This window comes from Lissotriton vulgaris, chromosome 8, assembly GCF_964263255.1.
Source record: "Lissotriton vulgaris chromosome 8, aLisVul1.2, whole genome shotgun sequence".
Taxonomy (NCBI): Eukaryota; Metazoa; Chordata; class Amphibia; order Caudata; family Salamandridae; genus Lissotriton; species Lissotriton vulgaris.
Genome location: NC_141696.1, coordinates 403,791,427 through 403,863,515, shown reverse-complemented (window position 1 = coordinate 403,863,515; position 72,089 = coordinate 403,791,427).

The window sequence follows — 72,089 nt, the reverse complement described above, 5'->3', positions numbered from 1 at the left end:
GGCTCTATCTTAGGGTTCAGTAATGCCTAAACGGAACTAGTAGTTGAACAGAAAAGTTTTTAATTTTTTCCTAAAAGGAAAATGTTCCTTACAGACTCTAATGTCGTAAGGAAGATCGTTCCAGAGCTTTGGTCCTGCTACGGACAGAGCCCTTCCTCCTTGTCTGGTCTTCCAGAACCTGGGGACACATAACAACTCTAGATCACCAGATCTCAGAGTTCTCGAGGGGATGTAAGGAACACATTTTTTAGTTAGGTAGTCAGGATTTTACCAGTGAGGCATTTATGGATGATGCAGCATGTTTTAAACAACACCCTCTGTTTCACAGTAAGCCAATGCAGTTGATTCAGCAATGGTTTTGAGGGTGTACGTGCTGGGGCATTCAAAATCAAGCGTGCTGCCGTGTTCTGCACGACTTGGAGTTTGTTAATGATGCCCTCATTGGCTGCTAACAGCAAACCATTACAATAGTCCAGTCTGCTCAACACAAGCGACTGAACTAGAGTTTTCCTGGTGGTATCAGGTAACAGGGGGAAAACCCTTCGGAGAAGACCAATAACATGGAAACAGGAGCCTACCACTTGATTAGTGTGATGTTTAAGGGCAAGCTCCTGATCCAGCTTGACTCCTAGATCTTTCACCACCCCTTTGGGCACAGGGACTGGGCCTAGATCTTGAGGCCACCAGTCAGGAGTCCACAATCGTTTGGCTTCTCCAAAAAGCATCACCTCGGTCTTTGAGACGTTACACTGAAGGAAGTTTGCTGCCATCCAATGAGCCACCTCTTTCATCCCCTGGGCGAAGGAGTTACGCACCTCAGGAGTCATGATTTTGAAGGGGAAGAGGAGTTGAGTATCGTCTGCATACGATACAGGGATAAACCCATGGCATTGGTAAATGGGGTTTATTTACAGTACAGTCACTTTTTTTCAAATCAAAACATCTTGACTATCCCAGACCTAAGCAGTGCCTTTTTATGGGCACACAGAGTCACACCATTAGGAATGCCAGTGCTATTGACTTTCAGGACAATTCTATCCTCCAATATCAAAATATGGGGTCCCCTCTCAAAATTGAGGCACATCAAACTCGTAACTGGAGGAATTTCAAAACAAAACCGGAGATATTTCAGAATAGTTTGAGCCTTGGGGCTGCGAGGCGGGTGGGGGAGGGCAAGGGATGGGGTAGTAAACTACGGCATACAGCCGAATCGAGGTAAGTACATAAATATATGAATAAAATGAATTACATGGCGCAGGCTGCATCGCCATTTGGGGTTGCAGCATGCGCAATGTAATTCGTTTAATTTATTTATTTATGTACTTACCCCGGTTCGGCCGTATGCCGTAGTTTACAACCCCCCACTCTGCCCATACCCTGCCCCTTCCCACCCCCCTGCAGCACTCCCTCCAGGAGCCGCTACTGTCCTGAATCCTTGAATATACATTACAATTCAAACTTGCAGATATCAACTTCCTTACCACTGAAACATAAAAAAGGCCTTTCTAAATATAAATGAATACTTGTATTCTATTACAAATATAAACCATACTTTCGTTCTGTGAAATTTCACATTCTTGCAATACTAAATGCCTGGCTTAGAATTTGGCAGTCGGATACTCCATCACAAACATTGCGGATATCCCATTTGGCTGCTTACAATTGCATTAGGACATAATACAGTTGTACTAAGATGAACAGGATAACCGTCATGTTTGTCATACAGTCTTCGTCCACCAAACTAATTCAGGGCCTACGACATTTGACATGGTTGGCAGGGTAAAATTCTGCTCTGTCTTTCTGTTGTTGTTTTAAAAAACATTTCACAAACAATTTGACACATTTCTCAACGTATTCACCCGGGGCCAAATAAATCACACTTTCGCTCACTGCAACGCACTAAGCTAAATTGCGGCACTGTGTGAAAGGGCAGAAATGCACCGTATTTAACGTTATATGGTGCATTCCTGTTCTTTTCTTGCACTAACACACTTTTGGCTGACTAGCGCCAAACCAGCCACTCTTTCGACATGAGGCAACGGTGCCTGCGAGTTGCAGTCAGGATTGTTTTTGTGCAGGACGGGACACTTTCCTGTACAAAGAGAATCCTCCGAGATATTTCCTCTTTATACATCTGCTGCAGAAAGAGGAAAAAGCGTGTGAAATAAAAATATTTCTCCATGTTATGCCTCCTCTGTTTAGGTGTAGCATTTGACGCATTCCCAGGTCTACCACTAATGGTTAATCTGGGAATTTGCCAAATTCCATGGGTGGATGCATGTGAGCATCTACTCTATAATACTCTATGCAGAACCACACAAGTTGGCCTTGCTTGGCTTGATAAATCTGACTTTAGTGTTGCGTTTCCCCTGCTCCCCCTTGTGTTGCACAAAGGTGATGTAACACCATGATAAATCTGGCCCCCAGTGTTCAACTGCCACAGAAAGGGTGGTACAGCAAATTCAAATGGTTTTCCCTAAAACTCCCCAACATCAAATTTTAAGAAACTGGAAATTGTTATTAAGGACTGCCGGTCAGATGTAGGAAAGCTTGATGAAAAAATTGGACACAAATGGCACACAAATCTGCTGAGAAACCAATGAGATTTTGCAAACCAACCTATTTACTAATCGGTCATTTCACACAATCACCTATCAGACTGGGATGCAATCAGACCTACTTCAATACAATTCATGAGGTAGCTCACAAATTGTGCCTCACTCCAACTAGGGGCGATCCAAGGATGGTGGCCTTCTGGGGACAGCAGACCACAATATCTGTGATAATGTTTTTCTTCATTTTTTATGCTGCCTTTTTGCCTTAAAGGAAACAGGACAGTGTTTAAGGAAAATAAATAAAAACAATTATTGAGATGTTGACAACAATCCTCTTTGTGAATTGCTTACAACCTCCTTTTAGGAGCCAGTACTCTATCAACGGTTTGCAAAAAATAAATCCAAAATTTCAGATGCAAACCATTGATACATAATATTCCAAATTGCTATTTGGAAGGGACTCTCTAAACGTGGCCATTCTGTATTGCCATTCGTTATGCATTTCTGAACCCATTTATTTATTTGGTAAACACTTACTAAATCGTTAATTAGATTTAGAGCATAGTACAAAAGGCATTGGCAGTTGCAAACCCTGTGATTTAGGAAACTCAGGGTTTTCAACCAATAAATAGCTTTGTATATCACCATCAACACTGATAATACTTGTCAGTTTGAAACCTGTATAAAATCCTTGTTATATTTTTGTATTAAATGATCTACTAGGGCCATAATTACTTCATGCATTCCAATATGGCCCTCAGATCCCTGTTCTGTTCACTGTCAAGGCTAGTGGCAAAAGTCTTTAAAGGCTCGTCAGAGAATGTCTTCTTTCCCCATTTGAAATTTCTATAATAACCTGATTGAATTAGAATAGCTGCCATGGAGTTTTTACAGAAATTAGAAAATACAGGCCTTCTAAATTTTTTATACAATGATTAATGACCTTTATGTCGTTGAGATCTCATCATCTGAGCACTCTACTAAAATGTAAAATTGTGCTCACACAGCAGTTGTCAGGATTCATCATCACCCACCTCCTCATCTGAGATGCAAGTTTGAAGCAAACATTTTTATTATTGGCACTTTTCTTCCATATGTGTCTCCTCTTGGTTGTTATGCAGTATGTGAGGTCCTAGAATTGAAAATGAGTTGTAGAGAAAACACTTTTCCACAAGATTATAAGAGGATATTAAGCACAACATTTTTCAGGTCTTCATGACCTTATTGATATCTACTTCAAATCTAATGTCTTTGTAGATGTGGATCCCTCCTTTCCTACTTTATCTGTATTTGTAGGTGTAAGGTTTAAAACAGTCAATATTGAATCAGTTACCAATTGTTGTATCACTCTGTTGGCTTGATGACCTGCAATATAAACTATACCAATGGATAGAGTGTTTCATTAATGTCCTGTACATTATTTGAATGTGTATATTCATTGAACAATCTGAAGGTTAAAGTGCCATTATGGTTTGATATTGAAATTAGTTCAAAACTAACTCTTAAGAACTAAACAAACTCTGAAATTCACCAGTTATAGTTCAGTGAGTAATTATAACTTGTACTCCCACCATACACTACTTATACCTTGACATATTGATTCACTCACGACATGTTAAATGACATCACTGATGACATCTCAAATGACATCAATGATGACTTCATCCTTTAATATTCTGTTAAAGTTACTCTACAAACCAGTACAACTTTTGATATATGTAAAAACTACTAAATGATGCAGAATCGTGTATATCATAAATTACATAAACATATGTGCTTATATAAAATAATTACACTGCAGCTCACTCCCTCTAGACACACTAGCCCCATTAGGTGGCCAAGCCCCTAATACGCACATCCTTTGCCAAGTGCACCATTTTTCATGGAGGGTCCCTTACATGCCGGCATTCTAGCCACATTAGGTTCCAATGCTTCTACTATACACATTCCTGTGCAGAGCTGTTCATTGAGACACCCTCCGTCCAGACTCCAAAGTCTCATTTGGTGACCAAGCCCCTTACTAGGCACAGGTCTTCAAGGAGAGGCCACTCAGTCTAGACACACAGGCCATATTAATTAGCCAAGACCCTACTGCGTACAGCCTTCATTCTGTGCATAGCTCTTTACCGAGTGGCAACTTCTTCTTGGACAACATGTTCTGCCAGCCATTTCAGAACTCTGGGACATGGTCCCCATTGAAATGCATTGTAGAGAAAGCATGTTTTTGATGGTCATAAAGAAGAGCGCATAGAAAAGGTTATAATAGATTTTAGCACAATATAAATCATTTGTTGGTAGTACCAAATTGATTTTAGGAATTGTACATTCTAAGATAATTTTACACTATGTAAAATGCTGATCCTCTGATGGGATTTGATGAACCATGTTTTTGAGAAAAATGTTTCCTCTCATGATTTTCTCAAATAAATTCACACTATTTTCCTCAACCATGCGAGAATAAAGTCTGACATAGGGAGCAAAACATATACTTCCATTTACTTTCATCAGCAGCAGCAGCCAGCCAGTTGATTCACCAGTTTTCTACTGTAGTCTCCCACTAGAGTGTAAATATTCCTATTGATCACAAAAATGTGGCAAACATGAAGCCATCTTGATTGAATCAGAGCTGTAAACCTTACAATGTTACCTTGTGAAATGAACAAAATGAGGTGGTTTGTTATATCACAGAAATAACGGTTAGTGCTGAGTTTTGTATGAGTTCTCTAATAGGTTCCTAGTTGATTTCAGCAAAACATTGTGACATACAGAGTGAAATATGCACTTATAGCAACAGCAGCCTCCCATTTAACTCCCTGATGATCAACTGAAGCTTAACCACAGTGTTCTAATGAGCAACTAGAGTGATAACATTCTGTATTTATGACAAAAGTCTAGCACACCTGAAAGTCATCTTGATGGAATCAAAGCTGCACAACTGAAAGCATTTCGTACAGAGGACACTGCAGTAAATGTAGGAATATAGGAGCTTAGTAAAAAATGTTTTCCAGATGGCCACTCACGAAAAAAGATCCCGAATGAAGGCAAAATACAAACCAAATGTAGTCTATATATTGTCCATAGATGGAAGTGTGCAAAATACCTAAGTAACTCATGCAAACAATCATCAAGTAATCAAATAGAAAAAAACATAAAAATATCAACAAGTTTAATAGCCCTTTGGTGCTATTTGAGAACTCATTTTAGCTTTCTAGAGCACTAACTATCATTTTTTTAAGAGAAAACATAATTGTGTTTATTTCTCAGGACATGCTTTAGGTTTTACAGTTTTGATTCCATCGAGACAACTACAGGTGTGCCAAGCTTTTGTCATAATATAGAATCTTACGTCTCTAGTTGTTCAATAAAACACTGTGGAGTGGGATCAGGGGCACAGACCCAGACAATGGAGGTTTGGGGGAGGGAGCAGAGGAAGCAAGATGCCCATGCTAAGCAAGAGTGAGGCGCACTGGCAGCACAATGGACCATGCAAGGCAGGCCGAAGGGGAAAAGGCAGAACAACAGACCATGAAAGGCATGTGGAGGAGAGTAAGAGCAACAATCAAACAAAGCAAGATATGCTAGGGAGACTGTGGCAGCACAATGAGCTCTGGCGGGCATGAGGGAGTGTCTGCACAGTGGACATTGGAGTGTGAGCGGGATGGGGGAGCGGTAAAGACTGAGATAACTGCTTCCAGCTAATACAAATCAACAACTCAACCTCAGACATGACCACCCTAATTAAGGGTGTCCCCCAATGCCCAGTCCACTCTCTTACACTTTTTACTACATACATAGAACCCCTCACCATCATTCTAAAACAAGCAAGCATCCTCTATAACCTTTATGCGGGCAACACAATCATCTACCTAGAAACATCCTCAATAGAAGATGGACAGCAAATCATCTCAACTCATAACAGTTCAAAACTGGCTCTCAATATGGAAATCCTACTCCTATCCAACAATCCGTTAACCTCCCGGGTCCAAGAGGGGATAAACTCCATTGACGCATTAAACTGCAAACTCACATTTTCCAAATCCATCAACTCCTTGGGGATCTCCCTTAACCCAACACTGTCTCTGAACCAACACATAAGGAATACAGCTAAGAGCTCATTTTACAACCTAAAACTCCTTCACAAAATCATCTAAAAACCACCACACAAGGAATGGTAGTGTTTAGACTGGACTAAGGGAATGCCACCCTCACTGGCTCTGTGAAATCGCACCAAGCCCCGCTTGGAGCCACACTAAATGTAGCTGCAAAAATAGTCACTGGAGCAAAAAGTCATGATCACATCTACCCTGCCCTAAAAAATATTAAAAGGCTCCCGATCGAAACCCACTGCTGCTTTAAAATGGCCTGTTTTACCTGCAAAGTCCTCCACACTGGGAAACCCACTCACCTTGTCTACAAACTCTATAAGGTAGGCAAGACCAGAAACCTAGGAAACACTGACACTCTGCTCCTCATCCCAACAAAAAACACTAATAAAAAACCCTCATGCGCTCCTTCTCAGGCAATGCACCCAAAATCTGGAACTCGCTGTCAGTGCATATTAGGACAAACACCTCCTATTTGGGCTTCAAAATCTTCCCACCAGCCGACAGTCCAGCTCTTCAGACCCCAACACCTAAGACCTCCTTTAAACTTTCTCCTTCATTTCTTTCCCCAAAAACTACAGTAACCCAACCCTCAATGAATATGTATATTGTGATCTATGCTCCCCAATCTTGGCCTTTGTCCATGGCCTTTTCTGTAAAGTAGAAATATGATAGGTAACCACAGGCAAAAGGGCGCTCAGCATAACCAGGGTCAGTAAAGTTCCAAAGTAGAGTGGTGATACCAGGGAAGAGGATGTGGTTACCCACATCCACACGGTTTCACCTCGATAAAATCAAATCAAAGAATTGTTACCCTCCCGAGCACTCAATTATAAATAATCAAATATTGTACATTTTTAAAGTTTTTGATTCAAGATTCGCGCAGGTTTCAAAGTCCGAGTCCAAATTCAGATATCCCAGGATGTTATTCCAACAAAGTTTATTGTTTGGCAATACACTTAAATCCAATAAACAGAAATATCTTCTCAATGATGCAGCGAACACGTGTTTCGTTGTGATTATTGATTCACAAATGACTTCCTCAGGGCTATTGTATCAGCTCATTCCTGCTGTTGACATCACTCTTCCTACAATAATTGCATCCAAATCATATCTTTAACACAAGTCACAATCCTGTCCTGTTCAAATATCGTTCCCATTAGTAATGGTATCTCCCATCCAAAGTGGTGCAATAGTAAAATTCAAATCCCCTCTTTTAAGTCTTGATGCACCTCAGATTGTCGCATCCTAGTTCTGACAGCTCGTATTCATATTAAACACCATAGGAATAAGTACTCATATATCCGTATCCATTGGTTCAACACAAGTCACAATCCTGTCCTGCTCAAATATCGTTCCCATTAGTAATGGTATCTCTCATCCAAAGTGGTGCAATAGTAAAATTCAAATCCCCTCTTTTAAGTCTCGATGCACCTCAGATTGTCGCGTCCTAGTTCTGACAGCTCGTATTCATATTAAACACCATAGGAATAAGTACTCATATATCCGTATCCATTGGTTCAACACAAGTCACAATCCTGTCCTGCTCAAATATCGTTCCCATTAGTAATGGTATCTCTCATCCAAAGTGGTGCAATAGTAAAATTCAAATCCCCTCTTTTAAGTCTCGATGCACCTCAGATTGTCGCGTCCTAGTTCTGACAGCTCGTATTCATATTAAACACCATAGGAATAAGTACTCATATATTCGTATCCATAGTAACCACAAGTATCTTCGCATGTGAGTTCCGGCGGATGTGTTTAATATGAATACTAGCTGTCAGAACTAGGAGGCGACAATCTGAGGTGCACCTTTCGTAAAGTGAGCAGAATGACACAATACCAAATCAATGCTTACAATCACATTTCAAGTTCAATTTTCTTTAAGTTCGTCACCCTTACAGTCTGCATTCTGCAACAATGCATAAGGTCTCAGAATGTTCACTGAACTGATGGAAATAAATACTAGCACTTTATAAATCTCAAATTTATATAGAAATTGTAGGCCTGGGTGAGAAACTCTGCTCTGCTTGCCGAGTTTGCAGAGTTTTTCCCACTCCGTCCTCTGCGGTGCGCTTGGAGTTCCCAAAAACTCCGCTCCAAGTAGCATAGTGGAGCAGAGGGTTTTTCTTGCTCAATGTTAAGTTGATGAGCACTAGAGAGGAAAATATTATTCCAGACTACCTCCTGGTGAGATTTCTCAGCTCGGGCTGTCGTGGATGGCCGTTACCACTCATGTTGAGAAACCTCCAGTTTGCGTTGAGGAAGCTGACGCTTGAGTAGAACATCTACTCAAGTGACATAAAGAAGCAGGGCCCTTTTGTGAAGTGCATGGTGCAGTTCGCACTGATTTCCTATGCAGGACAAACACCCGGCTGTAAAAATCAGCGCAAACGGCACGACCTAATGCACTCGGCCACGTTTTTTTGTCACTTCATGATGCGAAGCGGAATCCACCCAGGCGCAAGAAATTGTCAAAAGCTCTACATAAGAACTCTTTAGAGTCAGTATGTGCATAACAATCTACAAATAAATAATGTCTTGTATGGAGAAGCTTCAGTTTTTTGCACATTTAGGCAAAAGGCCTTCCAGTTAAGGCACAACCTATTTGAAATATAGGTCTGCAACTTACTCAAGTTGTGCTCATTGGTTACATTGTTCAAGTGAAGCACTGCTTGCAACTAAAATTCCTCTAATAGCTAAAGTGTGCACAATATAACTTTCACAATACTGTATTTTTCTGTTTCTATTTCATACATGTAGACAGGTACATAAAGTCAAACACAGCTGCATATCTAGCTGGGCTCTTTATTGTCTACTTTGTTTTTTAAAGCATCCTGCTTTTTAGAGAATAGTTTCAGAAGCAGTAGGTTGGATGATGTCATCAATGCTGTAATTTCATATTTTATTAATGATATCTATTAACATAGCTTGGAGAGCAGGTGGGAATATGGGCAACAATGTCCTAAACTAGCCTTGTAGCACACTGTAGTAGACTACACCAGTCATTAAATATCCATTCCAGAGTTTCTAGCCATGACCTGAGACAAGCACCTTGCAGATGACCAACCCTTAGCCGCTTTGGGTGTTTAGGCATACACACCATGAATTTGACTGCAGGACTTGGCCCCGGCAAGGCCTTGTGCCCAAGCCCGTGCAGGTGCCAACACCGACTGTGTGCAAGCTTTTTACTGTGTACAGTGTGGTATTGGCCAAAAATCATGGTGCAGAAATACAGTTGTCAAGAACATAGTTGTTTCCAGGTAATTAATACTGTTGTTAAGAATATCATTGGTGTTAATATCGTTTTCAATAACATAGTTGTACAAAATATCTCTTTTTAATTATCGTAATATGTTTTTTTCATATGTTACTTTTTTGTGTTATTGTTTAAATACCTGTTATTAATATATGTAAAATTAGTTTGTAATTTTAAGTGATATATCATTTTTTATTGAATTGTTAATAGTACCTTATAGTGTTGTTGTGGGTTACTAGGTTTGTTGGGGTAATATGGTGGGAGGTTAAGTAATCGTTATTTACAATTAATTATTAATTTATTATTATTTTAATTGGTTTATTATTTAAATTGGATAATAATTATATTTGTTTGTTATATTTTAGGTATGGGCTGCTGGGTTTGTACGGTTTTAGTGTGGGAAGTCAATTAAGTAATAATTAATTAACAATTCATTATTTCTTTATTATACATGTTTTAATTGATAATTACTTGTGCACATTATGTAAGATTGATTTATTTTAGTTACATTGTAGTTGTGAGTTACCATGTTTGTAAGTATGGGACATTAATTAAGTAATACTTAATGAACACATAATTATTGTTAATTAATTAGTTAATAGGTTATCACTCATGTAAATGTTGTTCTACTTTAAATTCTAAATATGGGTTTCCAGGTTTAAAGGGGCATAGTGTTGGAAGTTAAGTGATAAATAAATAAATAATAATTGAAAATTAAATATGCTAATAATCGTAAATTGTTTAATTGATAGTTTTATGTTTTATTTATATATTTGTTTTGGTTAATTAATATTGTTCATATCAAAGTTTAATATTTTTTGTAAATACATTTTTTTATTCAAATATGTAATGTGCTTGAATTGAAGTACTTTCACTACTGTTGCTTAGGTAAGAGTGGAAATCGTAACTTTGACCCCTTCAAAGTCCAACTTTTTCACTACTGTTGCACAGACTGGAGTGGGGATAGTTCATTCAATCCCTCCAAAGTCCGACACTTTCCCTACTGTTGCACAGACTGGAAGGGGAATAGTAAATCTTACCCCTCTGAAGTTCAACCCTTTCCCTACTGTTGCACAGGCTATAGTGGGAACAGTAAACATAACTCCTCCGCAGTCCAAAGCTTTATCTACAGTTGCACAGACTGAAGTGGGAATAGTACATTTAATCTCTTTGAAGTCCAAAGCTTCCCCCACTGTTGCAAAAACTGAAGTGGGAATAGTAAATCTTGCCCATCCGAAGTCCAATGCATTCCCTAATAATGCACAGACTGGAGTGGGAATAGTAAATCAAACTTTCCAAAGTTCAACTTTTTCCCTACTGTTGCACAGACTGGAGTCGGAATAGTAAATGTAATCCTTCCGAAGTCCAACACTTTCACGACAGTTGCACAGACTGGAGTGGGAATAGTACATGTATTCCTCCAAGGTCCCATGCTTTCCCTACTGCTGCACAGACTGGTGGGAAGTAGTAAATATTACCTATTTGAAAGCCAAATCTTTCACTACTATCGCACAGACTGAAGTAGGAATAGTAAAACTTGCCCCATAGAAGTTCAACCATTCCCCTATTGTTCAATAGACTAGAGTGGGAACAGGAAACATAACCCCACAGAAGTTCAAAGCTTTTACTACTGTTACACAGACTGGAGTGGGAATAGTAAATACAATCCCTCTGAATTCCAATGCTTTCCCCACTGTTGCACAGACTGGAATCCCAGATGAACCCCACCATGGCAAAACAACATATATAAATATAAATAAATATATATATATATATATATATATATATATATATATATATATATATATATATATATATATATATATATATATATATATATATATATATATATATATATATATATATAGGGTTTTTTTTAATCAGCAGGAGCCGTGTTGGAGTTGCTGCTCTTGCTGAAAAATTAAGAAAAGGTAGAACTGGCCCAAATGCTTCTTTTCTAGTAGGGCCTCAGGTGTACCAGGTCTCGAGGGCATGGGAGAATTAAATAGGGGAGCCCATGGGCCTCCCCTCCTGGGGCATATAAATAACCTGCAGACCACCACCTCCCTGGAGTTTAAGGGAAAATGAAGGGAGGGTGGTTTGAACCCCTGGGTTCCAGGGACCTCCATCTCCCTGGGGGCACAGAGCATAAATGTAATGGGGGGGTCGCGTGGAACCTCAGGCCCCAGGGCCTACCACTTCCAAAGGGACAAGGTAACTTTAAAATTGGGAGGGGGGCACATGGCCCCTCTCCCAGGCTTTTCTCTGCCCCCAGGCCGACACCACCCCAGGGGCAGGCCCCCTTCCTGGAGACATAGATGGCCCTGGGGACTGCCACCCCAGTGCCAGCTCCTGCTTCGTCCCGGGGTGCCACCCTCGGGACATAGCTGTTTGCTGTGGTTTTGTGGGAGCTTTAACCACACCTGCCAAACCACAGCAAAAGCTTTACTTCCAGCAAGCTACATCGGATATTTGCTCTCAATTGCTGGAAGCGGAGCTTGCATTTGTTTCCCCTCCCTCTTTCAAGTGAGCAGGGAAACAGATGTATTGTTTACAGACACAGTAAGCTGCATTTTTAACAGCTCTCTGGGCCTGAAAGCAAAGCTGGTTCCCGCGGGAGGTGTGAAGGTGGCAGGGCCCACTGAGGCCTTGAGGCTCCCCCCACGGTCCCAATGCAAACTGGGTGCCCTGTGGGAATTTAATACTAATGGCCAGACCCCAGGGAATGGGGTCTCAGGGGTCAAAATTGGCAGAGGGAGGGTGGGCATGCAGTCCCCTCCCCATTTGTAAATTGAGGGGCCCTGGGGGATGGGTCCTCAGGCCCCCCAAGGTAACTATTATTCACGTACTCATCATGCAAAGGAAATTTTCCCACATGTTACATAAGTCATGGCATCTTCTATCACACCATTAATAATATCACTACAACATTTGCAATACATTTCTTGATTTGAAAACTTAGAGTTACCTTAGGGGAATGGGTTATAGTTTCTTGAGATAAGTATAAGTGTAACAGGTTCTGTGTGTGTAAAATCTGAACCTAACTCTGAGATATCTGTAACCTTTGTGTTTTAATGACTTTCTTAGGCTTTTTAATGATATTTCCTAACTATAACATCCCTGTAACCTTTGTTTTTTTCAGTAAATATCTAGTTTTTTTAACATAAAGTAATATTTAATTATCATATGTTAATCCAATCACCTGGAGCCAGGCCCTGCGGCCAACCCCCTGTATGCAGCCAACCCCATGCCACGCATGGCCTTCGGCCGTAACTGCCAGGAGGTTGGCTGAAGGGCCATACCTGATGCCAGACCCTATTGTCAAACCCCTTGAATGCAGCTAACCCGGGAGGGGTCATCAATCAATCAATCAATCAAAGACATTTATAGAGCGCACTACCTACCCGTAGGGTCTCAAGGCGCTTAGGGGGGGGGGTGCCGTTACTGCTCGAACAGCCAGCTTCTTCCTGAAGGAGAGGTGGTCTTGGGTCAGGCGCAGGTCGGCCGGGAGGGAGTTCCAGGTCTTGGCGGCCAGGTAGGAGAAGGACCTTCCTCCTGTTGTGGCTCTACGGATGCCTGGGACGGCGGCGAGGGCGTGGCTGGCAGATCGGAGGTGGCGTTTGGGAGCGTAGAAGTTGATTTTGTTGTTAAGGTAGCTCGGGCCTTGATCGTGAAGGGCTTTGTGTGCGTGGGTGAGGAGCCGGAAGGTGATTCTTTTGTTGACGGGGAGCCAGTGCAGGTCTCTCAGGTGTCCGGAGATGTGGCTGTCCCGTGGGATGTCGAGGATGAGTCTGGCTGAGGCGTTCTGGATCCGCTGGAGTCTCTTCTGGAGCTTGGCGGTGGTTCCGGCGTAGAGGGCGTTGCCGTAGTCCAGTCCGCTGGTGACGAGGGCCTGGGTGACGGTCTTCCTGGTCTCCATGGGGATCCACCAGAAGATCTTCCGAAGCATGCGCAGGATGTTGAAGCACGACGAGGAGACGGCGTTGACTTGCCTGGTCATGGAGAGGGAGGAGTCCAGGATGAAGCCCAGGTTGCGTGCGTGGTTCGTCGGTTTGGGTGCGGTGCCCAGGGCGGGGGGCCACCAGGAGTCGTCCCAGGCGGAGGGCGAGGAGCCCAGGATGAGGACCTCCGTCTTGTCTGAGTTCAGTTTCAGGCGGCTCGTCGTCATCCACTCGGCTACCTCTTTCATCCCTTCGTGCAGGTTGGCTCTGGCGGCGGCGGGGTCGTTGGTCAGGGAGAGGATCAGCTGGGTGTCGTCGGCGTAGGAGATTATGTTGAGGTTGTGTTGGCGTGCGATGGCCGCGAGGGGGCTCATGTAGACGTTGAAGAGTGTAGGGCTCAGCGAGGATCCTTGAGGGACGCCGCAGATGACTTCGGTGGCCTCTGACTTGTACGGTGGTAGGCGGACTCTCTGTGTTCTTCCGTCGAGGAAGGAGATGATCCATTCCAGTGCCTTCTCCTGGATTCCGGCGTTGCAGAGGCGCTGCACTAGGGTGCGGTGGCAGACCGTGTCGAAAGCCGCGGAGAGGTCAAGGAGGATGAGGGCCGCTGTTTCTCCGTTGTCCATCAGGGCTCGGATGTCGTCGGTGGCGGCGATGAGGGCGGTCTCGGTGCTGTGGTTGGCACGGAATCCGGACTGCGAGGGGTCGAGGGATCCGTTCGTCTCGAGGAAGGCGGCCAGCTGTTTGTTGACGGTCTTCTCGATGACTTTGGCTGGAAACGGGAGTAGAGAGATGGGGCGGTAATTCTTGAGTTCGGTGGGGTCTGCCGTAGGTTTCTTGAGTAGAGCGCTGAGTTCGGCGTGCTTCCAGCTCTCGGGGAAGGTGGCGGTGTCGAATGAGGTGTTGATAATGTCCCGCAGGTGGGGTGCGATGACAGCGTCGGCTTTGTTGAAGATGTGGTGAGGGCAGGGGTCGGTCGGAGATCCGGAGTGGACGGAGTTCATCATGCGGATGGTGTCTTTGGTGCTGATCGGGGGCCAAGGCTCGGAGGGTGGTGGTGGGTGGCGTTGCTGTGGTCGTGGCGTGGGTCGGATGGGTGCTGAAGCTGTTGTGTATGTCCGCGATCTTGTTGTGGAAGTAGGAGGCGAGGGAGTTGCAGAGGTCTTGCGAAGGGGTGATGTCGTTGTTTCCGGCGTTGGGGTTGGAGAGCTCTTTCACGATGTTGAAGAGTTCCTTGCAGTTGTGTGCGTTGTTATCCAGTCGGTTCTTGAAAGCCGTTTTCTTGGTGGTGCGGATCAGTTGGTGGTGTTTCCGGGTGGCGAGCTTGAGGGTGGACCTGTTGTCCGGTGTGGGTTCCTTTCTCCAGACTTTCTCGAGGGCTCGGCAGTTCTTCTTGGAGCTCTTGAGTTCGTCGGTGAACCATGGGGCTTTCTTACTGCCGGGTCTGCTGGGCGGGGTCCTCAGGGGGGCGAGTTTGTCCGCGCAGTTGCTGATCCACTTCGTGAGGTTGTCGGCGGCCTGGCTGGGGTTCGCTGAGCTGGCCGGAGGGTGCTGGCTCAGGGAAGCGGCGAGCTGGTCGGCTGTGATCTTGTTCCAGCTTCTTCGTGCAACCTGTTGCTGGTGGTGGTGGATCGTCATTCTCCTGAAGGTGAAGTGGATGCATCTGTGGTCCGTCCAGTGGAGTTCTGTGGCGTGGCTGAAATCGATGTCTTTGCTGGATGAGAAGATGGCGTCGAGTGTGTGTCCAGCGAGGTGGGTGGGGGTGCTTACCAGTTGCTTGAGTCCAAGGTTGGCGAGGTTGTCGAGCAGGGTGCTGGTGTTGCCGTCGTTGTTGTTCTCCAGGTGGAAGTTGAAGTCCTAATAAACAACAAAGGTACCAGAGGGTCTCAGATGAATGTGCCCACAAATAAAGAGAACCAACCGAGAACTCACCCTTACTCACAGGTTATGTCACAGAGAGCTCTCCATGGATGAGGAAAAATACCCATCAGTCACCATTCGGATCCGCCCTTCATCATTTGGGATTTTATCCGTACCACCCGTCAGAGGTTATTAGTACTCTCCTCAGAGGTCAACCCGGTGGTAGGGGGTATCCTCAATGAGTACAAGAGACAACAGTGTGGTATACCACTCGATGTAGGTGAGTGGCAGGAAAAGTGGGACTGGGGTGTGCAGTGCAAAAAGAGGTGTGAAAAAAGAAGAAACCAAAGAAAAGTGTGTTTAAAATTGGTTTAGAAAAAGCACTAGATAAAGATTTATTCCAGGTGTGCTTAACATACCAATGTTAAAAACAATGCACCCGCAAACTGTCTGTTTAAGTAGACAGCCTCAGGTCAATATGGTCGACTAGTTTCAGCAATTAGAGGACTGTTTTTGTCCTTGCTTTCATCAGGACCAGAATTAAAATAAATGCTACTACACCAGGTGAAGAAGTAAACCAAAAGTGACACCAAAGAAACATAAACAAGTGCACATTGTCACCTGAATGCTCCGGGTGCCCTTACAGTCTGTGCAAATCACTGTAAAAAGAAAATGAGGAGGTATAGCTCTCAATAGAAAATGGGCCAGACAGCAAAACCATAAAATATGATTTAAACTAACACACATAAAGTGTTGTTCAGAAAAAGCAGTATCTGAGTGCCAAATGTTAGTGAGCTCTTACCTCTATCTGTAAGGTTGGCTAGCCTCACCCCACCTGGCAGAGGCTCAGGGGAAGATGAAGCACCGCTCTAGAAAACATGTAGGACACATATTAAAACATAAACTGCACATGACAGAACAAAGCTCCTCTCAAACCATTTGCCGAAAAAAACATGGTCCTGAAAACCAATCAGAATGGTATCATGCTCAGGAAAGAAGCACCATGTGAGTAAATATCCATGGTGGAAAGTGCTCGCAAAAGTGGTTGAGTGCAAGGGCTCTCCTTACCTAACCGTCGGTACTCCTGGCCGGCGTCCTGGCCGTCTGGGGAGGTACCGACTGCTGGCGAAGGAGTGTAGATATGCCCTTCACTCATTGGATGAAAGGTCACGTGGGGCGTTCCACTGGCGTCCCTAGATAGGCTCCGGCGCCTGTGTAAATTTCCAGCCACTCGCTGCTCGATGAGGAAAAGTACGAACCGGGTAAATATAAACAGCTGAGGGCAGGCGGAAGCCTAAGAGGAACTCGCGCCGCTATTGGACGCGCAGTCACGTGACGCGTTCATAGCGCGTCTCGCGATTGGGTCGAGTGCGTATCAAAACTGCACTCCTATTGGATGACAACGTCTGGTGTTCATGCCGGGTCTGCCTTAGTAGTCAGGGCAACTCTGGTAAACAAAACGGCGAGGGGAAACCAGGAAGGGATATGAACATGTTTACATGATACACGGTATATAACCACTAGAGACTCTAAGTGACAAGCATGATAAGCGCTGGTGATTAGGAGCGTTTTCGGGTAAACAGTGTGGAATGCAATGTGCGCTCACGAGGAATTTAAATTGGATTGTATAAGGACGTGAATGATACTCCAAAAACAGAGCTAGGCTCTAGTGAAGTATCAATCGCCGGCCTAGTGGTCAAATGCCAGGTAATACATATGCTGATGATTCACCCACTAAAATAGAGGGCTAGGAGCAAGGTGTAACCAACTAGTAGGGTCTTGTGTGTCTATCTCTCTCTTGTTGTGAACAAGGCAAACAGTATTCTGCTGTGGTAGGGTGCGCTCAAGAGGAGTTAGGATTTTGTAAGGAAGTTGAAGTCCCCCAGGAGGATGTAGTCAGCGGAGGGGAGGGCATGCGGGCTGACGAAGTCGGCGATGTCCTCGCTGAATTGAGTGCGTGGTCCCGGAGGTCGGTAGATCAGGGTGCCTCTGAGGGTGGTCTTCGGGTCGGTGTGGATCTGGAAATGCAGGTGTTCGGCGGAGGGTGGGGTGTTGTCGGTGCTGGTCGTGATGCGGATGGTGTTCCTGTGGATGATGGCGATGCCTCCTCCCACCTGGTTGGCGTTGCGGTCCCTCCGGGTGATCTTGTAGCCCTCTGGGATGGCGATGGCGATGTCGGGCGCTGAGGAGGCGTTCATCCAGGTCTCCGTGATGAAGGCAACGTCAGGGGCTGTGGCGTCTAGGAGGTTCCAGAGTTCGATGGCGTGTCTGTGGACGGAGCGGGTGTTGAGCAGGATGCACTTGAGGTGGTTGCTGCTGGTGTTCGGCTTGGCGGGTGCTGGTGCCGGGCAGGTCCGGATGCAGGTGAACTTGCAGGTGTTGCAGCTGAAGGGTCCGTGGAAGCGTCGTGGGGTGGCTCGGTAGCATCCCGGGTCTCGGCCGGTGTTGAGTGCGATGAGGGTGGCGGCGGTGTACGTCAGGCGGGTCGGTCGGGGTCCTCGTGGGCCAGGGGTCCTGGCACTGGGCGCGGTCCAGGCGCGGACGGGCGTAGACGGGCTTACCTTTGGCGCGCCTTCGGCGCACAATCGGCGCGCCCGCTGCGCGTGACCGCTGCGCGTTCGCACGGTCGCCATATATGGCGAAGTGCGCGGGTGGGTGGAGCAGCTGGGAGGCGGGAGCGGGGAGGGTACAGAAAGAAAAGGGGCGGGGTTACCGGTGGTGGCGGGAAGCGGGGAGCGGGGAGGGATGAGACGGGGGTGGCCGAGGGAGGCAAACCAGGGAAACAACGGAGGAGAGAAAAACAATTAGCGCAACAACAGCAATACAATTACAATAAAAACGGACCAAAAACGAGGCAAAACAAATACAGGGACACCAAAATCAAGGCAAAAACAAATAAAGGGTCACAGGGCAGGAATCGAGTGCAGACCATGCCGCTCGGTGGCAGGGGGCGTGGTCTCGCGGCTGAGACGGGGCAGGCGAGGCACAGGGCGGGAAGGCACACGCAGCAGCTGGTGGCCGTGCGGTGCGGGGGTGTCCCAGAACTGTAGCTCCCCTTCCTGGGCCAATGTTGGCCCCGGCAACCACATCCCCAGGGATGGCCACATTTTATTAGGGGAAAGGGATACTTGATCCCCTCCCTCGGCCATTTTTGGCCCTGGGGTCCCAATTCCCCAGGGTCTACCACAAGATTTACAGGGGAACTATTCTGCCTGTGAAGACACTGAAGTCATTGATGCCAGAAGCACGCACGCATTAACATCTATCCGCCATCTTACACTGGGAGGATTACGATTTGCAATCTTCTGTTTCGCTGATGCGCACAGTGCATCTTCAAACAAAAAACCAGATCTCACTGCCCCATCAAAATGAGTTTGTTTACTGAGGTTGCCACAGTGACGGGGTGATCTCTGCGCACTGTGCTGTGGTCACTCTAATGCGCCAGCTAATTCAAGGTGAGACTCTCGCAGGAGTGTGATGCACACAACTGATTTGCGATAAAAGTGTTCTTGTATAACTAATGTTGAAGTGATATATTACCCCCTCGATAATGGAGGGCATCAGCTTCAAAAGCTATTGCACACAGCTCACCTCTAGTTATACAAAGCCTTTCACTTTTCTCTCCGTCTAGGAAACAGGGAAAGAAGTTTGAAGTGTTGACTGATCATAAGCCTTTGAAAGAGGTTTTTCCAAGAAGGTTTTCAATTTCGTGTCAAATTACAAAAGAAAATGGGTTGTGGCATTGCAAGAATTTGAGTTTGGTGTCTCTTATTTACCTGGCTCTAATAATATTTTGGCTGATTGTCTTTCCAGATTGAGTGGCACAAAGGTTGAGGTGTTTGAAGAAAGTGACTGGTTTGGAGGTGAAGAATTTGAGGAGGAAGTCAATGTTTGTGTAATCAGTGAATGTTTGATTCTAGAAAAAGAATAGAGGGACTGTTTAGGCAATGATTGGTGGTTACAACTGGTTATGAAGAATGTTCAAGGAAGATGGATTGAGCGGAAAGATTGTGAGGAAGAAATGAAGAAATTTTGGCAAGTCAGGGTGGAGCTGTCTGTTGTTGATCTTCTTATGAGAGGAAGTAAACTCAGAGACAAACTGGTCAACAGTGCTCATTTAATGTCACATGGGCATTACTAAAACCAAAGAGAGTTAGGGAGGCCTATTGGTGGCCTGGTATCGACTTGCAGATTGAAAGATTAGTTCGATGTTGTGGGGAATGTGCTGGACAGAACCTATGGGGATAAGAGAGCTAGTTAATGGTCTCTTGTCTGACATTGTGATTGACATTGTAGTAACAGTTAAGTTGAACTCCCAGTACAGGTATGTGTGTAAGTTGGAATGAATATGTTTTTCCGATGGCCTGAGCTTAAGGATATCAGCTCTGTTGAATCTAGTGTGGTTATTGAATTTCTGGAGGAACTTTTTGAACGAGAGAGGTTTCTATTGTTCATTTTGTCTGATAATGGGGTACAGTTTACTTCCAGGGTGGTGGAAAGCTTTCTTAAGGAAAGATTAATCATAAATAAGAACGCTGCGATGTACCAACCTGAAAGCAATGGTTTTGTTGAAAGGTTTGTGAAGGTGCAGAAGGAAACATTGCAACAGGCTGTGGTGTCTGGAGAGAACTGGGAGGTATCCATGAAGTCTAAAGCGTGTGAGTATAGGTTTACTTCACATTCTTTTACTGGTGTTGCTCCATTTCGGTTATTTAAAGGCAGAATTCCCAATATAAAATAAACTTCCCCATGGGCTACAGTTAAGAGAGGTGGTGTGGATGGTGGTGTGGGCAGCACTCAAGGTTGGAGAGAAAGAGAGAAGGTGAAGATGGAAAAAGGAAAATATGGTATGATGGGAGGAAGGCTGTGAAACTAACTGTAGTGTGTGTGGGAGATTGGGTCAGGATCAAATCTCCACAGAGAGACAGTAGGAAGTCCAAATTCAGTCAACCTGTTAGGATTATTAAGTTGTTTAAGAATGCTGTCACAACACATGATCACAAGATCTGAAATCTAAATGGAGTGGCGTTGTGCCAAGCAAATGGTGTTGGCCATCCCGACATGGAGGCTGAGCAGGAGAAGGTTGGTAGGCCTTTTCACATGAAAATGATTTCATGTTGATTACAAGACTATGTTAATTGAAACAGGTCTAGTAGTGTTTTTAGTTTAAGTTAGAGATTTCCATGTGAGTTGCACTTAATTTATTAGGTTTGTTAAAGGGGGAGGTGATGTGGTGTTTACACTTCTTCCTTTCCATTATTATTGGTTTCTATGTGATGATGTAAGGGATCAGAATGTGCGGGTGGAATTAAGAATGTTGGAAAAATGCAATTAATCCTGGCTATCTCTTGGATGAGGTCTTTGTCTCTGCAGCTCTTAATAAATATGTGTTTTATATGATCTGAAGGAAGCAGCAATTAATTTAAGACTGAAGGCTCCCTTCTACAGCTGCACCCTTCCCCATGCAGATTTTCGCCCTGGGAAATTCATCCCTCAGTGACTGGCCAGTCATTAAAGGGAGAGGGGGCATGCTGCATCCCTACCTGGGCTGATTGTGACCCCGCAGACCCCAACCCTGAGGCTGAGCCAACTAAGAGTGGGTACCCTGGTGCACAATCAGGGCACCAACCATGTTCTTGTGCAGCCCCTCTTCCATTTCTATTATCCAATGGGCCCGGGGAATGGGGTTTCCAGGGGCCAAAATCAAACTGGGGAGTGGGGGCAGCTAGGCTTGGGCAGAGAATGCAGAATTCTGTAAAGTGGCAAAAGAACTCCGCCATCCTCTGCGGAGTTCCACCAGTGGCAGAGTGAGGTAAGTCACACTGCTCGCATCTGATTTTTGGTGCCAGGTGTTTGTTCTGTGCTGTAAAATAAGCATGCATGGCACCACTTGGAGCACAAGAGGGTGCAGCTTCTTTCCCCTGCTCGAGTAGATGTTCTACTCGAGCAGCTGCTTCCTCAACGGGAGTGGCAGGTTTCTCAACGCAAGCGGTAGTGACCTGCTGCGTTGAGAAATATCTCCAGGTGTTGATGTAGCATCGGATTTTCCTAGCTCGCCAACCTATTGCTGGCGAGCCACATGATAGGAAAAATTCCTCTGCATGAAGTTTTTCTGAACTCCTCTCTCCAAAAACAACACGAGTGGAGTTTACCACCCAGGCCTAGGGGCCATGCGTGCCCTCCTCCTGCCAAATGTAAGTATTTTTCCCTTCTGACCTGGCCCACCTGGGCAGCATATTAAAAACAGGTGCAGGTAACCCGGCTTGTTTTTCCTTGATTTTTTCATGGATTCATGGATCTTCTGTGAATTCAGTACAAAATGTAAACAATAAAACTTGTTTGGTGTCAGGAGGGACACCTGATGCTATTCCTATCCTGCCCCTTTATGTATTGTTTTTCCTTTTTTGCTGTCTGAAGTCTAAACTTAGACTTCAAGTCTAAGGTTAGACTTGGTCTAAACGTAGACTTCAAGTCTAAAGTTAGACTTCAGGTTTAAAGTTAGAATTCAGGTCTCAGTTTACCTTTGTGAATCCAGCCCAAATTTTTCTTTCGGCACAAATATGCAATATTCCATATGTTACGTGTTTTTTATCTACACTATACCCCTGGTAAAATACATGCTTGGGATACCACGACAGATACACAGGAGTACCCCAGAATTATACCCTTAAATGGATCTTGCTTGATAATGCACTATTTGCAGAATTACTGGTGGCCCGCAAACTGATCACTAGAAAAATGGAAAGATAATACCAAGGAGAGAGGAATGGCATGCTCAGACAAAATTAATTGCAGGGTGTGAAAGAAGTTCTCTGGTGAGAAATTCAGGTCAAGGAAAATGGTTAAAAATTGGCGTTCAATAGATTTTTTCGGGTGATGAGGGATAGATTTCTTAAGTCAAATAATTAATTGATATACAGCAAATTTCTTTAAATCTGGATGAATTTTTGTCATTTGCAATGTATATCTGAAATTTTATTTTTAGCAGGGACGGCTCCTTTCCAGGAGCTTCTGGGGTAGCCCTGTCAGCTGTGAGCCACCACTAAGCCATTGCCCACCCTTGTAAAAATGTAATTTCACAGTGTTCATGCAAGCACGACTGCAGTGTGAAAGTCAGCTCTCTTAGCCTCTCCAGCAGGCACCTGATGACAGGAGGAGAAGAAGGGGTCTGAGCAATCATCCAAGTACAGAGTGTTGTTTAAAGAAACAGGACTCTGTAGATAGATGTTTGGATTGCGTATGTGAGGAGCATAGTTCAACTATGATACCCAAACACATGATTAAACCTTTATATTTAACAAACATATTGCTCGTGCTTCTCAGGCAGCACAGAATATCTGCTAAACTGTAGCTTTCAGAGAGCACAAAGGTTAAACTCTAAGGCCAATAGGAAGCCAGACAGAGTCAGAATCCCCAACACTGTCCCAGCTTCTGATAGGGCTATACTTCCAGTTCTATCAGAGGCTAAGGGAGAGATTTAGAGGGCTCTTCCTCTTAAACCTTTCTCTGCTGCCCTGGATTTCTCCTTGTTATGAATCATGGATGCTGGTTTCAATGTCCAGCTCCAGTTTCCTGCTCTCCTGAAGCAATTGAGCCTCTAAGTTGCCAGCAAGAAAGAAAAGTGGGTAAGAAAAGTATTCAGTGGTGTTTCCCTGTGCATGTGTGAGTAAAAGTGTGTTGGTGAGTGATTGAGAGAGAATGAAATTGAGTTATTGTGTCAGTTGGTTTAGTGTGTTTGAGAGTGTCAATGAAAGTGAAAGAGTGAGACTCAATGAGTGAGTGAGAGTAGGAATAATTGAAAGCGGCAGAGAGGAAGCGAGTAAAGCAATGCGAGCGAATAAGAATTAGGGGGAGGGGGATTTTTATTCCGCAGGCGGAATTGGAGGAATCTAGGGGCCTTTAACACTATGGAAATCAAAGGGGGGAGTGAAGAGGTGATGCCGGTGGGCACCGAGGTGGGCACGTCCTCCTCTTGTCAGGGTTTTAGGTTAATCAGAAAGGGCCACCTCACAATGGGTGGATGTGTATCCAGGTGTCATTGGAATACAACATCTTTGTTAAAATACCCCTCACACACCAAAAGGGCCCTTGGTGTCATGCTTCATCATCGGGGTCTTCCCGTCCCGCTGCGGGGCGGGGCAGTGCTGCGACAAGCGGATACGCTGGAGCACCTTTTAGATGGAGGTGCTATGTGTTGGGAGTGAGTGTCAGTGGGGTCAGGGGTGATATCTGGTGTGAGTTAAAAAATACCTGGCCTAGTGGAAAAAAGAATTTTATTAAACACTGGCTGGTATTATTAAAAAGAAAAAAGTGAAACGGAGAGATAGAGCAGGTTAATGGGCTCTCTCTCCTAAGTGGGTCAACATGTTTCGAGGCACGGGGCCTCTTCGTCAGGACCTAGGGGAGATCCCCCTGTCACTCACTAATGCCGCGACTCACGGAAGCCGCGGACGAAGGAGGAAGCACAATCGTGCTAGGGGCACACTGATACCCCACCATACCCTTCAGTCTTATGCTGGCTCATGAGGCATTGATCCCCCTATTGATAAGCATACTACATTATTAGTGTGGTAGCATATATGTGCTGTAATTATTAATTGGTAGTTACTCACATAGTTCTTTTTTCACTTTTTTGTACATACACATTTTTTTCTACCTATGTGGAGAATACATTAGTGAGTGACAGGGGGATCTCCCCTAGGTCCTGACGAAGAGGCCCCGTGCCTCGAAACATGTTGACCCACTTAGGAGAGAGAGCCCATTAACCTGCTCTATCTCTCCGTTTCACTTTTTTCTTTTTAATAATACCAGCCAGTGTTTAATAAAATTCTTTTTTCCACTAGGCCAGGTATTTTTTAACTCACACCAGATATCACCCCTGACCCCACTGACACTCACTCCCAACACATAGCACCTCCATCTAAAAGGTGCTCCAGCGTATCCGCTTGTCGCAGCACTGCCCCGCCCCGCAGCGGGACGGGAAGACCCCGATGATGAAGCATGACACCAAGGGCCCTTTTGGTGTGTGAGGGGTATTTTAACAAAGATGTTGTATTCCAATGACACCTGGATACACATCCACCCATTGTGAGGTGGCCCTTTCTGATTAGCCTTTAACACTATACCTCTTTATTTCGAACCTTCTTCTCTATTCTTAGTTGCAGAGCGATATTAATTCATTTATTTGGGCTTACCATATACCCAGGATTGCCTGGAGAAAACTTAGGCGTCGAAGGGAAAAGGGAGGTCTAGCTGCTCTGGATCTTCAGTTGCATGCATTGGCATTCCAACTTACCCACTCTCGCTTGCTACTGAAGATGCCTACTAACATCGGGATTGGCTGTATGTTTAGGGCTATGCTTAGAGGGGTAATTCTATCACAAGAGGGGTTTTTGTTCAAATTTGGGTATTCCAAATAAAAAATAAAAATAAAGGTTTTACAGGGCATAGCTAGAACATGGGCCAAATTGCGTAGCTCTGTAATGCTAGGGTATTTCTCTAGTGGGGCACCTCTAAGGGATTCACCTGGGGGCCCGTGATGGCTTAAGGACAGTCTGGTTTTGCCCTTGAGAGAGGCAGGCATGGAGGTTTGGGGTGACTTGTTAGTAGAGGGGGTTCTTGTTTCATGGGAATCCCTAAGAGACAAGGTTGGTTCAAACCTTTCCAGGTTTAAATACCTACAGATAGCTAGCTGGGCTCAGTCACAGTCTACCACTAAGCGTAGATTCCCAGTAGGGGGAGGCAAACATCTTCAGTGTCAGCTTCTTAATAAAATCCCGGCAAAAACGGAAATCTCTCTTTGGTACCATGCAATTTTAGAGGAGTTTGATGGCAGATTTCAACTGGCCGATAAGCTTTGGGGGAGCTCCTTCTTAGACCAGGATGTGGGAAGCCTCTGGCTTAATTCCTTTAAGCTACTGTGGGACATTGTCAAGCCAGCATGGCTCCGACGGAATCACCTCTTCACCCTGCATAGGGCCTATTATTCACCACAGAGACTCTCAAAATTCTCAAAGGACTTGCCAGTATCATGTATGAGGTGTGGGGCAATAGCTGCTTCGGACTTACATATGTTTTTTGATTGTCCATCTCTGTCTCCCTTTTGGGACTCTATACGCAGTCTATTGTCAACTTCGCTTGGCCGCCCCATTACAATCATTCCCACACTAGCAATATTTGGTATGATGGATGGTGTTATAGGCCCTGCTAAACATCTTCTTTTTATACCATCCTTCTGGCCAGGAGAGAGATCTGCAAAAAGTAGAAGGACTCTATACCACCTTCCTTTCTTTATTGGCGGGCATCAGTATTGCAGGTTTCTAGGCTAGACCTAATGAGATCGGGCAACCAAAATAAAAGAGCCTTTTGGAATATTTTGAAGTGGGGTCAACAGTGAGACAATGGATGGGTTTTTTGTTTTTTTCCCCCTGTCCAATGATTACGCTGCACTTCCTTTTTTTCCCAGGCATATCTTGACATATCAGGTTGCGCCCTGATTGTTGGGATACATGCCCAGTAAGGCGACCTCCTTAAGGTGTCCGAATAAAAGTCTTTGGAGGTTCCGACATCACTGATAGGCGAAGGCTACCTTTCCAAATGCCTATTTATCCAGTGTACTGAGGCAGTGTGTCGCTCTCTCTAGGATTTAATGGAACGACCAGGGTGGAGAATGAGGACAAAACAAAAAAATGAAATAGCGATATTTATCGCTAAATGCGCCTAGTGACTTTTTTTTATCGCAGACTATCGCTCGATATTTTAGCGGAGAAAACATGCTATTGGCAACGTTTTTCTCCTTTGTGCTAAAATATCCAGCGATAGCGGTGAAATGCGAGAATATCGCTGGAAATCCAGTGATATTCTTGCATTAACACCAATGGGGGCTTCATCTGATAATCCACCCCCCATTGAAGTGGAGAAGTGTGGCTCAATGGTTAGAGCGGCAGACACTGATGCAAAGGTCTAGCCTGGGACCAGGGTTCAATTCCCCGCCTCTGCGGTCTTGGGCTCAAAATTCCATGGACCTGATAATTCTCGCCTCGGTCCCTATTCCAATCATGGAGTCCCACTCTGCAACTCTGGGAAATAGCTTGCTTAATCTCCACAACAGCCCTCACAACACTAAGGATACCTGGCCTCCACCTTGGGGGTGCCCAGGAGTGGACGCCTCACAGGGAAAGCCAGGATGGGTTCCACAGCGGTATTCGTACAAGCTCCTTGCGGGTGAGTAGTGCGCTATACAAGTATCAATTTACATTTACATAGACTATACAGGTAAATCAACTTTTTAGCATGCGTTAGATTATAGCGATAATCGCGCTTAGCGTGATTTTTTTTATCCCTTCGCCTACCTTGCTAATAGGCTATAGCTGTGTTAGCGACTGTTTTCAGTCGCTAACAGTTTGGGTACGCCCACTTTGCATGTCATTAGCGATAAATATCGCTGACATTCAAAGCGGGCCCCAAACCTGTAGCTATCGCCTAAAAGCTGTCGCTAACTGCTGTTAGCGACAGCTTGCTAATAGGGCGATAAAAATATTGCTGCTTTAGCTGGAAAAACTCCCGCTAAAGCAGCGATATTGCCCTTGCTAATATGCCCCTTAGTAATTTTGCGTTACTCTTGTAACACAGAATTACTTATAAATTCCGCTGCTCCACTTTCCCAGCAGAATTAGGAATTTATCAGCACCTATTGCGGTTGGTTTTATCCTGGACTCAATGTCTTTAAAAGTAAACACAGTGTTTGTCTTCTGCCTCCAATGATCATTACCCAGATTGTGCACCTTGTGCTCCTGGGCTCCAAACCTCCCCAACATCCCTGCCTGAGCCCATACATGCTGAGCCCTCCGATACATGGGCTAGTTTGCGGCCAAAAGTAGCCCTTATGGGTGGCTGTTGCTGTTCAGTGAGTCTAGCTGCTGGTTTTGGAGGAATCTTCTCTCCTAGGCCCACCCAGGTGAATATCAGGATCAGGCTGATCCACTACCTACAGATCATGGGCCTGACATGAAAAAGGCCCTTTTCCTTACTACTCTCTGCATGAAAAACTCCAGCAGCCGAAGAGAATGTGGGCTGAGCACAGGGGTGCAGGTATGAAAATGTCTGCTGGTTGACAAATCGTTAAAAGGCAACTGCAATTTAGAGAGGGCTTTTGGCGCCAAGTTATCACTGTCTTATCCAGGATAGCCCAAGAAACAAAGATGACTTCCCATTTTTTTTACTAGCAATGCTTTGACCTTAACTAATGGCCAGGATGATACATTACAGGTCAAGTGGCAACTCGATTCATCATTCAGCGGTGGCATGTGTTGCCTATCAAGAGGGCAGTCTCTATGGGAGGGCTGCAAGGCCCTGTGCATTTTGGGGCCCCGCTTTCCTATTACAACAACACAAGTCCTAAATTGCATATTCGTTAGTGGCAAGAGAACATCATATACATTCTGCATTAAAGCTCCACAGAATAGACAAGAGCAGTGCATTATTTGGGCACATTTTACACACTAACGTGCACAGCACAAAGCATTGTTGCAATAATTCCTCAAATATAGAATCATCCATAATCTATAAAGCTTTATTGCTTTAGTATGCTTGTTCCAGGGCTCGAGTCAGGGTACCACGTGGGTGGACAGCGTCTCCCCACTTATTTGATCGGGTTTTTACCGGGTGGACACAGAACCCCCTGCCCAAAAGCTGAACTTTCAATTATGGCGTTACTTGCCCGCACGGCTGCCCCATCAATCTCCCTTTACCCAGTGACTCGAGAGATCCGTGCGATTGGAATTTTACCTGCATTATTACTATTTTGCATAAAGCAAAGCAAGGAGAGTTGTAAAACCCGGACTGGCTGACATCGCCCACATGACAGTGGAAAACTTGAGAGCTCGATAACTGGAGCAAATGGAGCCACACATTCACACTTTGGCCTCTCTGGGGTGAGATCGGAGCTCATTCCGAACACTGCTCACGCGCTGCCTTCTCTGATGCAATCGCATCTAAGGGGTGAGCAAGGAGAGGCAATGAGTCTCATGGTGCAAGCCCCCTTTCGTGACATCACTTCCTGTCGTGACACCACTTCCGGTGACACTGCCTAACTTGGAGCGTAACCCCACTTCTTTTTTTAGGACCTGTGCCCTGGCTTGTTCTATCCCTGTGTGTGCGTCCGATGCTTTCTGTTTGCATTTCAATGCTCCATTACCGCTATACATGTCAATGTGCATGCAAAACAACAGAGAAACAAAAGCACAAAAGATATACAAAGACCAGTCTTCTCAGACACGTAAACATTGGGAGGTTTTTGTCACCCCAAAGAATTTGGTGCCAGAATACCGGGCCAGGCACCAGCTCCTTCTCACCGCGACACATCTGAGGGCTTCAGTCTGCGTGTGGAATGGAATATGTTTTGATTAATTTAGTGGAAGATTGGATTTTAAAGCATTGGGAGCAAACTGTGGTTCCTATGTTGCATGTTCTTATTAGAGTAGGGTACCCCAAAATCAAGAGATAAGAAATGTAATCTTTCTACAAATGTTGAGCAGCAGAAAGACGTAATTTTCAAAACCAGCTACACAGAAAGAACACTATCTGCTGGATGTGATTGCCAATAATTTATGAATGCAGCAATTTTATTTAATATTTTCTTTAGGTATTTATAAAGCCCAGATGCCTACCAGAAGATGTATGTTGATATTGTGCTATAGCGTTCTAAGGTTGTTAAGAAGGCATCTGGCCACTATATAAAACATCTAAATAAGTATTTGCCTGACTAGATGAGGGTTGGAATCTGTAATGTCTGTGAATGCATGTGCACATCTGTGTGTATGATATCTTCTGTGCATGGTATGTTTGTACCATGCATATTTCCTAAGCGGGTTCCTATGAGTTCCAGCTTGTCTGTGGGCTCCCGTCTCTTCTCACAGATATCTGCAGTGCACTGAAGTGCGTACATTCATTTTCTCGCAATGCAGAACTCTGCAGAATCTCCCAGAGTTTTTATGTTACACCGCAGATTTCCACAGAGTTCAACTCCGTGAGTTTCGCCCACCCCTTGTTAGAAAGAGTGAGTAAGGGGGTATTACTAGAGGGAGTGGGAGTGAGCCAATGGTGCCCCTATCAATATGGCAACTGCCCTTGCTGCACCAATAAAGCAGAAAATCTGTACCCCAGGAGTTCAGATCAGAGCCTCTGCATACCAGTAGATGTGTTTGAGGGGCAGTGATTGTGAAAGTGTGAATGTGCATTTGTGAGTGAGCAGGTGTGTGTGTGGGTTCATATGTGTGTGAGACCACCCCAGGCAAATTTTGAAACAATGAGGTGAACCAGTGGTAAGTGTTTGGCTCACCACTTTGAGGGGTCACCAGCCACCACTGATTTTCAGATGTCTTTATAATCTAATGTGTCATACATATGAACATATGAACTATGTCTTTAGAAACTCTATTTATTTAGGGCCTGATTACGAGTTCCTGGTAATATTTCAGTCCATGCTCAAAACCCTACAGAATGTAGCAGACATAGAAAGAGGAAAATATTTGGAGAAATAAACATATTTATCCTCATTACTCCTCCCCTGGCAAAGCGTAGCATTTTGATGCATACCCAGGTCTACCACTCGTGGTAAATGTGGTAATGTGCCAAAATCCACACTTGGATGTGTGGAAAAAAACAAATGCTCCACCCATAGAACGCCTCCCTGGTGCGTAGAGCAGAGAAGGGGTGAACTTGCGCTGCCTTGCATGACTCCAGATTTATCAAGCCACACAGGGCCACCAAAGAAAGGCTTGCATTTCTTGATAAATATCAATCTAAGTTTTGTATCACCCGGCGCCCCCATGCATGGCGCAAGGGTGACGCAAAACCTTTGATAAATATGCCCTACTGTATCAAGCAGATTTTGGTTCATTAACCCCTTGTATGCTCATGACGGAGCCGCTCCGTCATGAGCATCGGCTGAGCTGTGCTCATGACGGAGCGGTTCCGTCATGCCCCTACCGCCGCGCCTGAGCGGCGCTGATTTCGCGACTGCGCGGCGCGTTCCATTAAGCGGGCGGGGCCATGACGGAACCGCTCCGTCATGAGCACAGCGCAACCGCGGCTCGTGACGGAGCGGCTCCGTCACGAGCATGCGAGCGCCGCTCGGGCCTTCCCCCCCCTAGCGCTGCGGCGGAATTGCCGCCGCAGCGAAGGAGTTAAATACCAAAACCTGCATGTTATTCACCATGAACTCAATATGTGTTATTTATCGCACCCAATAAGGAACGTACCCCGTGATTTTGTTATTTATCAAGGGCGATAAATAATACCTTAGAATGTAATCAGGCCCTTAGATGTAGACCTAATAAAAAATGTGTATAAACGAGAATATCTTTTGGTTTGTCATAATTTCAGTTCCATGCATCATATTTCAGTTTTTTTCATTCAAAATACCGTTTTAACATTCAAGCAACAGCCCTATATGCGAGAACATTGTTATATGAGCATCTGAGCGATGCCAGGCACTATCACCACAGGCTGTAGGCAATGAGGCTGACATGAGAGGCTGAACTACAACAGGTCACGCTCTTCATGAATAATTTCCCGTCGTACCGTGGTGGTCTTCAGTCGAATCGCTCTTACAGGAACACACGCACAAAGGCAGTCACAAATTAAAAGCACAGAGTGCCTTAGAGGAAATTGTATATATACTTGAGGTCTGAATTCAATTTTAAAGAAATAAACTGAAAATAAGCTGCGCCGCGTTTTTGAGCCACCAGAAATCAACATTTCTTTGGATGCAGGACATCATATTTGTATTTGCAAGATTGCACGATAATCCGAGCTCGCTCTAATAAATCTGTGCTCGAAATGCACTGAACCCGTTTTAATTGGTTGGATTATAGGAAAGAACATGGCCCTTTAGCGCTGGTGCTGTGAGGGTGGCGTTAACGAGGTACAGATGCCTTTTTTCAGGAAGGCTAGACCCAAACAATTTCTCCCACGGGACCACAACACCTCCCGCACTCAGTCCTTAATGACAGTGCTCAGTCTATTGAATCTGGCTTAGCACATAAAATGGAAGTCATGGGCCACAGGAGACTGCAAAGTGAGCATGGTAGAAGGCAAGCCATTTGGCTTTTAAATGAATAATAATGACTTCTCTTAGCAGTGGTTCTTGTAAAACTGTTTGACCTGAACATTTCAGAGCAGGTAATCTTGAAATTTCAATTTTATGGTAATGTCACATGAACTTTTTTAACTGTTACTTTCAGATGTTTCTCACTGGAATAGAACATGCCTGTCTACCTCGTCCTCTTTATAAATCCTTATTTTTCCTTGCACAGATGTGCACAGGTATTAGGTAGGTATTGCTGAGCACATCAGAACTAACCGAGTGAAGTCGAGAGGGAAAATAAACTACTGTACATGTGTACATTTTATGCTTACAGAAATGTTAAAGGAGAAGGACGAATATATTTGCTGACTTATGAAATGTATAGATTTGCTCATATAAGCTTCAGAAAAACGAAATTAATAGTGCGGCATCAGTTAGGATGAAATAACATCACTTTTCTCCCGTCTACTAGAATTTCATGTCTACTAGAATAAAATACCCTAATCCATTCTTTCCTCAGGAGATGGGTAACTAATGTGAACAACAGAAAACCCCGAATTATTATTTGAAAATAGATTTTGGTATACGTTTTAGATTGGCCAATAAATGAAATGTCAAATGTGTAGAAAAATCTACCAAATAAGACATTCACATGTTTGATGTATTTGAATTCACGAAAAGGTCAACTCTGTTAAAAATACAACTTTGCCTAACGTAATAGTAAGAATACAATGGATTGTAATATAAATAGTTTTACTTTATATGGACGTGTGCGTGTAAGTCTTATTTGATGGATTTTTGTATATATGTGACCTTCCGTATATTTGTTTGTACTTCCTTGTCTTGTACATAATGAATATATACTTTTGTTCCTCTTATTATTACAACTATTGATTTTTCATATAGTGGTAGAGAATACTCACCTAGCTTTTTTTTTTGCCCTCCAAAGATTCTTTCTACTTAAATGATATTCGTCAGTTGGGTTGGTTTGATTAGATCCTCGAGGACCAAAATAAAAGTTATAACAAAAAATAATTTAAAATAAATCCTTCATGTGCTTTTTATTGGTCACATTGTTTTATTTCTAAACATTATTGCATAGAGGCCATAAAAAGGTTGTGCAGTCACAGTTTCTGTGGCCCTAACTAAAGCAGTCATTACAAGTTGGTGGAAAATTAAGAAAACATAAGGAAGCTCCAGTTACTACACATGTCGGAATTATGATTATGCGTTTTTTATCACCCACAGTATACTGGGGGTGACAAAAAAATGCATCACTAGTCACATTTTGGCAGATAAAGCCTGCTGCAATTTAAAGGGAGAAAAATGCTGGGTAATTACTGAGACACCCAAATTTTGATGCAGTATACCCCCAAATCAGTATGTTATAATCCATTTTAGGAGAAAACCTTGTAATAGGTGCTATTTATCTAACTCAATAAATAGCATACTCTGGTTTGATAAATATTGCAAAAGACCACTTGTATGGACGGCCTATGAGTTGCTGTGTAATTCTGAGGGCCCAGTGGACAGGTACGTCTTCTGTTGTAGTTATGAGATCCTCAGCAACACCCTGGATCGTTTACCTTCGCCTGGAGACTTTGGCTGCTGAGTTGTTCCTTCATTGACTTACATATGAAAGAAGCTGAAATGTCTGGGTGGACGTACAGAGCAAGAAAATGAATTACTATGTGATCCAGACCTAGAATTACTGATTCTGTCAAAATGTCCCCATTTCTCATTGCATGCTCAGGGATTTACCTTTTATCCTCATTGACTCTGCTCCTGTAGTCAGCCTTACCTCTGCTATCAGTAACTGTCAAGAGGGGGAACAGGTCCAGATCTAGGTATGCCTTAATGCAGTCAACAAGCCTATAGTACAACTCCTCCCTTCAATGCAATGTTGATAAAATATCCCAGAACGGTCTTTTTTGATTTGTGGTACAAGTCTTCAAAGAAGTTGTTGCCGATTTTATCAGACTTCTAAATGGGGACCTTAAAACATAATGGTGCTTGTCTCCTCTAATGTTCATCTCATATGACATTATCAAGAATCAAAGATTCATAGGGATATAAACAATGGTACTCTTGTCTGCATTATTTGCTTTGTGGTTTTATTTGACGATTTAAGCCAATATCCAATCTGGCAGCCCACCCTATGACTACTCGCTGGGAAGCCGTAGCACTACCACACTGAATTTTGCAGCTCTCTGGTTGAGGCGCTACCCAAATGGTTTGAGAGTGGAAGGTATCTCCTCTATTTTTGAATGCCATGCACCCAAGGCAGTGTCGGGCCATCCACGTTCCTACCAGTCTTTCCTCTCCAAGGCTGATATTGTGTTACTTTTAGCTTTTTTCAGATTTATTGTTACTAGCAGACTGACTGACTATCTGGGTACTGATGGATGCCTCAGAACTCCTCTCGAGGTCAACGGTGGGCTGAAACATTTTGACCACGTATATATTTGTTTAAATTCCCCAGTCCTCTCATATTTGCAACCCTATCCCAGAAGGCATTAGACTAAAGCCAATACAGCTGTTCCAGAGATAGTTTTATCCCTTATCTTGATCTTGCTTTGCACTCTACCCCTCACTTTCACCGACACCTGCTCATCATACTAAAACTCCTCAGCTCCTCCCTATTGGGAAATTGTAGCCTACACCAGGTACCTTGTGGTTCTGGTGTGAGGAGGGAACCCAATGATGAAACTTGACACCCTTAGGTGAGTGAGGGTTCTCCCCTAAAGAAGCACTCTTTCTTTGAGACACTTAAACCTACATGTTGTACTTTCCCCTTTTCCATTGTAGATACCAGACATACTTTTTGTGCTTTTGATTTTGTTTTAGCCCACCCTATGAGGAGTCTTCCAAAGGCATTATCTTGAAAAGATAATATATTATAGGCACAATTGTCATGTTGCATTGCAGCACTTCAGTAAAATTTTTCAGTCATGATATATTACTATTTCACAAATGTTTGTAGACCCGATTCACAAACATTTTGCTGTGGTTTAGTCTTGTACTACTCCAAATGTACTCCTGAATTTCCAACGTTATTTCATTCATTTCAGAGCTTTATTCGGATAAAACATATCCATAAAAGACAAATAGTATAATCAATAAAACATACAAAGTCACAGCAGGTTAAAAAGTAGCCGTAAAATATACAGTACTAACAGAATTATTAAAATACAATCATACAGTGTTTATCGAGTTACAAGCTCAGAGAGCATTTTTCAGGAAAGGCCCTACATTGATAGTTAACTCATCACCTCCGAGTTCAAAAAGAGTACTATATGCTTCTCTATAGTCTACATTAAAACATATCTTAAAAAAGGAAGTACAAAGAACTTTGTGTATTGCACATAATACCCACCCAATAAAAGTAATAAAGATAGGCCCGAACACCCATCACATGGGCAGGGAGAGGAATCAAGGTTAGCCCAAAAGTCCAGTGGAAAGCACAATAAGTACTTAAACGTACCGGCAAAAAAGAAGGCAACGTTCCCAGCGGCTCATGGGTTTAGTCAAATACCCAGCTAATAAATGATCATTCTCAATGTTTAAGAATAGGGCCAGGCTTGGCTTACTGGCTTCTTTGGCCACTCTTTCCTCTGGGCAACACTTGTACAAAGCTGCATGTACCTCCTTTTTACTTATTGTGTCCAAATCCTTGGGTTTGTCAAAGGCATATCCATAGCGAGCACTACACAAACTAGTTCTCACCCCAGCTAACCATGGGATATACATACATTTTTTCACAATTAAGGCTGCGAGTAGACAGTGGGAGAGAGTTCCAAAGTTCCTCTCCTTATCCTAGAAACTGCCACCAAGTGTTGGCCCATCGAACGAAGTTGGCGGGGCTGACTGTTGGGTGAGAGCAGGGTGGCCAGAATGGCTGGGGAAGAGAACTTCAGGATCTTAAACGTGATGCAAAGAGATTTGAATTCAACACGTCTCACCACCGGCAACCAATGTAGTTGGCGAATGGCGGCAGATGTAGAACAAGTCCTCGGGAGGCCAAGGAGGGTTCTAGCTGCCACATTCTGGACTCTCTGTATTATTAGGATCTCTGACTTGTTGGTCCCCAAGTAGAACGATTTGGCATAATTTAATCTCAACAGGTTGGCAGCCTGGATGATGACCTGCCGAGTGGATGGGTCAAAATAACCTAGCAATGGTTTGAGCCCACGCAGAATACCCATAAAGGCCCCTGCCACTTTCTTGGTTTGGGCCTGAAAGCTGAGAGCGGAGTCCACCCAAACACCCAGATTCTTTACTATCCATTTGGGGCTGGGGACACAGCCAAGGTAGTAGGCCACCAATGCTCACTCCATAGCTCACCATCCCGCCCAACCAACAGGATTTCAGTCTTGCTAGCGTTAAGCTGCAGACAGTTGTCAGACATCCATTCAGAGATGGCCATATGATTACTCTGAAACATGCAGGTATCCTGCGCTGAGTTGCCAGAAAGTGCCACTACAAACTGAGTATTGTCGGCACAAGATACCAGTGTCAGGCCTTTGCTCCTAGCCACCATTGCTAAGGGTTGAACGAACAGATTGAAAAGCGTAGGGCTCAATGCTGAGCCCTGTGGCACCCCTTGTTGAATAGAATGGATTCGAGAGGAGAAAGGGGGAGGCGACACCTGAAAAGTTCTCTCAGAAAGGAAGGAGATGAACCCGCCGAGGGCTAAACCCAAAATCCCTGAGTCCTCCAGCCATTTAACAGAATCTGGTGGGAGACCGTATAAAATGCAGCACTGAGGTCTAATAAAATCAGTGCCAACGTACATCCAGTGCAGCCCTTAGATGTTCAGTCACTGCTAGGAGGGCCGATTCCATGCTGTGGCCAGGGTGAAAGCCGTTCTAAGAAATGTCCAAGATGTTATTGTCTTCCAGGTAGCCTGTCAAGATGGAATTGACATGAAAATCAGCAATCTTAGATATCCATGGCAGGAGAGATATGGGAGGGAAGTTCTCCAATTTGGTTGTGTCCAGGGAAGGCCTTTTTAACAGGGAAGCCGCTCTCGCTTGCATCCATGTCCTGGGACAACTGCTCTGGACAGGGACAGGTTAAACACCTTACACAAAGGAGACAGAAGCATGGGTAAGGAGTTCATAAAGTACCCCGGTTTACGGGGGTCAGCAGGAGAACCTAATTTCCCCTTGCTGCATAGCACCCGCAGCTCGCCCTGAGAGATCGATGGAAAGGACTCAAGAGTGTAGGTGGTACAGGGACTAGGTAGTGGGCCTAAAAATGGGAAAGCTGGCAGGAAAGAATTGTAGATATTCTCCACCTTTTCCACGAAAAAGGTGACAAGAGCTTCACATTGCTCGTCTGATGTCATAAGGGGTGCTTGGGGTTGCCCTGCCTGTTTAAGATCTAAAAGTATACCAAAGATACATATAGCGGGGGTTTTAATGCCCTTGATCTAGGCTGCCCGCTCTGACTGGATGGGCCTCTGGTAGTTTTTGACAGCTGCCTGATAGTGCCCCTTGGCGATCAAATCATAGTCATGTATCAACATCCGTTCCATTCTTTTGCAGATGTTACGCATGCTGGCAAGCTTATCACTGTACCATGAGTTAGACTTGGTATTACAGCACTTGGACCACCTAGCTGGAATGAGCAAGTCTAGTGGCTGAAGGATCCTGTCCGACAGTGCTTTGTCAGCAGCATCCGGGTCATCCGGTAGTTTAGGGGCAATTGTGGTCAGAAGAGCATGAAAGTGTTTGGTCTTTAATTTACGCCAGGGGCGCCTGTAGGAGGAGTGCTGAGCCACCTTCTGAGAGGGCGCTACCCCAGTGAGGATCATCAATATCAAGTAGTTGTTAGACCAGCACACCGGGGCTGGGGGATTGACTGTGAGGGAGCAGAGGTTCGAAAAGTTGAACCACTGACATGCCTCAAAGTCTGCCAAAAAGCTACCTAACTGCAGATCCAGAGGACTGTCCAAATGCAAATTCAGGTCCCCAATTATAGTAAAATTTGCTGCTCTCGTTACCTACGTACTGACTGATTCTATGAGTGCCGTCCTGAACTCTTTAGAGGGTCCTGGGTGCCGGAAAAATCAATAATCCCGACTTACATAAAATAATGCACAACAAAGGTAATGAAAACATTCTAATTCCAACAGGTGTGCACTGAACCTTAAAAATGTGTAAGATGGTTAAGATGCCCCCCTACTTGGTTGTGGTAAATTAAGTACTGCATTAATGGACTTAGAATACGTATTCCTGCAGTGGGCAGTGTGTTCCGTCTACAGGCCATTAGCAGCAAAAATCAATCCTAGGTAAGGAAAAGTGCTTGTGCATTGTAAACTTTGACTATCAACAGACATGGGTGTTCATTTTATACTTCCTGGGCCAACAGGACCTGTTAAAAGGTTTTGTATAATTAGTGCGTCAATCTAGGAAGGCCATAAAATCCACAAAGCTGCATACTAATAGGCGCAAGGCTTTTGGGGTGCTGCCAATTAAGACTGCATCATCTGCGTACAATAAAGATTTCAGAATAGACCCTTTAATTCTTGGGACATCCTGTGTAAGGGTCATTAAAAACAGATGTAAATTATTAATATATAAAATACAAGTAGTGGAGCTAAAACACACCCTTGTCTTACCCCCCAAAACACTAATGTCGTTAGAAACCCCCCATGTGTATTTATTCTAATCCTTGCCTTCATGTCTCTGTATAAATGGGCTCAAAATTGCACCAGTGTCTCACCAATGCCGCTCTCTAAAAGGATTGACCACAGCTTTGACTGGTTGTCATAGTAAAACGCTGAGGTCAAATCCATAAATTCCAAATAGATTGGCAATGGTATATTTTCTGATAATTAATTTTAGATTTAGACACTGCTCTACTGTGCCCACATTATTTCTAAAACTGTGTTGACAAGGGTGCAAAATAGAATTCTCCTTGGCTCAGTCTTTGATCTTATTTTACAGGACCCTGCCCAGAATTTTCAATGTGGTGTCTATCATTGAAAGGGATATGAACAACCAGGCTGGGAACGATCACCCTTTTTAAAAATTGGCACAATAATAAGGATAATTACACACTTATATAGCGCACGACTACCCGGAGGCATCTCAGCGCTTGTACGAATACCGCCGAGGAACCCTTCCTGGCCTTTCCCGGTGAGGAGCCCACTCCTGGGCACCACCAAGGTGAAATCAGGCATCCTCAGCGTTGTTGGGGCCATTGTAGAGATGAAGCAAGCTATTGCCCAGAGTGGGGCTCATGATCAGAATAGGCACCGAGGCAAGAATTACCCCGTCCGAGGAAATTGAACCCACGACCCGCCGAGGCGGGAATTGAACCCTGGTCCTCCCGGCCAGGCTACTGCATCAGGGTCTGCTGCTCTAACCATTGAGCCACACTTCTCTAATAACAGAAGTTGACCAGGTATATGGTTAGGGGGAACAAATTAAACTATTAAAAACATTGAGCAGGAGCGGGCCCAAAGAGCAGGGTTATAATTGGTAAAATCTATTGGTATCCTGTTAGGTCCCGGGACCTTGCTATCCACACCCTGGTTTATGGCCTCCTCTACCTCCTCCAGGAACATTGTTACCCCTTTAGAGATGGACACTAAGGGATTTCATATGAAGTGGCCACATACATCATTGACAAATGTGCCTCCAAGCCCTCACTAGTTATATTGCAACTGATTGGCGTTAAAATCTGATCTATTGCTCGTATGCCTTTGACAGCTGCCCAGAAAAAGTTACTGTTATTTACACATGTCACGTCAGCCAACAAATCCCATCTTTGGTCTAGTACCTCTTCCTTCCTCATGGAGGTGACAACCTTATATTTTTTTCCTTAAGGAAGTCACTACTTTTGGATCCCTAGGCTTAGATGCAAGGGCCTGTTGTAACTGGTGATTTGCTATTGAGCATTCATGATTAAACCATCTAGGGCTATGGGAGGGTAGAAGGGTGGATTTCATTAACTGTGTTTTATAATTAGAACAAAGTTGTGACGAAGCTGTGGTTAAATCAGGTGTAGATTCATACTCTGTTAAACAAATATCAAACAGTGCAAAATTCTCCTTAACCACTTTGTGTAATAATTGGGCAGGATCGACACCTCTCCACACTAATCGCAAATTATCCGTGGAGGTTTCCAAATTCCTAACACCACATTCAATTCTGAACTTCGAATTTGAGAACAACTTAAGTGCTACTTCAATCAGGTTATGATCCCGATAATGAGTTACAACAACCTTACCATACAGTAAAAACTTCTCTAAATTAAATTAAATAAAAATATAGTTGATTATGCTGGTGGAATCTATGCCTCTGAACGTGGGTTGTATTGTGTGTATGTCATGATAGGCCTTGACATCCATAATGTTAATCAGATTCTGAGATGCCACGTGTTCTGATAACTCTACGTCACTATCACAGATTTGGGTTGAACTAAGATTCATGAGGTCTTTGCATTGGGGGCCCGTCGTGGGCCCCCTGGGTGTTGGGGGGGTGGGGCAGGCACATGGGGGTTACCATACATTTACACGCACAACGTGGCAGGCGGTGCCTACCATGTTGTGCATGCAAATGCGCAAGGTGCATCCACAGCATTGCGACGGGCGGTGCTGTGTTGTGCATAGTGATGCCATCGCCACCGTGGAGGTGGCATCCTAATTGCCGGTGTGGCACTGCCGCACCACTGGCGGCTGGTCCCAGCACCGCTAGGGTGGCAGGCGGACGAAAATCCGCCCGACATCCTAATAGGCCCCTAAGTATTCTCAATACCTGGTTATCACATGCTGGAACGCCTTTCACAACTAACTAATCTTCTATCAGAGGCTCACGCAGTGATCTTAAAGGTGACAGATTGGCCTCACCAGCTATGGTTGGTTGGACTCAATCAATTCGGGTCCTCAAGGTCAGTCAGCACTGCAAATTTATTCTGATTAGCAAGGATAAAGGAGTCTGGCATGGCTCCTGCTAAAGATGGTTCATAGAAATAACTGATAAGAGGTACCCATATGTTTATGTTCCTACAATCAGAGATCCCTTGCTGTTTCAGTATGGCCCTAACTAGAGATGGTCCATGAAATTGTGTGTTACAATACAATCCCCCTCGATGTTCTTAACAGATCTGCCGACCCAACACACTCTTTGCGCCATAATGATTTCATTCATTTTCATAATGGTACATTTTTTATTGTTATTTAGCCAGTCAACACATTTGTTACGCAACTCTCCACATGATTCATTATGATGTTCCTTAAATGGGGGCACTGCTGCCAACACCAAGATGTACGGCAGGCCGCTGGTGGCAAGTTTAGCACGTCCTTGTTACTTTTAAAACAGGTACCAATTACGGAGCGATGAGTAGCACTCTCACAAGTAACTTTGGGTATAGCTTTAGGTGCAATGTTAGATTTAGATTTGGGATTAAGGGGTATGGCCAAGCCAGTCAGTTCTAGTCCAAGCTGTTCTCCACTGCTTACAGAATTGTGTGCTGCATTGGTGTTTAGCAGCTGTCGATCACTCCGCTGAGTACGACTATTAGAATGTGGTGTGATTCTTTGTGAGGAGGTACCCTGCGGTGCACTATGTTGAACTGGAACACTAGTCAGGTGGTCACTACTCCCGCCGGTAGCACAAGTATCCGCTGCCACAACATGATTGTAAATTCTACCTATGAGGACCTCCATGTGTTCCAAGCACTTCAACAGGGGTTTAAGTTTCCCATGGATTATGACACCAATCCTAGAGCACAGTGCAATAAAGCGGGGGCAGTTCTGCTTCACTCTGGGAAAAAAAGATTGAGTAGCACTAGTCGTGGAGGGTTAAACCAATGGTTGTAACATGGGTTGCAGCTGCATCCACAATATTAAGTCAATCCAGGGTGTAACAGTGCATGGGGGCTGTTTCCTTTGTGCAAAAAGGGGCTTTCCCATCAATCTTTTCCATTTTGTGGCGCAGTCATAGCGAGAACAGAGGTGAGAACGGGCTGTTGGATCAGGGAAGAACCACACCCAGAACCATTAGTGTTGCCTGTAGGAAATTGGGGATTAACAACAGTATGCAAAGGCTCACCACCATCTACCATCAAGACATGCATAGGATGACAACCAGGTAAGGTTTGTATTGCCCCACATTCCAAGGACAGTCTACGCTCTCTAATTCAATTTCATTGGTGACAATGTTAACCGCCCTCTCCAGCATACTGTCAATAGTGACAGAGGGATATGTAGCAGTTATAGGAGCTGTTACTTTACCCATGGTTGAACAAATAAAGGGTGAAATAATTTTCACCTCACACTACAGCTGCTCTGGTTGAAAGAGATGTGGCCCAGCCCAGTGGTGTCTGGATGCTGACGGGCTCAGATGGGCCCGCTCTTGGACCGGTCTTTGCCAAGGCACGCGCCCTGGAGTATCCCGCGCAGCGGGAGCCCCAGCCATGGAAATAGGCTTCTCCCGGCGTGTAGCAGGCAGCGCAGGTGGCAACAGCTGTGAGAGCTCCTGGGGCCTGTGGTCCTCTGCATCCCTCCTTGCACAAATGGGCATCCCGCACAGCAGGAGCCCCAGCGATGGAAACAGGTGCCTCGTCCTGGTGTGTAGCAGGCAGCATGGGTGGCACATCCGCAAGAGCTCCTGGGGCCTATGGTCCTCAGCCCACCTCCGTGCACAAACAGGTGACCCACACGGCGGAGCGAGCCCCAGCGTAGGAAATAGATGCCTCCTGCAGGAAGCAGGCAGCGTGGGTGGCGAAAACCGCGAGAGCTCCGGTGGTCCTCCACCCCCTCTGTGCACAATCGGGCGAATTTCCCATGTAAGGAAATAGTACTCCAGGCTTACACCTGGAATTCTGAAGTAAGTTGGGTATGCCATAAATGTAAGTTACACTTACAATTAGCAAAACTTTTGTAAATCAAGGCCTCTGTCTTCGATGTCAGTGCCACTTTCATGTAATTAAAATGTCTGTAGGTGCACTGTCAATTCTGTTAGTTAAGAATAATGTTTAATATCAAGACATCTGCAAACTACCATAAGAGCAGCAACTAATTAGAGTAGAATTATGGGTAAAGTGCATAGAAGGTCAGAGAGGCAACTGGGAGAAGTCAGATCACCACGAAGGTTTCAGAAAGCACTGCTCCTGTTGTTATTTTTAATTTGTTATAACCTTCTTATCAATATTGTGTGTCTCCTAAATGAAATACCACCATTTAATTAATTCTTCTACACATACCGAAGGGAAAATAAAGTATCATGGAAAGTTCTATGCCAGCTACACCAGTAAATACAATCTGTATCTGAGAGAGTGGCATCATGCCTTTGCTGCAAAAGAAGAGCAATCTTAATAAATGACTTGAACTAGGGAGCGAACATACACAGACACTGAATGTACCAATAATGCTATAAAGTTTACTTCACAAGAAACTGTGCATGCTTTGGCAAGGAAAATGGAACACGCTACTGAACAGCATGTTCTAGAAATGAATGGAAGCAATTCCCCTGAAACTTCCACCATCTTGAAGCATTGAAAGAAAAACGTTAAATCTATATCCTAAATCCTTTGGACCGTCTGCTAACTTTTGCATCAAGCATCTGTACGATGTACCTAATACTATTAGTGGTAGTAGTCATAATGGTAATAATAATAAGAACAGTGACAATACCAATAACAACAACAAAAATAATAATAATAATCATAATAATAATAATACTAATAATAATAATAATAATAATAACAATAACAGTAATAATAATAATAATAATAATAATAATAATAATAATAATAATAATAATAATAATATAGATGTGTCCTTTTTTTCTGAAGCTGTCCATAAAATTCCTGGCCATTGACTGTTAGAAGGTTCCTTAAAATGTCTTAACCTCTTGCATGCATTTGTCAGCCAACGCCGTCGCGAGCACTACCTCCGTAGTGCTGCGCACATCCGTTGGACGATGCGGGCCCGCCCACTCCGCTAAACCGCCGCACTGCAGCGGAATTGCCGCCGCAGTTAAGCGGTTAGGGGTCTTAATATCTTTGCAATCATAATATTCATTGAAAACAAGTGCTGTGAAGGTGCTCACATTCTAATTGTGGGCAGGGCTAACTAGGCTTAATATAAATACCAATTTTCTGTAGATAATAATGAATTAATGCCCTAATTTGCCTAACAAGAAGAGTAACTTACCAGCATTTGTGATCAACAAAGAATGTTGTCAAGCTATGTATGCATGATGCTTCAAAGAAATTCTAGTGTAACTCTAAGCCTGGGCGGCGTACTCCGATCCGCAAATGGAGTTTGCATAGATTTACCAACTCTACGCTTCTCTGGGAACACGAAGTTGAGGCAAAACTCCAACTCCGTGGCGGAGCGAAGTACGCCCCTCAGCCCATGCGGCATGGCCCAAACAAAATGGTTAAAAAAATGCTTACCTTCTTTCTGGCGTCTGTGGGCCGCCCTCCTCCTTGCAGAGGTGTCTGCTCTTTTCCGCCATTCTCCTCCTCGTGTTGCCGGTCGCAAGCCCCTATGTTTTACGTCTTTGCAGAGAAGGTAAGTGGGTTTTTTGACCCTTTTTAAAAAAAGGTTTTGTGGGACTGGGGGTAGCGGAGCGGAGTTCCACTGAGTTTGTTTTTAACTCCGTGAACTCCGCTGAGTTGCACTCCACATACTCCACCCAAGTTTATGTAACTCAACAGAGTGAAATATCTTAGTCCTGCTTGTGTCAGTGTGATTTATAGGATGACGTTCTTGCCCCCCTCAAAATACAGTATATAGAAATGTATATTAAAGGTCATTCAGCCAGGATCCCACAAAAGAATCAATATTTTTAGAATTAGCTAGGTTGTTGTGTACTGTGGCATTCATCTCAACACCTGAGGGCAATGCCACAGCTTTCAAATTTTGTTTCAATAGATGCCAGAATACTTTTGTTAGTGCGGGCCCTCCCTATCAGGTTTAGGTTGATCTGACTAGGTGTCAACTCTCCTTCCCACTGGGGCAGATTAGCCCAAAGGATATACTAGTCTGCCCTTGTGGCGAACGTTCCCTGCAAATCCTAGCTTATTTAGCCTTTTTTAACAGTTACGCCATGATGTCCCTCATCCCTTCGCAGAGGCGTTCCCCATTCTCGACACATACCGGCCCTTTTGTATCTACAATCCCTTCCCAGTCTTGATGTCTGTTTTTGCGTGGCCTCTTTTATCAAACATGCTCTACGGTTTAGGTGATCCCTACTATTTAAATAGCTTGTTTTATGCCTCAACTTGTGTACTTTTGTTTACTGTTTTGTTTTTAGCATTTTACTGACATCGTGTTTTTAACTGGTGTGTTATTGGTCCTTAATATATTTGTACTGTGCCGCATGGTGAGCTTATTGAAGGCTTTTTGCTGCATTTTATAGCGCTATTATGTTTTTATGGTTATTTTAATACCCAAATAAAGCTAAAATTAAATATAAAATGTAATTATTTTTTTATTCATTTTTCTGAACTTAGATTTAATATGACCTATTTGACTTGTTTTCTTACTTTTAGATTGGAAATTATGTTTTTTATTAGACTTCTTTTGGAACACGTTTTTTTGGGGAGAATAGAAAAATGATAGTAGTAGAAACGGCTGATATGGAAACATATAGGAACTGTCATGTAACAGTGCAGTTCTTCGCTACGAGGCCAGTCATCAAGTGAAGTAAGAGCATCTGTAATACATGGGCGCCTGGGGGTCGGAGCTTGCCGGTGTCCATGAAAGACGTGTGAGCGGTGAGCTCCTCGCCTGAGCCCCGATAAAATTCGTCAAACATATCCTTTCGGCGCCCAACTAGTTCTAAAAGTTGGTGTCAACTTCCAGACTACGCTCCAGGGCAGTTGGAGACCTTTGTCCCGCTGAAAAACAGTGCAGTGGAGCGTTAATGGTGCGAAGAGCTTGCTGGGGCGGACCAGGCCGGCATACACGGACTTTCCTGCAGTGCTGCCCGGGCTACGTCACGCTACGTGCGGCGTGGTGCATTGAAGAAGGACCGACGAGGCGGACTTGCTGCCGGGCACAAATAGCTACGCAGTGCTGGTACGACCTACCCTTCGGAAGAAGTGGGGCAGATTGGCGACTGATTTGGTGGAGAACTAGGTGCCTTGCACGGTGATGTTGGCAGAGGCGCTAGCCGCGGGGGACGGTGATCGGCTGATTGCCCTCTTTGGGGGTGATATCCTGTTGCCCCACTGCCTACAGACTAGCGCCGTGTCGAGAGTGAGGCACGGTCCAGGAAGGCGGTGATCCTCTGTTCGGTCCTTGGACGGTGTGGTGGAGAAGGAGTGCTTTCGCAGTGGAACGGCTTGGAGGCCTATGGTCGGGCCTGCTCTTACTTGATTGTCCCGCGCACGGGCGCCATTTTGGGCCCTTTTTCCTGCTGAGCAACGAACTGCTCTTTGGAACTGATTGACCGCACAGGTCTATTTGCTGCCACTGGTTCCCCCTTGCTGTACACCGCTGTCGGCTGTGCTGCTCACATTGATGACTAGCAGGACCAACATGGGGAAAGGTGACAGGACACAAGCCAAACTATCGTTTGATCAGCGTAAGGCGAAGGGGCCTGAGGTGACGGCCTCGGAGACTTCGCCGCGCAGCGCTGCCCCGGACAGCTCATTGTGAGCAGATATCCATGAAATGCTGGTATCGATGGAAAAAGGTCTCCAGGAAAGCATGGCACCGATTGGTACTAAACTTGATGCCTTGACATATCGCATGGATCGCATGTCGGAATGAGTCGACAAGCATGCAGAACGACTCGACATGGCGGAGAGACGCCTGACGGAGGCGGCGGAGGCACAATTGGACTGGGATAAAGATCGCAAACAGTATGGCAGACTCCTACAGGTCATTCAAGACAAGACTGAGGACTTGGAGGCACGTTCTCGGCGATCCAACGTTCGTATCACCGGGGTTGCGGAGACCACCCAAACTGGCAAAATGGAGCTGTTTTTGAGAAATTATTGCGGGCGCTACTAGGGGACGACGTCTTCTCCCCTATGTTCATAGTGGAAAGGGATCATCGTACATTGGAGCCGAAGCCACAACCGGGAGTGCCTCCACGGCCAATTGTAGCAAAACTGTTGAACTACCGCAACAGAGATCTAGCGCTTTGTTTGGCCAGAGAAAAAGGGGATCTACAATATGAGGGCATGAACATTTTACTATACCCTGACTTCACGGCAAAAGTGCAAGAGGAGAGGAAGCATTTTGCTCCGTACAAAAAACAGCTGAGAGACCTTGGGCTCGACTACGCCATGATGTACCCCGCAAAACTCCGAATCAATAGGCAGGGGCACTCGCATTTCTTCACTGATCCCAAGGAGCTGCAAAAGTCGTTGAAGGAGTGGGCTAAAGACCGGCGGAATAGTCCAAGGAATCACCGGGAGGACGCTGATACTTCCTCTCACATGGATGATCAGGAGTGAGTACGAATGCCGAGCTGGCTCGCCCCAGTTGGTTTGCAGGGACGAGGGGTCCGGCTGCGGGGAATTGGACTACCCGTAGGGTTCCCTCGCTGAAACAGTGTTGTACGACAGACATTGGAGCACGAAGGGTGTGAGCAGGCCCACTGTGAAACAAATACTGGGTGAGACCTTTCTGGTTCATATGCGCACTGCTTTGACTGTTTGGGTTTGTGTCTCTACACATGCGGTTGTTGCTGGGCTATGGGGTGGGGGGCACAATATCCTGGTATTTGACCCTCTCGCCCACAGGACCGGGCTGGGAGCCGCGTTGATGTTGCACTTATGCTGCTGCCCCCCTTCCTCTTTGAGGCCCCTGGCTCTCCCCAGGTGCTCCTTTCCTTTCCCAGCTTGTAGTTGGCTGGCATAGAGTTATGCTCGTCACATCGTGGAGGAGTGGACCCCCCCGGCTAAGCACTCGATTATGCTGATTGTACCCTCCACAAGCGGGAGTTCACCTATTTGACAGTATGGCGAAGCCTACCAAGGGTGCCGATTGCTAATTGGGGGCAGGGTGGAGGAGTATCTCGGCATTGCAGTAACGGACTAGCGTTGAACTGTTGTCTGGCTGGGAACCTCTGCCCCTGCGCTTTCGGCCTTCGGCTCTGACGAGAGCCACTTAAGGGTTTGTTGGGTTGTCTTGTTGTGTGGGGGGAGGATGGGTGGTAGTGGGGTCTGTCTGACCTGGTTGGGGGTGGTCGGCTGTGGGTGGGGGGATGGGTGTTCTTTTCTGAACAGGTTGGGTATGTTCAGCTGGAGCAGCTGCGATGTTTTACTGCCTACTACAAGTGCGTGTCTGGGATCCAATGTGTACGAGTTCACTAAACAGATTATGTTGGGATGGCAGACACTGAGGTCTTAGAGTTGGATGGTGGCCCCAACTCTCTGAGAGCGCTAACCTGGAATGTAAGGGGGTTGAACGACTACTGCAAACTCCGGAAAGTGCTGAGCTATTTACACAGACACCGCATTGATCTTGCTCTCCTGCAAGAGACGCACTTTCCCCTCACTAGTCCCGCCTACTAGTGACCGCCAGAGGCCTGGGGAGTAACTGTGCAGCAGCGGGCTTCACCACGCACTCCAGGGGGGTGATTACGTGGGCTAACCCCAAATCACAGCTGAAGTTGTCGCAGATGGTCGTTGATCCGGAGGGCCGTTATCTCATTGCACGCTGTGTGGGGAAGGGTCACGATTTAGTGGTTGTGAATGTCTATGGTCCCAACTATGACACCCCTGAATTTTACTCCTTCCTAGCAGACATGTGCAGACAGTATGGTGGTTCAAGATTGTTATGGGGGGGTGATTTCAATTTTTTGTTAAGCCCGGAACTGGATAGGTCGGCTGGCACGGCTCGCTGTCCTGCGGCATTAGCGGTGCTTATGCAGACTGAATTGATAAAGCTGGACATGATAGATATGTGGCGTCATAGACACCCGGGGAAGGGAGGGTACACACATTACTTGGCCTATCATAATATACACACGAGAATTGATTATTGGTTTGCATCTCACTCCCTTCTCAATTCAGTGAGGGGTTGTGTGATACTGCCCCGCACATTGTCGGACCACTCGCCATTACTGCTGCTTCTGGATGCTCCGGCTGGGAGAATTCCCCCATTCACCTGGAGGTTTCCCCCATATTCACTGCTAGACGAGGTCTTCAGAGAGGAGTTAGCAGAGGACATAGACACATACTTTGAGACCAATGTGGGGTCAGTGGATAGTGTTCAAACGCTGTGGGACGCATTTAAAGTGTACATCCGGGGTATGACGATGGCCAAACATTCTGGGGTGCTCAGAGCTATTCGGCAACGGCTGAAACACCTAGAGACGCAATTATCTGGGCTGGAACGACAATCCAGACATGCATTGACCGCTGACACTGAAGAACAGATTAAAAACCTGATAATAGAATTTAACGAGGAAGCTGATAGAGAGGTTTAGCACATGGGGAAGTATGCCACGGCACGAACCTACGTAGAGAGAGATCGTCCTGGTTCACTGCTGGCAAGACTAATGCGCAACAGCAGGCCGCCGTTGGTGGTTGAGGAATTGATTACGTCCAGTGGGGGGGTGGTCACGGAGGAGGGCGCCATACTTGCACAAATCCAAGATTACTAGGCTCTATCAGTCACGGTCTGGACAGCTCGAAGAGGAAATTGATGACTATCTTAGTTATATCAATATGCCCTTCCTAGCCAATTTTCAGAGGGAATTTCTTATGATGCCAATACAGAAGGAAGAGATCTTAGAGGCGCTGGAGGGAATGAGGTCAGGCAGTGCTCCAGGTGCTGATGGGCTTACAGTGGCCTTCTACAAGGCTTTCCAAGATAAACTTATTCCGCACTTGATGTCTCTCTTTGACGATATCTGCCAACAGGGCAGCATGCCGAAGTCTATGAGGGAGGCCCTTCTTATCACAATACCGAAACTGGGGAAACCCCCCAATGAATGTGGTTCATATAGACCGCTCTCCCTGATAAATGTCGATACCAAATTGTATGCGAAGGTCTTGGCTGCGCGGCTCGCCATACTGGTCCCCGAGCTAGTTGCCCCGGAGCAGGCCGGATTTGTCCCCACGAGGAACTTGACATATAATATTCGCACAGTGCTAGGCACCATACAACACGTGCGGCAGGAAAACAAGGCAGTGGCTATATTCTTAGACATGGAAAAAGCTTTTGGTTCGGTTGAATGGCCGTTCATGCTCAGGGTTCTGAGGAAATATGGATTGGGTGAACCTTTCTTGCAGATGCTGGGGGCCCTATACTACAAACCGTCGGCAAGACTGAAACTAGGGAACATGGTCACCGCCCCGATAGCGATCAGTAGGGGTACCAGGCAGGGTTGCCCCCTTTCCCCTCTCTTGTATGCACTCGTAGCGGAACCATTGGCGTGCGCGATCAGAGAATATCATGGGTTCGAGGGGATCAATTTCCCCACCTACAAGATTGGCATATCTACGTATGGCGATGATACCCTACTGTACGTTAGGGAACCGGAGGCGAACCTGGCGTCTGTGTTGAGGGAGGTGGTGAGATTCGGTGCACTGTCTGGCCTGCGAGTCAATTGGAACAAATCTGTGGCGCTTCTCCTGACCCCGGTAACTCAGCCATTTGACTCGGAGTACCCAATACAGTGGACCACAGACTCCATACGATATCTAGGGATTCGTTTGCACACTGACCCCGAGATACTGGTGCGTGAGAACTATGGGGTGGCATATGCTAAACTTGTGGACGACGTGGAGGTGTGGTGGAAGCTTCCATTGTCCCTGATGGGAAGGATAGCGATAATGAAGATGGTGGTACTCCCTAGGTTCCTCTTCCTCTTTACCAACATCCCGGTGGTGCTGTCCAGGGCCTTTTTCCGGCAGCTCACGCAGACACTTATCAGACTCTCGTGGGGAGGTAAACAACCCAGGGTCCAATGGCAGACTTTAATGCTCCCCTATGAACGGGGAGGACTGGGGGCTCCTGACTTGGAGCAATACTACAGAATAGCGCAGGCGGCACACCTTCACACCTGGATCCATGGGAACCCCGATATCCCACATATGAAACTGGAGTGTCTGTTTGCAGACCCCATTCCTCTTCCAGCTACGATATGTCACCCTGTTGATCGCAGAACTGGGATCTTGGACTCTATAGCGTCCACGAATCACGCCTGGCATGAGCTGATCCGCTCGCGGGACAGTGAACTACTGTACTCACCCCTCATGCATGTGGAATGGGCGATATGGCTTGCCCCGCGGACTGAGAAAGGGGTACTTAAGGCACTACATGAACTAGGCATAGATAAGATGGGGGATCTCTTCCTGAATGGGACAGTGAAGACTCTCCAACAGGTGCTACAATCTCAGACCGGGAAGACGTTGCTGCACTGCTTTCGATACCACAGGGTCCGTAGTGCACTTCAGCAGTTGCTTGGTCCGGAACTGGCTGAACCCCCGGAGGTGCTGGAACTCACTTATGTGATCAAAAACACATCGTCCAGCAAACTGGTCACGAACCTCAAGAAACTGGGGGACCAACACACGCAACACCCGATCTCCAAAGCCAGGCTAGCCGGCATAGTGATTTACAGCTGACAATTAACGATGAGATGTGGCAATATTGCTGCACCAACACTAGAAAGGTGTCGCTCAATAGCCGGCATAGACTGGTACATTTCAAATACTTACAGCGTGTCTATTACACGCCGGAGAGGTTGCACAGGTACGGACTGAGGGGTTTGGCGGAGTGCGAGCGCTGCCACTTCCCGTCGGCGGACTTCCTTCATATGGCTTGGTCTTGCCCTGGAATTCAGAAATTTTGGCAGGGGGTTTTCTCTGAACTGGGACTGATGTTGGGCGTAGACATCCCACCATGTCCGGCTCTGGCTCTGCTGGGCTATTCCAAGACGTTGCCGGTGGCCCTGAGGCGCCTGGCGGATATAGCCTTGCTAACCGCTAAACGACTAGTTGCTATATGTTGGATGAGAGGGCCGATACCGACCAAGAAAAGGTGGGCGGTGGACTTGCTCTACTGCTGCACGCAGTCGGAGACGTACAGGGAACTTTTACCTCCGAAAAATCGGCCCAAGAACTTCTGGGGGCTATACAAGGCCTATCTGAGCGCCAAGGACAGTGGGGAGACTGACCCAGACCCGGAGAGGGAGGAGGTGGGTGAGGTACAGGAGGAGGAAGTCGAGATTCTAGGGAGGGACGCACCGCACGCCTAGCTGTGGATTGGTAAGGGAGTAGTGTTCTGGTCATCCGGGACTGCCTCACATATTGGGCGGGGTAACTGATGTCAGGGTGTGAGACGCACACGACCGGTAGTCGGTGGCCTTGGACTTTGGGGACACTTTTATACACTTTGGTATATAGGATCTGTAGACTGTAGGGCACAGTGTTAGTCACACGACGTTCACAGATAGCACAAGTGGGTAGGTAGGCACATGTTTGGGCAGGTTGGTTGTTGTGGGGGTGGGAGGGTAGATTTGGGGTAGGAGTTAATGCACAGTTACATGGAGAATGCTGATTTTGGCGTAGGGACTTGTTGGGTTCAGACGCACTATCTTAACTAAAGCAGCACAATGAAATGCGGTTCTGTGTCGTGCTGAGCGGCACAGTATTTACATATTTGCTTGATGGCCGCGCTATGCATGCATGATACTGTTTCTTTTCTGCCGCCAGGCCCCCGGGATGCTGGCATTAAGGCTGTGTACAACGTTTTGGGACCTAAGGCAGAGGTTACCTTGTGTTGCCGCCGGCCTCCGGGTTGTAGACTATATGCGCTGTGTGAAAATTGAATATGCAATAAAGTACAAATTTTATTAAAAAAATAAAATAAAATACATGGGCGCCTGCAATCCTTGTACAAAAGCCTGCCTTTAATTTCCTTTTTACAATTGAGTTGTGACATCTCTAGTCACTTGTAATAAGAAAATGATGCACCTGCTGAACTGTTGTAGCTTTTTATAGTTGAATTGTGACATCATGATGCCTCCCTCCAGCAGCAAAGGTGAAAGACACATGACTGATCATAATTATGGCTGCAGTTTAAACAAGGACATGAGAAACTTTATATATTTTGAGTTATAGCATTTTTTCAATCTGATTTATATAAAATTGATTTTACTAATGTTTTGTATGAAACTACTAAATGCATTTTGCTTTTATTCTTCATGTCTGCAAACATACAATATCTTTCTTTTGAAAATAGTTAGATGGCAAAGACGTAAGCGGCTTCTGTGAAGGTTGATAGTGTGTCTATGTATTACAAACAATAAAAAAACGCCCATATTAAAAGAATATTGGAAGTCACTACAGAGTTCCATGAACTTTTAAAAGAATGGTAATGACCGTATTTTACATCAACCATATTTGTCATAAAACACAGTGTACATTGTCAATATAAATTAGAGGTTTTATGAGGAGAACAGAGACCTACAATGTCTTTGATTAACACATTTTACATGCTGCACTGTGATAAGTAATAAGGAAGATATTTGCAAATCAAGACATGGTAACTGTAGTGTTGTAGATGTATATGTCACTCAAAAGGCACGTATCATTATACTCTAACTATGTGAATCTTTATGATACGTGAGATTAAAGCACGGGGACAGGCCAAAATAGAAGAGCTTGCCACATGGCACACAGAACTCACTCTTAGAGTGGTCAAGATGTACACACCTCCTGATCAATGGGTGATCGAATTTCAGTGCCATTCACAATCTTATTTATTAGTGCTTATATGAGCAGCAGTGTGTGCTTTCAGTTAGGTTTACTTGGTTTTGGGGAGACTCACACTCATTAGTTGTCTATTGGTATCATTCCGTGGTTCGGTGACACAAAGAAGTTAGGTAGAGGCAAGCATTTGATGAACGTTAGTAAATAAACAAATAAAATTCAGAGTTGGTTGTTAAAATTGTTGTATTCGTGTTCCTTTGAGTCATTGAGCCTCAGCCATAATATGCTTCACCGCTTTTTGGAACACAGGCCTGGGGCTTTTTCATGGCTGTAAAATATTAGTGCCCCGAAGGCATCTTAGTCATCCTGTTAGGACAACCATGTGCTGTGCAAACTGTAATACACTACACACATGAAACAAATTAATGTAGTAAACCAAAATAGTCTACAAAATTGTTTTAACACCTTAGCTGCTAGGGGGTTTTCCCCTTTTGCGCTGGATTCACAGGATCCCCATTGTTCATGACAAGGTCAACTCGTCATAAGCACAGGGCAGGTAAAACCGCACTGAAGGGGTTAAAGAGAGTACACGCTTTAGAGGGTATATAGTAGAAGGTTGTATGGAAATTCATTTTTTTTTAAACAATTTTTATTATTTTCTGAGCATTCAGGTATACCGTTACATTCTTTTCCCATCCCCCCTCCCTCACAAACTGGTTCCATCTGTGGTACATACCCTCAGTCTACGGTTACCCCTCTATCTTTTGCTCGTCGTTCTTAATCCCCTCCAAACTTCCCCCCCTCCCCTACCCCCCTGGTTTGTCGTTCTGTGTCGTTCTGTGTCTAATCATGTCGAACGTTTATTTGTATGGAAATTCATACTGAGAACTGATTTATGTAATTAGGAGCTAAGGAAATTTAGCAGGTTCTATAATGGCATGATTTACCAAGAATAGTGCAAGAAGTATAATAAATAGCAGCCATCGGTAATATTATGTACAGACTCCTTTATGCCATATTTATTATCCTTTTTGCGGTCGTTTTTCAAAAATTCCCCTTGAGCACTCTTGTACTAGAACAAACAAGTGGACTCCAAGGGTTGGTTGGTTGACCTCCTGTGTGGCTCAATGGGTACAACAACCTGCAAGAGGACTTATCTGAAGCCCCCAGCTGACCAATGGCAACTGGACCTAGACTTGACTATGATCTTGGCATCTGTCTGAAACCCTGAGAGTGCCCAGCTGTCTTCCCCTGAGGCCCTGGGGCTTTAGTAGTATATTTCTGTGGTTGTTGGGCCACCAGAAGAAAAGTTTGGAAACTTTTGAAATGTTTTGCTCTAGTGCTTCAGTGGGACATGGTGTGAAAAGCACCAGATTTGTAATTTCATGAGGTGAGACTTCATTTCAGCTTCATCTCACTCAAGACTCCAAGCACTTCTGGGAAAAAAATCACTGAATCCCATTCTGCAATGGAGCTGTTCAGCACAAAGTCTTCAAAGCTTCAGAGGGACTAATTAGCTTCACGTATCTAGCCTATGATTGCACTGCGGCAATTTTAGTGGCAGCCTGATCAGGGAGGAGTTACAGTGATAAAATCCCCTTCTGCATTGAAACTTAGAAGCAACTTCAATATTTTTTTGTTTTTTTTCGACACCTTCAGTGCGGCGCAAATTTTCGGCTGTCCTGAAGGTTCTAAGAAACGGGCGTGGCCGTGACGGAACGGTTCCGTCATAAGCACAGCCCAACCGGCGCTCGTGACGGAACCGTTCCGTCACAAGCATCGAAGGGGTTAAAGTGACAAAACCCCTTTCTGAAGAGGGACGTCACAATTTTTGAAAATGTTTTACTTTCAGAATCTCATCTGGAGCAAACCAGTTGTTGTATACGCCCAGGACTCCATTGTGGTTGGCCTTTAATTGCAACTAGGTCCTGGCATACTGCTTATACAGTCTATCATTGGTGCATGGTGCTTTGTGACCCTATTTCTACTTAAAATGGTAAACAATCATATCTTTTGTTCCAATTATCCGATTGTTGTTGCTTTGATGTCATTTTATTAAATACAGTTTACTCTTTTTTCTGATTTTTTTTAGACTTTGATATTGCTTTGGTAAAACATGAACATTTTACACGTCGCCTTAAGTTAAGCCTGTCTGGTCTGTGCCATAGCTACCAAGTGATTGAAATTAGGTTAATTTAGTGACTGCGAAGTTCAAGCCTATCAGTGGCCAACAAGATGTCAATGGCTTTAAAAGCCATCAGAGTGTGCACCTTGGAAACTGAGAACGTATCCTATTTTGATCCTAATCTTCATGCAGTAATCACTATAGATGACAGGCCGGTAGCACTGGATGACAGTCTTGTCGCTCTGGGTGTTCTGCTCATCCAGTGTGATTCTGATCCTGAAGCCTCACATTGTGTGATTGCATATGCAAGTCTCAGCATAATGTATACTGGGAAGGCCTACTCACAGGTGGCAGAAAAAAGCATGTAAATGGAGTGGACCTGTGATCATTTACATCTTTTGATTATGGAATGCCCTTCACTATAATCACTGATCACAAGACACTCACTTCAATGTTTGGCAAACCAAAAGCTAAGATCCCTATTTGCCGATAGAAATGAGGCCTCATATTGCAGAAATACTGTTTTACTATCATACATCATCCAGGAAAAGATCTTAACCCTGCTGATATTATCTCCAGGTTCATGTGTGCCACATGTGACACAAAGCAATCAGTTGCTGAGCAATACCTTCACTAGGTCATCAAGCAAGCCTCATCTTCATCTTTAGCTAAGAAGGGCATAATAAAAGCCACATTGAAATACACAAGCATTAAAAACAATACACACTATTGCAGAATTAAGATCCTTTATGCTTTCCACAATATTACATTGGAATTTGGCTCTTCCAGAAGAGGACTGATAGGAAGAGCTATTAGTCTAGTTATTCTCATATTCCTACAAAAAGATATTACCAGTTTTGCTCATGAGGGTCACAGGGATGTTGCCACCAAAAGACTTCATTTACAACGGTCTGGTTTGCTTTCCTTGACAACCTTGTTAAAAATTGTTTGGCGCCTGCCTAGTCTGATAAAGCCTGGGGGGAGAGACAGGGCTCTTCAGCTTTGCAAATGTCTGAATATATAGGAAGATGTGCTAGTTGACTTATTTGGACCTATTACCACTGGCCAACATCTTCTGTTTGAGACAGATGAAATGTTTTGCTTTCCTTAAGTCATGACAGTGCAGAACATCTGTGCTTAATAAGATCTTCATGACATTCTTCAATCTATTCTTGGTCAATTCAGACAAAAATTAACGATGGCTCATGGACACTCTGGAGAAAGATTGGCGGGAGTTAAAATCCATTAGGTATCTACTTTTAGGAAGATTATGTCAACAACAAGAGACTGATGTACCACACACCATTACAGGTATATCACCTGCTGACATTTTATTTCACTGTATACTAAGGACAAAATGGCCACATAATAGGGGATGGCTTTCTTGTAATTCAACTTGTGAAGCTGAGAGACAAATCAAGGAAGGGGGTTATGAAATCTTATGGTCACCAGGGAAGATGTACCAAAACCTACTGAACTCTGGCAGGGAGATAATGTGATTCTTTGCTCTAAAGGTTCCCATAATGATGAGCCCAGTTTTGCCTCAAGCTGTAAATTACGTACATGCAAAAAAAAGACACACATTCACTCGAAACTCTTTTTAATATTTTATGCTCAATGTGGTATCAGATAAACTGGAATCAAAGGAGGAACTGTAAGTTGCTGATGAAGCCCTTGATGAAGGATCCCCTACTACAATTTCTGTTGTTGTTGCTAACAGGCCCATTTGGGCTTCTCAACCTGTGCAACTTTGCCTTCCATTATCCTTAAGTTTACCCACTCATCCCTGCTCAAAATATTAGACCCCAGAGACACTCACTGCATTATTGGATTGAGCATAAATGACTGTTTAAGCTGTAGGGGATGTTGTATCATAGACGGATGCCGCACTGCTGACACACATCATGACATTATTCCAATGTGTGTCAGGAGTGATGCATCTGTCTATGTGTCTATGATACAACATCCCCTACAGCTTAAATAGTATAGATGCAGGCTCAAAACAGGAACAAACTGACATGGAGCTTGAAGGCCTCGTTCCAGGGTTGCCCATGAGATACTCTGATGCATGATCTGGCTGATGAAAAAGCTTGTCACCATGTCAACAGAAGCTATTATCTGTGATAATTACAACTCAGCAGCAGGGTCTGTCGAGCTGGGTTACTATTCTTTCACTAGCTAATTACTGTCACCCAGATCATCCTTTGTCATCGGTCCAAAAAAGGAAGAGAGTGTCCATAGCATAAAAAAGACCATTGAGTGAGGCAGGTTAAAGATGAAAAAAGTATGGGTGACAAGGGAAAATCTTTCCATATTCTAGTTTTCAAGCTTTGGCCCTGGTCCTCGGAATTCGATAGCCAGTCCAACCAATATCAAAGTTTGAGTCTGCATGTATTCCCTACAGACCAGAATGCTGACTGCTTTGTCTGAGATCAAACATTGGCCTGCAAAAGTGCCATGAATCTCCTTGGTAGTTTTTTTCAAGTAGCCAAGCATAAGGGAGCTGATGTCAAAGTTAAGATTACATACTGCAAAAGACTATTATTAAAATTGCAATGAAAAGGAATGGGCAGGTATTGTTATGTGTTTTTTTTTAAAAATACACACTAATTTGACATTTCACAATCAGTATTGCAATCAAAAGTCAAACTGACTGTGAACATTGACATTCATTAAAAAAAAAAAGTTAACCAAGAAGTCCCTGTTTCCTAAGGTCTCTGGACTTAACTCATAGAGAGACATCTAACCTGAGTGCAGCTGCTGGACCTACAAAATACCCATCACTAGCCATGCGCTGGTGTAAAATATCTAATAGAGGGGTTCCATCAATAGACTTAAGGGAGGGGATCTCCTTAGCTTTTCCTTGCCCCGGTGTTCACAAAAAGTGCCCCTGAGAAGCACTAGAGTTGTAGTGTGGGACACAAATTTAAATTAGTTGGATCGGAAAGATGATGAAACAGCTCTATACTTTGGTCCACAGAACAATCAAAACGAAGTTTGGGGCATATTACCAAGGGTATTATCGCCGTATTAGCGGGACTTTTTCCCGCTAATGCGGCGATAATTTTATCGCCCTATTACCAAGCTGTCGCTAACACCAGTTAGCGACAGCTTGTAGGTGATAGCGGGCATTTAGGGGCCCACTTTGCATGTCAACGATAATTATCGCCAATGACATGCAAAGTGGGCGTGCCAAGATGTTAGCAACTGAAAACAGTAGCTAACATCTCTAACTCCTATTAACAACATTTGGAAATGTTCGCGCTATAGGCGAATATCTCCAAAAGCTAACGCCTGCTAAAAGCAGTTCTTAGCCATGTTATCCAATGGAAGGTGGATAACATGGCTAAGAGCATTGTCACGATAATGCATGAATATCGCTGAATTTTTCAGCGATATTCATGCATTTCGCAGGATTTTTACCGCTTTTGAGATAAACCTTGATAATATCAAGGTATCTCAGCGGTAAAAATCCTCGGTGCTCGGCGATATTTTTTTCCCGCTAACCAAGCAATAGCGATAATTATCGCTATTGCTTGGTAATATGCCCCTTTATATTTTAAGGAGGCTTGTAATTGTCAAAATCCATTTCGGCTATTGCTATCCTTCTCTTTAATTCTTCATTAAACGAGAGAAAATAAAACTAGTTAACAGCTATGATGTATTTATTGAACTTGAAGTTGATGCTGTAATGGTTGCTGAAATACAATTAAAAATGTCAAACAATTGACTGTTCAGCAGTTGTTTGTGGAGAAAGTCCCAGGTGCTCAAAAATCCTCAGATACCAATTGTATGCTAACGATATTAATATCCGCTTAAAAATGCACCTGGGAACCGTGTTCAAAATCAAAAACAAGCCTAGTATGTTTTCTAGTTATAAGGACCAACCATAACATAAAATATGACAACTACTAAACGCTTTCCACTATTTGGGCCAGATCACAAACAGGTTTTGACCAGTGCTAATACATTCCTTTGGCAGTAAGGCAGTGCTCGGTGCAAACATCTTTTAACACCATATTATAATATCAGTTTTCTTGGTTTGGTAATGTGTGACCAGAATGTTTGTGCATATTTGTTATGTTGCATTTTGCTAATGCGTTTTTAATGTGCAGGTGTGTTTATTTTTTGGCACTAATAAATTGCATTGTTTTTGTGTTTAATGTGATTGTTATTTTGGCTCTGTTTTGTATGTTTTGTTGTTATGCACTCTTCTGCTGTTGTTGTGTTGTTATTTAGTCTTGTGTGATGTCATTATGCTGTATTCTGTAATTTACTTCAGAGATGTCAACAAGCGCTGCTACATTTCCAGTCAAAAGCAGGACATTCCATTAAAGATCCAGCGACAAATAAACTTTCACCACTCTCTTGGGAGGCAAAATATTACTACTCGAGCTCATCAGCTACCTAAAACACAAGTCAGCCCAAGACTGTGGCAGAGGCCTGTCTTGTATTAGCTCCTTCAGTCCATGCATTATGTGATATGGGTCTTTGTCTCAAAGATCAACATAACAATTGTTAAAATTCTAAACAGTTGAAGACATGCATATTGTATTTCCCTTAAATAAACAAGTCAGAGTGGAAGATCTTTATGTGCAAATCAAATGCAGATAAAAGGAGTATTCTCTCATGGGCTCACTAAAAAAAAAGGCGGGTTCACGATTCCGTTCTCTGAGCATTTATTTTTTTCTATATTCAGTGCATACATTAACTCATAACATCTTTGCAAACAGCAGACGCCAGAAACCAGGGCAGTTAGTATCACTTCAAGTTTCCCAGCTCTTCTGTCCGCAGCATGTGCACTAACGCAGAGATTCTTCAAAGGAATATTATGGGTGGGCAGATTTTGCGGCGTTTCACTCAGTGGAATTACGCGTAATTACGAAATTCTTTCTTGAGTTCCGTGAACAAGCGAAATAGGGCAATTGGCACTGCACGTGCTGATGTTTAGCTCCGGGAGCCCCTTCTGTGCTGAAAAATCAGTGCAAACGACACCACACCACACACATACAGAGGGTGCTGTATCTCAAATTGATTTTGCTGCTGCTTGAGCAGATTTCTTCCTCGAACAGCAGCTTACTGACCTCGAACAGCAGTGCCTGCCTGCGTTAGGGAAATTTCGCTGGGTGTCCTCCTAGCGACCAAAAATTGTACTAGGGTGTGGTAAATTTTGGTTGCGCTAACCAACTTACCATTGGCAAGCCATGGAGGAGAAAACTCCACCACACAGCAGTTTGTGGAATTTTGCCAGAACTCCACGTTACATGCTTATCGCCAATTGGCCAAAATTCCACCAACTCTGTTGGCGGAGTGGAATTTATCGCCCACCCCTAGTTAATACGTGCACTGATGTTGGAAAACAGAAATGTGTAGACACCTTCCGCATCAGCGCAATGCATAGAATGGGATGATGATAGAGTCTCAAGAAGTTATTTCCATGCAGGAGTTCAACACACAATTTGTGCTTTTTAGGTGCCATATCCTGATCACATTCTGTGCACTGCCCTGACCCAGAATGAGTCTTTGAATTTCTTTTTACTGTCCACAGAGCATACATTCACTCACAAAATCTCTGACTTAGTGCAGTGGCCGCAGATAGCAGAGTTCAGAAACACAAAGTAGCTGTTACTTCTTTGTGTTTCTGAGTTCTTTTGTCTGCAGCCCATGCAGTAAGTCAGAGATTCTTTGAGTTAATGCATGCACTATGAACAAGTAAAAAAAAATCATATACCTCCTTTTGCGTAACACAGCAGAGAATATGAGATCATAATACAGTATCGGATCACACATACTTAGGAAATGCGTGCATATAAGACACTATAATCAGGCTATACACTACAATACATAATTATCACTTCTATTTAAATTGGTACGCCAATTTTAGGAGCATGATTGCTTTTTGTACAAATAATAATGCACAATTGATTTCGAATTAACTTTAAAAACCAAGTAGTTAAACACATACATGCCTTGGACTTTACTCTACTGGCACACATTTTTGGAAAACTGGGCTTGTCTTTAATTAATCAGACTTGAATCCACATCTAGAGAGAGAAAGGTAGAAAAGGCCAAAAGAATGAAGGAGTGAAAGACAGGACAATAATGACAAAAGGGAGAAAGCAGGAATATGAAAGCACTTGGGGAGAGAATGTGGCGTAACCGCAGAACTGCATCTTTGGAATTGTGGAACAAGGTTCAAGTCTTGACTTCAGCTCAACATCAGTTGATTCTAAGCAAATCACTCAATCTTCCCATGCCTAACAATAATGAATCTGTCCTTGCGTAATGTAAGTGGTGCTCATGTAAAGCCATCAAATATCTTTGGGTTGCGTTTTCGCTATATAAAACTGCAAAATATAAAAACGTGCGAGATAAAGAGTCATATAATGAAGGGTTTGTAACAGAGGCAAGAGCGGGGATCAGTGCCAGGCATCTTTGGTGTTCAGCAACCCAAGCATTTGGCTGTGCCTGCGGAGGACGCTACGCATGCCTTTGGCCCTCTGTGCTAATTTAGGTATTTATTACAAATCAAACATTGTAATATGATATGATGTATGATATGATATATAAAGTAGAGTGCACAGCTACTCAACAAGAGTGTCCCGGTGCTTAAGAAACCTTAAAGCTATGACTGTTGCAGAACCTGAAAGGGGTGAACAAAAACCCTTATGGTTGTTGCTGGAACAACCAGGTTTTCAACATCTTCCTAAAGGTGAGTACATCCGATACTTGTTTAAGGGTTAGTGGTAAGATGTTCCAAACACGGGCCACCTGAACTTGGAAGGAACGACCTCCAGTTTGGGTGTGGATAAACTTAGGGACAACCACCTGATTCTGGAAGAATGACCTCAGAGTTCTGTAGGGAACATAATGACTAACTCTCCTCCTAAGATAGAGAGTGCCTGTACCTTGTAAAACCTTGAAAGCTAAAACCAGGGCTTTAAAACTGATTCTTTTTTGGACGGGAAGCCAATGCAGACCCTTCAGGTGGGGAGAGATCCGGGGTCTCGGTCTAATCATGAGGACCGCATTCTGGACCACCTGAAGTCTATTCAGAAGGTACTCCATAAGGCCAAGGTATAAGACATTGGAATAGTCCAGCCTAGAGATAATAAGGGCTTGGACCACAGTCTTCCTGTGGGTGAGAGGCAGTAGGGGGAGACATTTCTTAAGCATTCGCCGGAGGCCAAAGCCGGATCCTGAGACTGACTGGATGTGTGCCTTCATGGACAGTGTATCATCCAACTTAACACCCACGTTCTTGACTGTGTTAACTGAGGCAAGGGGAGGTGACATGTCTGATGGCCACCATTGTTTCCATTTGTCCCGAGATGGAGAGCCGAAGAAGATTATCACTGATTTCTCTGGGTTACATTAAAGTTGATTCTCTCTGAGCTTTGTGAAAACTCCAGTCAGGCATTGGTTGATCTTCTCCCCTACAAAGTCCTCACCCTTTTCACATGAAAATACAAGCTGCATGTCGTCCGCATAGGATATTATAGTTGTGCCGCAAGCTTTGGCCAGGGGAGCAAGAGGGGACATGTAAATATTAGAAAGTGTTGGGCTCAAAATAGAACCCTGGGGGACACCCATTTTCAGAGGAAGGATAGCGGTGGCGAAAGGAGGGGACCAGACCTCCTGATGGCTATCCACCAAAAAGGAGGAGAACCACTTAAGCACAGTGCCACCCAGGCCGCACTCCATTAATCTGTGCAGTAGTCCGCCTTGTGGCATGGTATCAAAAGCAGCAGAGAGGTCCAGCAAGATCAACACCACTTTCCCTCCTTTGTCTAGCTTCTTCTTGATGGACTCAGAAATTTCAAGCAGCACTCTCTCTGTGCTGAAATTAGATCTAAAGCCTGATTGGCTCTGGTTGGAAATGATTGTGAGTTTCCACATGGTCCATGATGACTGAGTTCATATATTTCTCTAGTACTTTTGAAAAGAAAGAGAGGAGCGAGATCGGTCTATAGTTGGATGCCACCAAGGGGTCGGCATAGGGCTTTTTAAGTAGTGTAAAAAATTTTGCTTTTTTCCAGCCGCTTAGCAATTGGCCATTCTTCAGCGAGGAATTGAGGACAGAGTTTGGGGCTGGATTAATAACCACGACCACCGTTGCTAACACTTTACTAGGGCAGGTGTCCATGGGGCAGCCTGATATAAGACCTTTCATAAACTCAAAGGGAGTTTCCATTGGAAGAAGGGGGAAACGCGTCAGAGATAACCCCTCAAAAGGAGTGTCAGGTGTTAGAGGGTCTCCACAAAGGAGTCTTGGATCGTCTTAATTTTGTTGTGGAAATATGAGGCAAGTTGGCAAGTTATCATTAGAACAGTGATAGTCATCTTCACCATAATTGAATTAACAATTTATTTGCTTTCATGAGCTTGGAAAGGGAACTTCTATTTGAAATGTATACGAAGGGAAATAAGGTAACCCTTCCAGCTATAGTCTCCTAGGAATGCTGCAAAGGTGTTGGTTAAATAATTGCTGGAGGGTCAAATCACTGGATCATGGAAAAGGAAATTCAGTGATTTAGCTTGATAGTGCTTAAAGAGGACATGAACTTAGGTGAAAAATCCTCAGTAGAAAGGGAACCAGACAATAGTGTGCTTTGACCCCGATGTAAAACTTTTTTCACACAAGTGTAGTAGAAAGCACTCGATGATGACCTACCATGCGAATGTTCTAGGCCATATGATATGGACTTTTAAATATAAAATTACTATGGAAACATATTTCTGTAGAACAGCACCACATATTAGATACTGAAAGAGCAACTAGATGTACTTCTAATAGTGATCAATCAACTAGAGTTTTTTTTGTGAGGGCACCTTTTATATTAAGTATTGTGATTTTACTGTGCTTAAGGTCCTAACTGCTGGAATGCTGAGTGCAGTAAAAACAGTAACAGACAATGCTGGGTGGAGTAGACTTGTAAGGTTGGCTTGAGTAGGTAAAAAGACAAGCAGCTTTGTACTATCACTATTTTTCATGGGACCATGAGAGTTAATATTACATGAGGAATTCAGTTCAATACCCAAGTCCTCCAGAGAAAAATATTAGCCAAATTAGGGCCAGATGTAGGGAAATCATATTTACCGACATTGAAATACCGAATTTTACCGATTCGGTATTTCATAGTCGGTAAATATGAAGGGGGGAGATGTAGGTATTTCCAGATGTGGAAATACCGAATCGCTTGAATTCGGTATTTACCGAATCGGTAATTACCGAATCGGTATTCCCTATTGATTCCTATGGGCTGTGAAGCCCATAGGAATGAATGGGAAATACCGATTCGGTAATTAAGGTAAATACTGACTTTTGCAAGGGTGCAGGGGGTGTCACTTTGACACCCTCTGGCACCCCAAAAATAGGTATGTGAGCCATGTGGCACACAGACATGCCCTAAGGGCATGTCTGTCTGTCACATGGCTAGGTGTGCATGCACACAAGTGCATGCACACCTGAATTCGGTATTTTAACACCCAATTGGATTGGGTGTTAAAATACCGAATTTGTAGGGCCTTTGGGACTCAGAAGAGTCCCACCTACATCTGAGATTTACCGAATCGGTAAAAATACCGATTCGGTATTTTACAGAATCGGTAAATTTACCGAATCGGTAAATTTACCGATTCTGTAAAATAATGCCCCTACATACCATTTCTGATGTACCGGTGGGTAACGGCCGAAAATACCGATTTTCGGCCGTTACCGACCGACCTACATCTGGCCCTTAGATGGCTGTGAGTGAGGGCTGAATTGGTGGCCCTCTTTCAGAATATATGTAGCATAGTACAGATGCAGATTGCCACAAGTTGTTTGACATGATCTCAAGATGGAAAGTTCATTGACACTGTTAGAGTTAGAAATGGGGTTTCTGTTTGGCTAGAGTTTACAACTAAACCTGTCAGAACCCACCACTCAAGCCAGGGTAAGTCAGATACACAAATAGGAAAACCCGTGCTCACGGTCTGGTAGCTTGACTCAGAGCAGGCAGGCTTGTCAAAGAGGCACTGTCTAAAGTATTTATGCAACTCTTTAGCTTAGTAACACAGTGAATACCACCACAAAAATACTCCACATCAGCTTACAATAATAAAAGCTATTTATCTTAATGACATTAAACCAATATGACAAAATTCTAATGAATAGGGGTTTGGATATTTACAACAAATCCCAAGTGCTCAAGAAATATGCTGGCACCCCCTTTTAGGGCATTATGGTAATCCTCAGGCTAACACACCAGCTACCTCAATCTCGGAAATGAGGAGCCCAGAATGCAGCAGAGTACAGTCCCTCTTAAATGTCCTTGAAGCAGTAGGGTTGGAAAACAGGCCATTCAGGCCCTTGTCAAAGTACCTGGGACTTAGAGTCACTGCTCCAGCTGTCGGCAGGCCTCGCACACTGGCCCGCATTGCAGGAGGACGAGTTGGGCACTGGCGCTGCCCCTCAGGAGCACAGTTGGGTCTACGGACCCGTACTGCGGTGTCGGCGGACCTCGCTCACTGGGCTCAAATTGGTAAGAGCCGGCACTGCTCATAGGTGCAGGAGGGACTGGGGCTCAGTTGCAGTAGGGGCAGTTTTGTGCATCTTCAGCCCCGGGGAGCCTGGAGAGTCTGTGGTCCCAGGTCCATCTCACTTTTACTGTTGAGTAATAAACCTAAATATGAGAGGATCTCCCCATTGGAAAGATAAGAGTGGTGAAGATAGAGATTGAGGTTTATACTTGTAGGTTAGTGATTTGCATTTTGAGGTAAGTAGTAATACTGTAGTACTACTGTACATACTACAAAATGCAGTTTGAGAATCAGGCCCTATATTTTCTCTGCCACTGGTCGTACCTAAGCATTATGCATTGTTCAGTCTCACCCATTTAATTATTTACTATTACATCAGATTAAGCTGAATTTGGTCATTTTGACTTCTTAGCTAAGTTTAAAAGTTTACAAGTTTTGTAGCCCTACATTTTTCAGGTCAGGTTTCGAATATTAATTAACTTTTGTGAAATTCATGATTGTATTTGTGAGAATCTTAAGTTGAAGAACCTTGCAAGCCTAGTACAACCCTGCAAGTATCCACATTTGCCATGACATCTTTGAATATAGAAAATATCAGAAGGGGTAATTTACTCCTAGGGCTCCGTTTTGAAATACCTACAGTTAAGCAACATTTTTGACCTCCATTTTCAGATAGGAGAGAAACTTAAAAGACATAACCAGCTCTTGAGTATTAGAGGAGCCTGAACAAGTATTCCTTGTACAATAAGACATCATAAGGACTTGGGAAGAATCAAGTGACATGAGGTTACTATGGAGTGGCAGCGGGTCTTAAGGGTCTTCACAAAATTCCTGCTGTAGCTAATTTGAAGGGGGCGCTGTTCCAAGTCTATTCCCCTCTTGTTAGACTAAATTGAATTGATAGTAACACCCATCTTACTTGCACTCCCTGTAATTCTGCTACAGAAACTTTGGAACACATGATATGAAGCTGTCCTAAATTAGCTTCATGCTTTAAGGAGTTTTGTCATCAACTTAATTTTTTCATGTGGGAGATTCACTCTACTTCCATATTAGAGGGTTTCAGTCATTGGGGATGGAGTAGGATTGCACAGGGGACCCGTAAGTATATATATATATATATATATATATATATATATATATATATATATATATATATATATATATATATATATATATTTTGGAAAATCGCCACGCTGCAGACTGCCACTGCATAAATCCAACAGACGAGGAGTGAACCCAATAGTTGCTGGTGCAAACAAGTGAATTTATTTCATGATTGCCAGCGCTGGCATATACATACACCTATATATGCACCAATTTATGCCAACCTCCTGATGGGAGCATGGGAAACTGCAGTACTGGACAAAGAAAAGGAGCATGGTTCAAAAATCAGACTTTGGAGTCGTTTTATCGACGATTTGTTCAGTATTTGGGATGGAGACAAGGAAACGTTACAAACATTCATTGACTCACTAGAGGAAAACGATTATAATCTCCATGTCACCTCGACAATCAGCTCAACTAACCTCATCTTCTTGGATGTTGAAATGTATGTGAGTGATAAAAAGCCGTGCTCCAAAATTCATAGAAAAACAACCTCATGCAATAGCATACTTCATGCTAATAGCGGACACCCAGCTAATTTAAAATGGAGCATCCCGTATGGACAAATGCTACGGGCAAAGAGAAATTGCTCAGAAGAGAATGATATGAAAGAGGAGATTGAGAGGATGGCACAACGCTTCAGAGAAAGAGGCTACCCAGAAGAAGTCATCATCACTGCAAAAAACAGAGTGGTTCAAAAGAATAGGATTGACCTCCTGACTCCTGGTGGCAGCAGGAAGAAATGCGACAACGATGAGCAAACCGAAAATGATGAAGAGACACGATTAATTATGGATTTCAACAGACAAAGTAGGGACATGAAAAAAGCTCTACAAAAGAACTGGAACATATTACTCGTGGACAACACTTTAAGAGAAGAACTAACCCAACATCCAAGCATCACATATAGGAAAACTGCCTCATTACGTGACATCTTAACCCAAAGTCATTTGACATTAACAGAACAAACCCCAAAAAAATCAACATGGTTGACAACGCCAGGCTTTTGGAAGTGTGCAAAATGCAAGGCCTGTGAACATGGCATAAATGCAAAAGAGTACAGATTACGAAATGGCAAAATTGAGAGAATAAGAGATCACATAACCTGTGAATCAAAATATGTGATCTATAGGCTACAATGCCCATGTGGGAAATTTTACATAGGGAGCACAATCAACAAACTAAAACTAAGAATCTTACAACATCTAAGGGCCATTAAGAACAGAGAGCCAAGCTACCCTATGGCCACACATTTTGCAAAATATCACAACAGCAATCCAGATTTGTTGAAATATTCAGGGATCAAACTGAGTAAACCATCGGAGAGGGGTGGTGATCCTACTTTACAGTTACGAAAACTGGAATCTAGAATGATTCTTGGCATGGGAACTGAACACCCGGATGGACACAACCTGGATGCTGAACTATATGTACACTTGTTATGAACTAATTGCACTCCTTCCATGAAAGCCCAAATGATGGGGAAGTACAAAGAACCAATTGAGAGGGAACAATTGGATCCATTCATGCAAATACTTGATTAATTGGATCCATTCATGTAAATAATTGATTATTGGCGCTAAACTTGATGAGTCAAGGGAAGTTGTAAAGGCATATGTATATATATATGGGCTAACATCGTGAGATAAGCAAACATGCACATTGGAGGAGCATGATTATTTTTTCTATAAAGATATATAGGTGTTATAACGTTACTAGGATCTCAGATTGGGATATTATTGGTGTAAAATAATCAGGAATCATAGAATATGGAATGTACTTCACTATGACGTAAGGAAAGTTCCTGTAAATTACCATGTCTATCCCCCCTTTGTGTAAATATTTATAGTTTAAAAATATTGTTTAGATTCCTAGATGTACATAGAATTTGGAGGTCATGAATTGACTTTGAAAATTTAGAAAAATTTGTACGTACACGTTACACCATGATTGCACACTAATAGCAATAGAATTTGATCATGCCTGAGGGAACTGTATGAATATGTAGATACATGTAAATAGGTGTATATAAGCCCAGAATTGTTGTTCTCACTATGTGTACTTCACAGAAATTTTGAGAGATTATACATTAGCCCAGACATCATTGTTTAATAAGCACAACATTTTTGTTTAAAAAAAACATTTTTCTTTTTGATTAATGTGTACTTCACAGAAATGTAGAGCAAGAATGGTTCTCAAATTAAGCCATATGAAATGAGCAAGGTTGCTGGTCTAGATTTTAATAAACATGGAAAAGGGTACTTTTACTTTACACTATAAGATAAGGTCTGGATCCCTGGGACTCTATGGTCCAGTGGAAGGCTAGAGTAGCCGAAACGCGTAGGCCGCCCGTTTTTTGATGCGTTGCATCCTGCACACGGTGTGTGAATAAAGAAATATTTTGAAACCTACCTACTGCTGCTGTGCTGTGACTTCTGCCGACGAGTGGGGGGCAAGGAGAATCCAGAAATATATATATATATATATATATATATATATATACATATATATATATATATATACATATATATATATATATATATATATATATATATATATATATATATATATATATATATATATATATATATATATATATATATATATATATTAGGACCTAGTTACCATACCATAGGAAAATGTCAACATTCTATTCCCAATAACTTTGGTGCCGATTGGCGCATCTTTGCGAAATTTTCAAAAGTAATTCTTTGTTGAAAGTTTGGGGGTGATTCGTCAAAGGGGGGGCAGAGAAAAAAGAGCAGTCCCAAAACGTGTTTCCTCCATGTTAATTTCCATAGGATACTTTAGACAAGGCTACAGGTCAAACAGGTGAACGGAATTACCCTAAATTTGGCATGGAGCAGGGTCTTGGTCTAGAAAGCCACTTTGTTTATTTGGTGTATATTCGTTCAGTAGTTTTTGAGAAATATTAAAATTTACAGATATCGATATTTGGGAATTCTGCCAACTGATTGGCTGAGGCATTACGAGCACCAGCTTGTTGGCTGATTGGCTGCTAGTGGTTGCAACTAGGAATTGTTGGCCGCCATGTTGTGATTCAGTTGAAGTGAGTAAGGTGAAAAAAGAGGGAAAAAAGGGGGAAAAAGGGGGAAATAGGAGGGTAGGAGCACTGTAACCTCTGTGGGGTGTTTAGGGTGTGCTATAGAGGGGGTGTGAAGCGAAGTATTTACCCCTACCGTTGTGTAAGTAGTGGGCTACAGAAAATAAGTGAGGTATTGCATAGAGTCTGATGCGGGTAAGGTTAGCTGGTGCGGGACTCGGGGATTAAAGTGTGAGCCCAAATTGTGTGTCTTATGCTGTGAAGTCATGTGCCGTGGCCACTGCACTACAGTTGTAGAAGTAGTGTCCGGATGTGCTTATAACTACTAGGACAAACTAATGACCCGTGCTTGTATGAAAGTCCTGGGGTATGGAATATATGCTAGGTATTGTCTAGAGTCTCATGTTGCTAAGCTGAGCTGCCCCAGAGTTGGGGATTAAAGCTTAGGTTGTGTTGTATAGGGAGTGCAAAGGTAAATCAATATGGTATTTGTAAAGCGCAAACTACTCACCCCTATGGGTGAGTAGAGCTGTGGATCAAAGCGAGAAGTCTGTGCAGCAAAGTGAGATGGTCGGTTCGCTGCGCCACAGATGTGTGGAGAATAGGTTTTGGAGAGGGTGCCGGAGTTGGCGTTATAGGGCCCTAAAATAGCGGGTATAAGGTATAGGGTGGCTCTAAAGAGAGCCTGTGTGTTCATTAGTTGGAGCTACATATAAGTGGGGATGCACAGCTTCAAGTTAATCAGAAAAACTCAGTTTTCCTGATCTGTGAAGTGTACTCCATCACTTCTGTATATATCCGCCATATCAAAACATATGTTGTTGTTGTACATGGACCCCATTTTGTGGTCTCTGAGGTATGCAGAGACAGCTTTGTTGACTTTTTTCCGAGATTTTTCAATCTGAGGACAAAATAGTTTGGACCATTTCCACTTCTGTCTTTGACATATATTGGAATATACAAAGACAGTTTGAGGCAAAAGTAACATCAGTTGTCCAAAGGTGTCCTTCATAAGCATTTCCAAATCTACCCCAGTCAATGTGCCTAGGTCGTTTCCACCACAGTGCACAATCAGGAGGTCAGGGTGTTGGAGATGCAAATAGGTATTTAATGTCCAAATTTTGTAAACCTAGGTCTAAGTCAATACTTCTCTGTCCTGTATGCCTCTTGCACCAGAAAACATAGCTATGTCCTACGATCCACACTAGCATTTTGAAGGTATGGCTGGAAGGTATGGAAAGATGTCTGTAGCTCATGCAGTTCCTTTGTAGAATAAGGGATATGTTTCAAGATGGGGACTAGTTTCTTTTCGCATGCAAAACGGTACCTGATTGGGAGATGAAAAGCATTGTTTTTTAAAAGTAGGGTGCACATTGTTTTTGTGGAAAAGTATGTTTGTGATTGGTTAAGAAAAAGCAGTTTGTATGTGAAGTACATATTATAGGATAACATTTGCTCAACTCAACTACACCTGCTACTTGCATTTGGAAGGCACTGTTCGAACTTGAAACAATCGTGAACTTTTAACCTGCATGTGCTGTTAAATGTTCGAGAAAATTTTGCAAAATAATATCGTTAGGTTAAAAAAAATGTATGAACTTTTAACGTCCACATGTTGTAGAATGTTCTAGAAAGTATGTTGATAAAATACGTTGCATTTCTGACTTCGATGTGCACTTGAATATTTAAAAAACTATTTATATGGAAAAGTAGAAAGAAAGTAATAGAGAGATTTTTTTGAAAAATAAAAGAATAAAGGAACTATTGTAATTTGTTCTTGATTACCTACTGGTGGTTCCCAGTAGGTAGTTATCACTGT